This window comes from Ixodes scapularis, unplaced genomic scaffold, assembly GCF_016920785.2.
Source record: "Ixodes scapularis isolate PalLabHiFi unplaced genomic scaffold, ASM1692078v2 PGA_scaffold0__279_contigs__length_252992795, whole genome shotgun sequence".
Taxonomy (NCBI): Eukaryota; Metazoa; Arthropoda; class Arachnida; order Ixodida; family Ixodidae; genus Ixodes; species Ixodes scapularis.
In genome coordinates this window covers 181,717,667-181,789,755 of record NW_024609835.1, presented here as the reverse complement: position 1 = coordinate 181,789,755, position 72,089 = coordinate 181,717,667, and the positions used below count along the sequence as shown (strand labels likewise).

At 45.0% G+C, this 72,089-nt stretch overlaps 1 protein-coding gene across 1 annotated transcript; it reads right to left on the bottom strand.

The window, feature by feature from the left end:
* Window positions 1-14,082: 14,082 nt before the first annotated feature.
* On the bottom strand, window positions 14,083-39,778 carry LOC121837811 (alpha-tocopherol transfer protein-like). The gene is made up of 5 exons (XM_042293630.1): window positions 39,631-39,778; window positions 20,688-20,927; window positions 17,125-17,318; window positions 15,961-16,071; window positions 14,083-14,310 (listed from the first exon to the last, which is right to left on the bottom strand). The coding sequence occupies exons 1-5, from the start codon at window positions 39,776-39,778 to the stop codon at window positions 14,083-14,085; spliced, it is 921 nt and encodes a 306-aa protein (XP_042149564.1).
* Window positions 39,779-72,089: the final 32,311 nt, after the last annotated feature.

Here is a 72,089-nt window from a genome sequence, read left to right as displayed (position 1 = left end):
CGAGACAAACAGGTCATGGTAAAAGAACGAGATTTTTCACAAAGTCAGACCGCTTTTTTGCGGTTGATGACTTGGTTTTTGTCAAAATGGTGAGGGGCGAAGAAGTGTCTTGGAATGGCGGAGTTGTTGTGCAAAATGTTAGCTCAGTGACGTACTTAGTAAGGGTTGGTGATCAGGTCAGGTTTACGCATGTTGACCACATTCGCGCTCGTCCTTATGGTATCTCGAACCCTGAAACTGTAGTGCCTGACTGTGCAGGACCGGCCGAGAACAATGCAATGGAGACTTCTCAGGTGCCACTGATGGTGGCAGTTCCACCCCAAGACAAGCCAAGTGACAATGAGATCAACACCCCAACCGGTACCCCGCCGACTGCAGAAGTCGCGTCGCACTCGCCAACGCCGAGCATCCAGCCAGACGCACCAACGGACAGTGTTGTGCGAAGGAGCGAACGTTCACGGCGGCCACCCGAGCGTTTTGTGTCCGAAAATTTCCGGAAGTGATGAGTTGGGAATTGTAGAGGAGGAATGTAATAACGTGGCCTCGAATCTGCGATGTCATGTCACGTGGTCTGCAGAGACCTGATAACAGCTACTATATAAATGCGTGTGTCTCTTGAATAAAAATTATTCATCGTTTTGGCTTCCAATCTGCGAGTCACTACAAATATCTTGTGCGTTTTCACATATTTAGTTTCCGGGCTTCTGTCCTGCCGCCAACTAGTTATGTCTAATCTAATAGTGCGCTACCAGCTGACTAACGTAAGCTCACAATGTTATATGAATACGTGTATTTCTGAACCTCTTGTGGTTAGACGCACTATGGAGAACATAATCAAGACGAGGGTTGCCCAACATCCATAAGACTGCAAAAGACAAACCATATCCTCCATCTCCAAGTTGTGACGTCTTTTTCACTTGATAAGCATCAATTTTCTGTAATCTCCGTTTTGATGATTTTATCTAAGCCTGATGAATAACAACAGAGCAAGACTCGATAAACCAAATGAGGGTGGCGATGTGGGTTAGTTGGTTCATACTGACGAAAAGGCAAACAGCGCACAGTAAACGGGGACTAAAGGAAGTGCAAACAGGACAAGCGCTTTTTGGATTTGATATTTGAATTCATTGCTAAATATGTTTGCTGGTCTTATCACCCACGCTCAAAGAAGGGTCTTCTTCCGTATGATTCATCGCACTCTAAGCTGGTCAAGAGAAGCATTGCCTCGTCTTGCCTACAAGCTGCACCCGAGAAGTGATGTCATCATGTCGTTAACGATAGTTTTTCCCGGCAGGTTGAGAGACTGACCGTGGCTGGTTTCTCAACTTCGGTTTTATTGAGCGTTGCGGAGGGTTTGTTAAAGAAACTCAAGGGGGAACCCCGTCCCCGGCGGGAAATGCCAATAAGAGACCGCTGTAATACCGTACCCCCATAAAATTTCACACAATTTGAAGAAAATTGCCTTGAGGTACGATGTGCCATTGGTGTTTTCCGCTCCGTGTAAGCTGGCGCAACTATGCGCGAGAGTTGCCGATAAGGACAAAGGCCCGTTGCTCGGTGAAGCATGAGAATCAATATGTTGTTTGCAAGGTGGGAGTTGTTTACACGATTCCACTAACGTGTGGGAAAGCCTACGTCGGTCAGACGGGCAGATGTGTTAATCACAGACTGCGGGAGCATGATTTTTCGTTGGTGCTCAGTAGGGGGGCATTTGCCATTGCATTGTCATGGGTGTGGCTGCAAACCTATCTTCAGTAATACTGGTATCATTGGCAATGGAAGGGACAGAGTGAATAGACAAATTTTAGAGGCGCATGCAATTATCAAAGCAGGCGCGAACTGCGTAAGCCAAACGTCACTGGGCCTGAGTAGTAAAGAGATTGTTTTTTTGGACACGTGGTGAATGTATCATGTGACGTAGGCGGAGTTGCTGTGTTCTTTGTTTTATTTTCATCTAATTAAATTTCATTAGAGGGCAGCGCTTGTCCTGTTTGCACTTCCTTTAGTCCCCGTTTACTGTGCGCTGTTTGCCTTTTCGTCGATAAACCAGTTCGACCCTTATTCATCTCGCAAACAGTTTCAAACGTTAGTGCCATAAAAGAATCGTCGTCTACGTGACCTGTCACCGGAGGACCGAAATATTGGGACGCACAGTAAAATGGAGCTAAAAATTTGTGTACAACGGAAATCGAGAGCTAATTTAGCCAAACTTAGTCTGTAAGTTTCCCTGCAATCTTTTTTAAAGTAATATTTAAAAACCAAAAAACATATTTTACTTATTTATATATTTACCCTAAAAACCCTTTCGTGCATTACATAGGGGGGGGGGCAATCATAGACAAAGGTAGTGCACTTTGTGACAAAAAAGATGACGTTGGCGGAACGTATAATAACAGAAAAAACAAAAATGCTTAGTGAAAATTAGGTAAGCAAAAACTACATACATCATTATACATTGGTTAGGGCGTTGGTAAACATCTGGGCTGAGGTGAGCGACACAATATCGCTGGGTAGGCTGTTCCAATCGGAGACAGCAAGGAGGAGGGGAGAGTTTTTGAATAGGTTGGTACGAGCGAAAATGGGGCGTACTTTGAAGGGGTGATCTACGTGGGATGCGATATGATGAGGAGGCTGGATGTATGAATCTCTGAAAGCAGAGGAACCATGGTATAGCTTGTGGAAGAGGAACATGCGGGAAATATATCTACGACAATGGAGTGGCGAAAGGTTGAGGGAATGTTTAATGTTAGTCACACTTGAGTATCGGGAGTAATCCTTACCTATGAACCTGGCGGCTTTATTTTGAAGTGACTCAATATCATTGGTTAGATACATATGATGAGGGTGCTAAATAATGGACGCATACTCCGACTGCGATCTTACGAGAAATGCGCAAGACGTTTAGTTGATTTATTAGCCTGGAACAATGAACGCTAAAGAAATCCTAGAGCTTTAGACGCTTTGCTGATAATATGCTCAGTATGAAGATTCCATGATAGGTTAGCTGAAAGGTGGACGCCGAGATATTTTATTGATGTGACATTTTCAATCTGGTTCTCTCTAATTGCATACGCGTGTCGATCAACATTTATTTTGGTGGTGAAAGTTACAGACTTTGTTTTTGTAATGTTGATTTGCATCAACCAAGTGATGCACCATTGTCTGATTATTTCAAGGTCGCGCTGGAGTACGCACACATCTAAAGGAGTGGATATGGGGCGATAAATGGCGCAATCATCCGCGAAAAGGCTATGGTAAACTGCATGTTAGAGGGAAGGTCAATTATATAGAGAAGGAACAATACCGGACCAAGAACCGAACCTTGTGGGACGCCAGACTTTACCGGTGTGGGAGAGGAGACATGTTTATTAATCACGACAGATTGAGACCGATTTGATAAAAAGCTCGCTATCCATTCAATAACTAATTCGGTTATATTAAAAGTACCCAATTTGTATATCAATCTGTTGTAGGGGACCCGGTCAAAAGATCAATAAACACAGCATCAACGGGACGTGAGGAATAAACAGAAACATGATGGTCATGAATTAATTTGAACAGCTGGGTTTTACAAGAATGCTCGCGTTGGAATTATGCTGCTTCAGAAAGATGAGGTTGCTACTGGGTAGATGAGTCATAACCTGGGATGAAAGTATATGTTCCGTGAGTTTGCATGCCACGCAGGTTACCGAAAAAGCCTGTAGTTGTTGAAAGTATTCTTATCACCGCACTTGAAAATGGGGATGACGTGGGCAAGTTTCCAGTCGTCAGGTATTTCGCCAGAGCGGAGGGATTGTTGAAACAGCCTACCCAGCAGAACCCCATGTGCGTGTTTGGTTAATTTGAAGAGTTTGGTTGATATTCCATCAGGGCCCGGGCTGGAGTTAGCGTTCAAACGATTAATGGCACATTGGACCTCGTGACTGGTGATACAAATGTCCTGCATAATTCATTCAGCATGAGATGGAAAAGCGACTGGCTGAGGGAAGTCATCCTCCTCAGTGAAAACACTGCTAAAAATGGTGTTAAACCCAGCGGCCAATTGGCGTGGGCCCAAGAAAGACCCGTCACCACAAGAAACGCTTCGCAATACTTGTTAAGGTTTAGGATTAATTACTTTCAAACATTTTTTTTTTGCGTGAGTTCGAGGCATGTTCGAGACATCCTGGTCATAAAATATTTGTTTGGCGGTTTTTTATTTCTTGTTTACATATGATTGAGTGACTATGATAAACGTTCCAGACGTGTTCCGAGTCTAAGTGAAAGGCACGCCTGTACGGACGTTTTTTTTTTGTTTTTTTTTTTAATAGTTATTTTAATAGTAGTTGTAAGCCAGGGCTTGTGCAAGCTTTGAGCGATTTTTAAAGTCGGAACACATGTGTATTGAACCTCCAATAGTTTTTTTTCCCGAAAGAAGACCCAATTTTCATTCACAGACAGTTCATCAAATTCACTACGAAATGTACTGGAAAATTCGTGTAGCACACGAATTTTCCAGTACATGAAAATGTACTGGATGTACTCAACTAAAGTTTTCTAATCAACTCCCTTGTAGTCAAATATTTCTTTCCTTATTGAGTCCCGCTTATTAACAACCAGAGAGGAGTCACAAGGTATAGCATGATGATCGCTAATTTGGTCGATTACTTGTACACTAGCGTGTTCTGGGTGAGTTGTAAAGACTAAGTCTAACACAGCATCTCCACGAGTAGGAGAGGTAATTATTTGCTTCATATTAAATAATTGACCATATCAAGTAATTTACGGTAGTCACGTTTCCGTGCACATTCATCAGGTACAACACGGCGCCCCAGTCAATGCCAGGATAGTTGAAATCTCCGGCCAATATGACAGGACAGTTAGGGAATCTACATTGGATCTCGTCTATAACTTCTGTGAGGCCCTCAACAATAGTCGGCCGGAGAAATCGGAGGACGGTATCATACGCCAACCACGCATGTCCGAAATTCCAGCTTGATGGTGACCCACAAAATTTCAAGCGTTGTTAAAGGGCGATTCCACTCCATTTTTACAATTTTTGGGTTATGACCTGCTTAGTCGAAGTCGGGGACCCTCAATCACGATATATAATTTGTTTTTCGGTAGTGTGTATAGCTTTGTAGATATTGCGAATCCAAGTATCGTTCCGGCGGCACGGCGAAACCGAAACTACCGGCTGAAGCAGCTTGGCAACACTAATATTAGTGGCGCGTCGTCGGCTTGACCTATAGTTCTCGTCCCGCGCTCCTGAGACGACGCACCAAGTCCGACAGTGTCGGCTCAGTCGCACGTGGAGTTTCAAAACAGAAGGTAATTTGCACACTCTTTTTTACCGCTTCACTTTGTTGATGTGCATCAAATGTAGTAATTTTTAGCGTATAAATTTGGCGGCCAAAAAGCGAATCTGATTGCTATAAATATGACGCGGTCAGTGCCGGCGCAGCTGACTGTATTTGTTTCTTGCTCGCGGACCGAGAGAAAAAGAAATAATGGGAGATAGATGGACAAATGTATCTACAAACGGTCTCAGTTGATAAAGCTAAGGTGCCTTTATGTGCACGCCAGTTAGATAAGCCGCAACCTACTGCGTCCGGCCGATCGTGCTGGAGCAGCCGGCGGACGGTACGCGAACAGCGACGGCACCGCATCGTTCTTCAAAGACGCGTGTTTTGTGGAGAAACCCGCAACAGTCAGCAGCCGCAGATCCCGTGTGTAGCTGTCTGGCGTAAAGTGCTGGGAGCAGAGCTTCGCGTTGGAGCTCGGAGTCGACGGTCTTCCGAAGTCTATCCGGCGAACGGCACCGACCCACACCTTGTACCTCTTCCGGTCTCTTGGGAACTTGTGGAACCGCAGCTCCGGGTTCCGCACCGGATTGTTGGTGCCACCCACAGCACTACAACTCGTGCTCGACATTGCCCAACGCGAGTCCGGCGAGTCTCTCCGGCTCCGCGACACGCGCGTGAGCGAGCAGCACCGCTTCGCTCTCTTCCGCGTTGTCGCGGAAGCAATGCTGTAGTTAAATGAACTGCCTGGACGCTAATAAAAACAGGAGAACACAGGATAACGTGGTAAGCACCTCTTGCCGTCAGCAGAATCACAGAATTCCACGGGAAGCGAAGCGTCCGCGGCGTCCATACGAGAGCGTAGGACTAAACCTACGTCATTGCCCAGTGTTGCTTCACTAGCTCACCCGGTGCCAGCGTTGCTCACCCCCTTTCGGGCCGCTAACCGAGCCGTGAGACCATTTTTAATATTGGTTTTATTCGGTAATGTGGGTTAGGTTTGACTTGATATTTTGGGTATGACCGCATTTTGACTCCCTAAAGCGATATCGGTCATTTCGATAGGGTCGACTTTTTGAGTGGAGTTGCTCTTTAAAGGATGAGACGCTGTTTCTAATAGCTACTATTACTCCGCCTCCCCTGGCACCGGTTCGATCCTTGCGATGAACAGTGAACAAAGTAGAAGAAGACAACTATGAGTCTGCAATATTCGAAGAAAGCCAGGTTTCGGTTCCTAATAGGCAGACTTGTACACGTTACTGAAAAAAAGTAACTGATTACAATTACAATTACTACAGTCAAAAAAGTAACCGATTACCGTTACTGATTACTGCCTCCCAGAAGTAATTGAACAATTACTGCAAAGTAATTGATTACTTTTCAAGTTACTTTCACGTTACTTCTTATTGCGATGACAGAAATACACAAATACACAGTAAAATATTGCGTACACAATTTTGTTTGGTTATTGTTCCTTTTTTGTTTTCAGACCCGGACCTTGTCGTGTAGCTGACGCGTCGACCTAAGGAACAAAGCCCACTAAAAAGTCAATAGCGAGTTCCCGCTTCCCGTCGACTTTATCAGCAATCTGCAACGAGATCCGGAACTCCCCAGCCAAGGCTGGTGGCGCGCTTGTAGAAGAGCGTGGCGCAAAAGAAAAAAAGATTTGCCGACTAATCCTAGTTTTATTTTTTTCAGATGTTAAAAAAATGTCAATAATTTTTGCTCCATGGCTGAGTGACTATGTTGATTTTTGTGAGAAAAAAAAATTGTGGAATGAAAAATGTAATTGGTAATTGTGTAATTGATTTTGTAATTGATTACAGAAAAAAAGTAATTGAATTACTCCGAGCGTTACAGCTTGACAAATGTAATTGAAGCGTTACAAAATTACACTTAACTGTAATTGATTACAAGTAATCAATTACTTGTAACGCGTTACGTACAAGTCTGCTAATAGGACATCAACAGAGCATGCATCAATTCAAGTAAGCAGTACATCCTGGTTTGGAAGCAGACTTCGAAAGCTGACTGTAAGAAATAACAAGTACAAGCGTAAAAAACGTAGCCATTTCTGGCACAGTTCGTACAATATACCGCGGAGCACACACTGCTGCCCATCGCAAAAAAAAAAAAAATTGCAATATTGAAGCTGCAAAAAATAATAATCTCGACCGCTGGCGCTCGAAACGTCGCTTCGTGGCTGCCCGAGTCGCTCGTCCGCCACGCGGCAGGTGGCGTAAAGAAAGGATGGAGAAATGAATGTTGAATAGATGCATGGATGACTGTTAATGGCTGTGCCCTTTGTAACGGGCGGTAGCTTGCGCTATCTAGCGTATATCTTAAACGACAAACAAACGATCCCTTCCGCCCTTCTAAGCCAACATTCACCTCCTAACTATCACCAGGCAATGTGGGATATCACCAGGATGATATTTGGGGGATGGTGCAAAATAACTAAAAACATCACCCCCGCCTCTTCTCCCCGGCGTGAGATTCGCCAGTTTTCCTCTTGTCAAACCATGTCGTCGTTACCCCAACACCAAACTCACTGGGAGACAGGGTCGAGACTTGGGGCCGGAGCCACGCGGGAAGGAGTCCCAATATTCCTTTGTCCCTCCTGTTCTCTGCTGTGCTAGTTAGTTGTGCATCATTCGATTTTCACTAGCAAATTTTCACCACTATTCAAATCGCCTCTTCGATCGTGGCCACCAAATTCCAGGGTCCCTGCCAAGCTCCTTACCGGTTCAGAGTGGGCAGGGCGAAGCCCCATAGACTTCAAAACCAATTGCTCTAGTATATCACTCTCATTAAGGCAGGCTGCATATAAGGTGTCTGCTGAAATTTAGCCCTTACGTCCTTGCCCTCAAAACTCCCGTTGTCACCTCAAACAGTAACGAAATTTCCAGTGAATTGTCAAATACATTTTTACTGTAACAGGATACCTTACTGGGCTGGTTAGTTGAACGACATATTAAAAAGACAGCGCAAAAAGGACGGGACACAAAGTATAAGACGGACACAGGACATAACGCTGACTAACAATCAAAGGGTTACTATAGTAACCCTTTGGTTGCCACTGTGCGCGCGTAGGTGTTCTATAGAACTCCCACGCACGCATAGTGGCACGCGCAAGCACCAGTTCTACTTTCTCGTTCGACAAAGATAAATACTAATAATAAAAAAAAATTTGAAAAAGATTGTGAGAAAAAAAAGTCTATCTTCTATTTTGTGTCCTTCCTCTACTTTGTGTCCCGTCCTTTTTGCACTGTTGTTCAATATGTGAAACATTTTTCTTCCTCATGTCCTGTGTTTGTGGCCTGTACAATAGAGCTTATTTTTCCTGCCTTCCTCCCTCTCACATTTTCCTTTCTGCCTCTTTCGCTCCCATTTCCACTGAACTAGTCTGCTCAGCCCCATCAATTGGCGAAGAGATCGAACTGTAGGGGGCGCCTGCGCTCACCAAAACAAATACCGCCTGCGTGGAAAACAACTCCGGAGTTCCAGTGTGCTGCCGTTGGCTGCCGTGTTGCTTCCGCGTTCCCTGCAGGTTTGTTGGAATAGGTACGCTCTTGTTGGCGCACCGCAGTGCTGAGCGCATGCTTTAAAGCCGGGAATCAATTTTCACTGCTTTCCTGCCAAAAAAAAAAAAAAAAAAAACTCAAATCGCAGTGAATAAGTAAGAGTGGGCTGTGCACGACGTGGTGTGGTCGTCACTTCTCGAACGATGTCTTTCAAGCAAACTACGCTAATGGAGCAGGCATGTACGCGCGTAAATCACGCTTGCATCGGCATCCGTTCAAACCGTATATTGTATTTCACAGGTAGTAGATATTCTGCCGGCAGCCGGCACAACAAACCGAGCAAAAAAAAAAAATATAGCGGGAGTTGTTTTTATTGGGTTTCGTGTAAAAGGAATAGTCAAAACGAGGAACTCCTCGTTGTGTGAGTAGCTGAGTGGAAAGGTGTCAGGTTCACGTGCCGTGGGTGCCAGGTTCAAATCAGGGTAGGCGAACGTTTTTTTTTGTTTTTTTTTCGTGAAACATTTGGCGATCTATATTTATTTCTTTTTTAGAATAATCATTGCCGTCCGAAACTCCCGGCAATTTTTTTCTCCCGAGTGGTTGTGCCGGCTGCCGGCAAAATATCCCTACCCTATTTCATGACAGGGCACAAAAGGATGTTCTTGATTCGGAACGCCGTTTCGTCGGAGTATCTTCCGAATGGATCACACGACCGGGTCGTGAGGCTTCAGAAGCTGCCGAGAGGCACTGATATTATTTGATCACTCTTTTATTTAAAGCTAGCTTTTACACTGGAACATATTAGGTAGCAGTATTAGTTCGATATTGCGATATTTACGCAATTGCGTGAATCATTTTGTGATTCCTATAATTTTGATTTAGCAATAAAAATGTGTGTATGACTAAGGCCTCGTCGTGCAGAACTCATTGATATTTTATCGTGAACCGTGCACCCTTGAATGACCGATAAATTAAACTGGAAAAGACAACTTGTAACATTTAATGCCAATATGCGGCCTAGTTAGCCACATTCTAGATTATAATGTTCACCAGTGTGTTCTGTATTATGCTGCGGTTGGTTACATGATCACATTTCAGTACGTCCTCGCCTTCAACGGGGCACCTGTTGCTCTCGCCAATGTGGCTGATGATGGTTGCAACGGACAGGGACACTGAAAAGCAATGCGTGTGTTTCGTGAGTACGGCTTCTCCAACCTAGGAAGCGCTCAAACATCGCCACACAGCGTCAGTTACGCACGACCTGGCGCGCGCAGCCCGAGCGACGCGGCCGTTCGAGAGCGGCTACACGTGGGTTGGTTTTTGCTTCCAACGAGAATGCGGCGACATTTAAAGCAAGATGAGACAAGCAGGGACTGTTCTACCCATACGCAGATGCTTTTCGAGCGAATAAATATTATCCACATACCTTTCACGAGCCTCAAGTACTCGTCCTCCATGGCTGAACGAATACTCGCGGCGGGATTGTTATTCCCGCAGAATAGTTCCGACGGCGTCCGCTATCCAGCGCCACCGTACGATCTCCTCCCCAGTAGTGTGTAAGTATTAAAATGGAAACTTTCGAATTCGGTTTCTTTATTTTGTGTTTAAAATTTTTTATGTAGAAATACTTTATTACCTTCCGCGCCATGAATATGGTTATGAATATGCAGATAGGTATGGTGACTTAGCCCTTCATAGGGGTTTTTCATTGTTGCCAGTAAACAGTGCCGCCCTTTGTTCTGCTCGGAAAAGCAGATTGCAGAATTTTGTTCACGCGCGATGCCATATAAAATGAAAAATTGTTTGTTTAACAGTACAACTTTTCGTCATTATGAAGAATCCCTTTTTAATAATCCTTAATATAAATGCGCAATAAAATATTTTTCAGGGCAGGAACAACGATTATTTTGTCAACGGTGAATCGTAGAGCATGTAAAGCAAATGAGGGATAAAAACTCGGATATTCTCACCTGAACATAAGTTGGTCTCAAGCTCAACAGTTTTGAAACCCATATAGAACTTTAACCTCATTCGTTTAGTGGGAGATGCCGTTAGGCTTCTTCGCTAGTTGGCAAAATGTATATACCAAGCAAAACTATAAATATCACGATGTTCCTTGAAGATTTGATGTTGCAATTTCGACACACGCATGCAGCTCCACACCTACTTTTTTAATCTAAAAGCTCCTTTTTGTGTGTCCCAAAGTATAAAAGGCCAGTAAACTTTTTTCCGTGCACTTTAGGGCCTAAATTGAACCATGGTTAAAAGCGCTAAAAAAGACGTACACAAGAAAGAAGACAAACACGGGCGCTACTCACAACTGTATTGGGAAAGGAAGATGGAAGTACATATATATATATATATATATATATCTGATACACTTATCGTCACCCAGGCTACTCATGCGCGAGATACAAGAGCATAAAACCGTTTACATGTATTTATCGAAAAAACGAATCTCAGCGTTATACAATGCTATTGACGTGTCGCTGACGCACTGGGGTCCCCTCTTCTTGATAAAATATGCCTCTTGCAGTTCGCGTGCCCTTTGAATTCTGCTTCTACCGAGAATCTTGGTATCACCGAAGCGTGGCTCGCATTTGCAGACCCTACAGTGCGCGGGCAAATGTGCCCCGTCATTTGTCTTTAAATTTTGCGCGTGCTCTCTTAAACGGTCATTCGTGCATCTTTCCGTTTGTCCAACGTAAGATTTTCCACACGTTAGGGGGATTTCATACACGACCCCCGTGACGCATTCGATGTACGGCCTGGCGTGCTTCGTGCCACATCCTCGATCGTTCTTGATTTCTTTAGTAATTCGAGGGCAAAGTTGTCCGAGTTTCTTTGGCGCTGAAAACACGAGATGTACTCCGTACCTGTTCGCAACCTTCTTGAGGTTGTGCGCCATTTTGTGTACATATGGTACAACCTCTGGCCTCATATTGCTCAGTGCCGACTGCGTCACTTTACTGCTTGTGTGGCCTTTTACTTTCTGTAGGGTGACCTCTGCCACACTCGTCAAGACCGTTTGAGGGAAGCCCGCTGACAATAGTCTAGTCAATTGGTAGTGGAAGCTGGCCTGCATGCGGTGAGCACACGACTTCTTGATAACTGACTCTAGGCAGAGCGTTGCAATTCCTCTCTTTACCACCTTAGAATGCGCAGAGTCATATGGCAGGAGCGCTTTTTGGTTTCGTGGTGAATACATCCAACACACGTGTCCTTCCTGCAACTTCAAGCTCAGGTCTAAAAACTGTAGGTGATCCTGGTTAGGGAGTTCATGTGTAAAATGTAGGCCCTTGCCATGTCGTCTAAAAGCATCTAAAACCGAGTCCACCCCATGTTGGTACATCAAAGAAGTTTGCTTTCTAAAAACAATTAAAAAGTCGTCTACGTATCTAAAAACTTTAAAAACATTAAAATCATTGAGTACTTGCTCAAGCGTCTGATCTATTGTTGCTAAAAATATATTACAAAGTACGGGTGCCACACATGATCCGATGCAGATACCCTTTTTCTGCAAATAAAGTTGATCGTTAAAAGCAATAAACGTGCTGTTAAGATACGCTTCAAGCATGATTAAAAAATTGTCAACCGTTACTCCCGCTGTGTTCTGGAAGGGGATAACACCATTCTTATCAATGCACGCCCTAACTGCCTCAAAAAGTTCACGGTGAGGGACTGAATAGAACAAATCCTCAATATCAACAGAGAAGGCGTACCCTACGTTCTGGTTGCCCTCAAAGAAGCTAACAAGTTCATCTGATTTTTTGGTAAGAAAAGGGTCCGTCACCTGCAGGCTGTTCAAAACTTTTAACAGATAGTGACTTGCATTTATCTGCCACGTACCTATTTCACTAACAATGGCTCGGAACGGAATATCCGTTTTATGCGTTTTGGCTGCAAAGAACACGCTTAATGCGTCGCCTTTGCATTTGGAAATATCTTTCGCCAACTTGGCGAGTTCTAAGCTTTTACACAATTTTAAAAAAACACTTTTTGCTTTTGACGCTTTCATTTTTGCTGGAGTAAAATTCCCGTGTTTGTCTTCTTTCTTGTGTACGTCTTTTTTAGCGCTTTTAACCATGGTTCAATTCAGTCAACACCAACTACCCCAACAACAAGTTCTTTTACTTTAGGGCCTGCATGTATTCATTCTTATACCGAATATACCCTTTTGAACTATACTAGTAAAATAAACAAAGGTTGATTTCGTCATACAGCCAGCAACCTTTAGATAAGGTCCACAGATCATTTGACCTTTCCGGTAGGAGATATCCGCGAATTCCCGCCCTAGTGCATTCTACATTCTAGCCCTAGAGAGCACATAAAACTTAAGTAATGTACAAGAACCAAATATTGTAATTTTATATCAAGCTTTATTCATAAACAAATACATGATGCTCCATCTTTTGCAAAAAGAGCATACTTAATACTATCGTGTATAAGAGGTTGCTTCGATAGATGCCGCTGCCAACCCCCCCCCCCCCCCCCCTTCCCGTCTTTTGTGACTGTTTTCCTTGAATGTTCTAAAACATTCCGTGTTGCGCTGTCTTTTTGTGGTTCATTGTGTGGGTCTGAAACCTCCGACGGTTTTTCAGACTGACGAAGATGCCAACTATCAATGCTCTTCTTTTGAAACGTAAAAACAAAGAAAAATAAATTGAAATTATTTTGTGAAAGTTTGGTGAAATAGTGGGGAATATACGGACATCTGTAAAGTTCTTTATATAGGCTTCTCGCCAGTTTCGATTAGTACGCCTCGTCCAACCCTTCAAGTCAAGATCAAAATGTTGCTTGTTCAGTTAATACATAGGAAAAGTTATCAGATAATCCGACGGCAAAATTTTCTCACCTTAGAATTACCGAAAATATTCTCAATTGATAAGCTCAGGCCCTAGCGACAGCTTAATTTGGGAAAGTACAGTTTTGGTTCCTTTCATAAAAATATATATTAAAAAAAAAAAAACATATTCGCATTTATTGCACCTTAACGCACCGAAACAAAAAAAAAATATAGGCGAAATACTGACTAGAGTTTACGAACGAAATCCTTGCTCGTGAAAGATCACGGACAATAATTTCATCACAACTGTGCATTTCGTATTTGTTTTAAGTAAAATGACATAAAATAGACAAAACATGTCGATAGCGGAGAACTTTTTTTTTTTTTTTTCATACTAAAATGGACTCACTTTACTTCTGACTGAGCTGGAAATTTGGCCTGTCGCGTTCGCGGGCGTACTGCTTACATCTTACAGAATAGCTAATCATCTCTAGAGCGCAGTGATCTCAACTTCCTCGTTGTCCTCCAACATGGCCAACTGGGTTTTCCCGTGGTAGCCGTAACGATTGTTTTCCACGTACGAAGGCTCCTCTTTATCTACGCGTTTCCAGAAGCCCTCAAAATCCAGCGGAGGTCCATGACCTCCGTACTCCTCGGGCAAAATGCTGGCGGGCACCTCTTCGTGAAGAGCATCGAAGTTGATTCCGTGAAAATGAATCTGAAACGCAAAAATAACAAATTTTACTCTAATTCAGGTGTGATAAAACTTACACAAGAGTTTTCTTTTATTTACGCACCTTTCGATATTTTAAATAAGTTTACAAGAAATGTAAGGGCATTCATTATCGAAGGTTAAAGAAAGTAAAATATCAATACAATGTTTTCAGTAATTTCTTGCCGTCATGGGCGTACCAACCGGGGGGAAAGGGGGCAAGGAATGTGTTCCCCCCCCCCCCCCCCCCCCCCCCCGGAAACAGCTGCCCCCAAGGCAAACACTGGCCGGCTGCGCCCAAGGGATACCAAGGGCACCACCCCCCCGGCCCTGGGGGGGGGGGGGGGGGGGGGGGGGGGGGGGGGGTTTCTTGTTTGTTCTTTCACTCAAAAGCAGGTTGGTACACCACTGCTTGCCGTGGTCTGTGATAAACGTCATTCAGTGCGCCGCAGTCTAAGTCGTGGTTTTACTTGTGCTAGTTGTTGCGAACGCGAACGCGAACGTCAAGGTTCTAATAGTTTTGTGCGCACACGACAAACTAACTGTTTCTAGATCAAGACTAGTCACTCGAGAAAAAAATAAAGGAAGATCCTTTAGGGAATGCCTTCGAAAACACAAGACAAGCCTCCTTCGGAAATCACTGACACTGACCCTTTCACTTTTCTTTTTTTCTTGGTTCGTCTATTTTTTGTTGCCTCTTTTTCTATTCGTTAAAGGGACGATGAAGGCAATTTAACTTTTTTTTAAAAAAGAAAGTGTTTTCGGAAGCATTGGGGTCCTGGCATGCTTGTCCATGCATGCAGAAATCTGAATGTTTGTTTCGGTTTCCACAAATAAATTTGCGAAACCGAAACAAACATTCAGATTTCTTCCCTTTTTCGCCTCTGGAAAGAGAAGTGACGTCAGGGAGCACTGTCGGCATCGGTAGGATTTAGTGCACACTCAGTGTGGTTTCAGTGGTTCGCTCTAGTGCACGGCGGTCTGTGAAGAAAACCTGAAAGAAATGGACGACAACGCCGCGCTCGCAAACGAGTTTGAGCTCCCGTTCAGCGACCTCACGCCGACTGAACGGGAGATGCTGGTAAGGACGCAGAACTCTGGATTGACGACCGATGCAGCAATGCGCAGCATTGCTGCATCGGTCGGCAGTTTATGCAAAGTAACGTCGCAAAGTAACCGGGGAGCAGTATCGCGGGCGCGTAGATGCGCTCCGATAAGAAACCGAAATCTAGAAACGCGTCCAAATGCAGTGTTTTTACAGAACGCCGTAGAACGCTGCCCCGACGTTATATCCTGTTAAAATTAGTTGATTTAGGGGTTTTCGATGGTGCTCAGCAGGTTTCTAATTGAAACCATATGTTTATTTTCAGTAATTAAAAAGTTAATTAACGAATTTTAATTAATTAGCCCACTTATCGTAAAGATTAGCCACCCACATACTGTCCGCCTGGCCGTATAACCAACCTGCACAAACCGCATTAGTGTAGCTTTCAAGTTTTTTTTTTAAACAAATGTGTAAGAATAAAAAAAAACTATATATATATATATATATATATATATATATCATACATCGTGATATTTTATTAATTTAACGCCAAGAATTGCCGTACGATGGATCTGCGATAGATTTGAACTTGTATTCAAGAAAAGACTCACCCTGTCAACAAGTTTCTTTTTCATGAATGGTCGGACAAGTGCGAAGAGTAGGTCGAAAGCGTACGACTGCCTCACGACGTGAATACCTTTCATTCGCGCCGGCAGGCAGTCCTGCAAAAAAGGAATGCGGTTATAATTGTGGAGACATCTATAATTAAAACATTCTAAATCAGAAATAACCTTTCATTTACAATACCGGAAAGCATTCTAAACATTGCATAATGTATATATTTTTGTAACCTATGGTGGTATATTATATAGGATGGAAGGGGGCATACGTAAGTTACGATTCAGCGTCCAGGTTGCCTGAAAACATTTTCACCTTACACACGTTTCCGTCTTAGTCATGATCTTCCAATGCCCCTTGGGTTACCAAGTAAAAGGATATTCGTACAACACATCATGAACAGGTTCTCAAGATTTCATGTTCCCAAGCTCGATTTTCTTATTTCCTGCTGACTTTTTATTCCGTATTTACGCGAGTAATAGACTCACTTTTTATGAACAAAGCCTGTGGGTCTGCTAATCATCGCAATCGAAAGAGTTGTCAATAATTTAGAGTGTAAAAGTAACGTTTTCTCGCTAAAACGCTATTTGCCCAGGCCACAATTTTACGAAAAGTTCTGTCCTGGTATTCATTAATTGCAACTTTATATTTTATTTTTTTAGGCAGAAAGCGATAGTCGGTATGCGTGTGTTCTGAAGAACAGAAGATCCAAGACAATTTTTTCATAAGTTGTGCGCGTATCGCGCGAGTAGGTATGGTACTGGGGGTTGAGAAGATTTTGCTTGTGTGAAATACTGCACAAATTAACCATTTCTGTAGGAGGAGCCTATTAGATTGCCAGACAAAGTAGATTTACAAATGACTTCTTAAAATTAAAATGAGACATTAAATTCTTGGGGAATATTACTGACACATAAAAGCACCCTGATTCATGAAAATATAAAAAAAAAATATAATTCATTACTTGCGTTTTTAATTTTTCTAAACGCAGATAAATGTAAACCAACGTCGTGTGAAAATAAACAAAAGAAAAACAACGTTTTTGAACGATCTAACGAGACTTTATGCAAGCATCAATTAAGGCTGCCTTTGTTTAAAGAAAAAAAAGTTAAGTATGAAGACAGCGGTATCTACACGAAAGAATTCACATTCCTCACTTGCAAGAACTCCACGGCCCGCCTCATGAGCCCGACCCGGCAGGAGAACACCTTGTCCGCGGTGAACTCGTTGTAGTCCACAATTAGGGAGATGCCGGCCGTCTGGGAAGAAGGGTCTGCTGCCATGTACTCGGCGCATATCATGAACGTCTGTTGAAGCTCGTGGTATGGCAGGGTGTTCGGCATCCATCGACCTAGAACCAGCGCGCGTAAAGACGATTGAACAAATATTCATTGCCATTCATACAAATGGTTTGAGGGCGACAGTCATTAGGTACTTTTAGGGAACCGTTTTCGCACATCCGATACGATACGATTGGTCCTCCGGTACGAACTGCGCGTATGCAACTCTTCTGCGACAGCGCATGCGCAGTTTGTACCGGAGGCCCCCCGTGCCGTGTCGGATGTGAAAAAACTGTTCCCTAAAACTTTCTATTATGTGCCTACCGTAATATCCCGAAGAGTCCCTTCACTCGAAACATAACGGACGCTTATTTTGGCATCATTTACAATTTCTCTAAACACATCAAAAGATAGCACACGTCTAGTAATTGCAGGACTTTGTTCAGTGGTGACCTCGACAGAAATGCTTTTACTTAGCCACGCCGGAAGATAAGCGATCATTGCTCACTGGGAAGAACAGTCATCTGTGGTTCATCGCTTCTCCCTGCGATCACTAGTTCTGCATGGTCACAACATCTAAAACCAGCATTTTTGAAGTTTCTCTTTCATCGAGCACCGAAAGCTAGCCCACTCCTTATATTCACCCGATTTCCTTTCGACTGTAGCTGGGATATCTCTCGGGAGATTACGGTAAGTGGCACCTTTGTCACCGCCGTTCTGGTAGAAAGAGTGGGAGGAAGTGGATAGGGCAGAGAAGAGGACCAGGGCGTGTAGATCATGTTTGCGTAACGCGGTCAACACGAAGCCTCTATTACAATGAACTGGGACAATTTAACTGTAGTCTATTTCAACCTCCACCCTGACAACTAAACCAACACCGGCTCAACGCGCCCAAGGCTGGCTTCTGGTCAAAATGTCCATCGAGATAAAGTGTCAATTGAGTCAAAATTTTAAACAGGTCACGTGAGACGCGTGTAAAAATGTCAATCGAAATGAAATGTCCAATCGGGTCTAAATTTATACCAGGTCAAAACGTTCAACAGGGTCAAAATGTCCACCGAGTAAAGACGTCCATCGGGTCGAAATGTCCGCCGAGTCAAAAGGTCCATCGGGCCTTCTATTTTATTCGCAAGTTTTGGAAACCCGACAAAATATATTCCTAAACAGGGTAAACTTGGAACCCAGAAAACCAAAGTGACTGAGAGCTCCGTAATCACAAAGTGTGCGATAAATAAAGTGGTATTTGTGAATTTATCTTCGCACCAACACGTTTCTTGCCACCCTTTTCTCTGTGTTTGACCTGTTTACCCGGTGACGAAGTGTCCTATAAGGAGTTCCCCTATGTGAACGATAGCCCTGCTACGTGTTGCCCTCGTACGAATTGCCCTTTAATGAACGCCCCACCTCCTTCCCTACGCCAAATTTGTAGGAGGTTCGGTTCTATGTTTGTTGTTCTGTGTCGTGTCAGGGGACCTTGTGGTGCGGTAAAGTGAAGCGTTGCTTCAGGCAGCTGTGTTCCATTTGTTCCGGAGCTCTCATTTTAAAGTGTTTGCTACATTCGTCACCTTGTGCAGCTCGGTCACTTTTAGCAAAAGCTAGAGAATTAATTTTAAAAACTTTAATATTAGTAGAGAGACGAGAAAATTGCTACCCATTATTTGGAGCCAGAAAAGTATTCTAGAGTTCTATTTTAATATTTTCTTCACTTATTCTTGAAATTATCTTATCTAAACTGAAATCGTTTACAGTAAGTCTTTAGCCGTTTTAGTTCTATCAAGCCATAGGTACTACCAGAACACAGACCGTTGGGAGCTGATACAACCCTGTTTTTATGAGCACTAACTTAATTGAAACTTGCCACAAGGAAATTTCAGCAGTTCGATATAAGAGCCGAGGTTTTCAGAAGAAAGCGCGATATCTTACTGTTGAACTAAAGGCCAACAGAGAAAGTGCACAATGGGAATAAGAGGTTTTACGCCAATTCTATATTTGGCGAATTACACAACGAATTTTCGAGATCTAGACCTGTATTCTGCGTATTCATTAACTTGGGATGAATGATTCATAGGAACAAACTTTCGTGAGTGTTTTCAAATGGCAAAATTTGTGAAACTGAAGTCAGCGAAGACGCCCTATTTCGTCATTAACATTTTTTTTTATCGCTAACAGCTTTTAGAACTTTTAGCATTTTTCTCTTAACATTCAACATCTTGTTCAAATTACTAGGCATGTTCTGGAGAAGCTTGAGCCGGCCGTAACGTTTCTTATATTTTTCGAATAGAAAAAAAGTTGTTCTCTCCTAAACATATTGCACTGAAAAATATGGTATGTCACAAAATTAAGAAGTCACTCAAATTTGCGCAACCAGTCAGAGTATGACAGTTTGTGCGAGAACTTGCGGGTATATGTATACCACATGTGTGTACAAGTCGATATCAGCACCAATGTTAAAATATTAGTCAATGATGTGTATTGTCTAACGGGTTAAAATGACCATACGGCTTAAATGTCCATCAAGTCAAAATTTCCATCCAGGTCAGAACATCCATTGAGGCGAAATGTGCACAAAGTCAAAATGACCAATTTTGAACATTTTTTACTTTTTCACTCGATGAACATTTCGTCTCGATTGACATTTTGACCTGGAATCCAGGAGGCTCTTCACGAGGCCTTCTAACTGCTTCGACCCGAGGTCCGTTGCGCTAGCTCATTTAGCTTCCCTTGGAGGCGCACAGCCTTCTGGGGTTAAATGTGCGTCTATTTCGCTCGTAAAGTTTTCGTTGCTTCCTCCAACTAGACCGTCTAGATAGCCTTGTATTCCAACCATTCGAGGACACGTATACTTGGCAAAGACGATAAAGTATTAGACCCACTTTTGTCGCTGGTTTTGTGCGTGTACAGTTTTCTTTTTTTTCTTTGCAGCAATTACTCCTGAAATAAAACGGTGCGGGTTTTTTTTTTCTTTTATAAGCTAATTAGTGTAGCTACTTTCGCACTGGAAAAAAAGGTTACGCCTAATTATGCAGAAACGAGGTATATTACCTAAAACCAGTTAATGACTTTTTTCTGCAATGAACTAAAACCATTGTGTTTGACTATACACATTTTGTTAAAAAAATGATGACTTTCTTTACGATCTGCTATCATGCGCCGCCGTTAGCTTCCTCATGCCAGCATCGTCACGCAGAGGCACTTCAAGTAATGTGGTATTCTGTGATTGTAAAATGTATGAAATAAAAGTGTGCGTAAAAACAAATGTGCAATTGTAAAGAGCAGACAACGTACTTAGCAACTTTAATATTATCAGCCGATAGGAAAAATAGATAACTCATGCCTCTCGTTAGTCAAGTTAGGTATCGGCATCTCTCCAGCATTGTTCTCCTGTGCCACCTACCATAGCTCAAAATGGGGCTATGGTAGCTGGTATACGGGGCACTCACCCATTGTTGCCACTAACGTGAGTCGTCCGTGAGCGTCTTTATCAGGGAGCACCATGAACAGACTCCTAGCGGGGTCTTTGATAATCGATGGCACGAAGTTCTCGTAGATGGAAGGGCAGGCTGATCGGTTCTTGTAGTAGTTCCTCAGGGTCTTCAGTGCGGCCTCTACGTTGTACTTGCGCACGCGGATGAAGCGGACGAGGAAGTCAGGGTCTTTCCTCGCATTTAGTTCGGGCTCATCTGTAAGACAAACGACCTTCATTAGCTTGTAATTCACGGCAACCAAGATTAAACAGAACAGATCTGCCTAACACTTTTCATATTTCCACTCTATATAGTTACACTTATTATTATAAAGAGTGCTTAATTTTAATTGTAACAAATTTAGAAAAACAAAGGAATAAAAATGCAGTTTTTATTATGTAGTATGAAGCTCGGCGGACAGCAGACGTGAGGATAATTGTCGTGGTAAATTGTCTCATGACCTAAAATTCGTTATTTAACTATTTTACTATTGATCTTATGGTTTATGTTACAATTGCAGTATTGACGGCAAATATTATTAGAGGCCACCAGTTCAATGAAAACAATCTATAAAAAGGCGTTTTCGAGATATTAATTATTAAATTTCCAACTTTTTTTTCTAGCCCGATTTTAACATCGCATGAAAAAAGAGAGATAAAGTGGCTTTAATCATGTCGCCACTATCTCGGTAGCGTGTCCTTGGTGAGTGCGCTGACACCGCTAAAGACGTGACCGAAACAACTACGTCACTCTTCCTAGGGTATTATGGTTAGAACTTGCGCGCAATTTTCGTTAATTTGCATATTAAAACGTATGAACTAATCAATTGTCATAAAGAACAATTACATATTTGCAGGTTCTTAATTGGTCTGGCTTTTCATATTACTTGAGTCACTACTGCAATTGCAACATGACCTCTAAAACTAATAAATAAAAAGCTAGTTAAAAAACTTTAGTTAATAATTTGGGGTTTGCGAACATCTTACTTACGAGCTCAAATTCACCATCGATTATCCAAATTATTCGGTCCGACTTCCCGTTTGCTAGTGTTCGACTTTTCATAATTCGACACATCGAATATCTACAAAAAAATCAAGTTTATTGAGGAATTTACTAAAAAACCATGTCACGAGAAAGACGAGACAGGCCAAGCGCTAACTTACAACTGAACGTTTGTTCAAGCACTTATTATTTGTACACAAATTCAGGTTCCCGACATAAGAAGGCAAACTTTTTCTCAGTTAAGTGCATTGACGGTGCACTCACGCAGCTCTCCTCGCCCTTTACTCGAATGCAGTAGGTCTCCAATAATTCTCTCTTAGGTTTGTATTTTAGTTTTCCAACTATTTTTGTTTTGTCAAGATTAGGCGCACACGGACACACGAACACCTATTACAGGAAATTGCTGGATTACCCGATCGGGAATTCGAATTTATAACAGATAAAGCATGCTCGCGTGCCCTGTCATTGATGCACTTCCCGTTAGCCCTTTATACGCTTTTCCGGAAGTCATAGGTATAGGCTCCTTGCACTGACGTCACATCGCATACTTTTGAACACCAAGTAAAAGGAGGAGAGGGAAGCTGCTTTTGTTAGAATTTTGAGTGACAGGTTAATCTTCTATAATCTTCTGGGGGGAGAATAGCGACGCCTGTACAAATCCGGGAGGCACAAAGGAGGATCCTGATAACAGGGGAGCTCCTTCTTCCCCTTTTCTCTGGAGGGCATCGGAAATGACGTCATGTGCAAGGAGCCTATAGGCTCCTTGCACTGACGTCACATCGCATACTTTTGAACACCAACTAAGAGGAGGAGAGGGAAGCTGCCTTTGTAAGAATTTTGAGTGACGGGTTAATCTTCTATAATCTTCTGGGAGGAGAATAGCGACGCCTGTCCAAATCCGGGTGGCACAAAGGAGGATCCTGATAAGAGGGGAGCTCCTTCTTCTCCTCTTCTCTGGAGGGCAACGGAAATGACGTCCTGTGCAAGCCACGTATTGAGTAGACAACTGGCTTTCTCTTGAATTAGTTTAATTTTCATGCCCGCGTCCTGTTTCTTCAACATAAAGCCGGTTGAACACCAACTTCTTGTCCTAAGCTGTTAATTGGTACAGAAAGAAATCGAATTTGAGGGGGGGGGGGGGGGAGGAGTAAACCACAAAAAAAACACACTCGTACTAAAAAAAAAAAAAAAGATAACAAAACACGGAATTTTATTATAAACCTATTATTCGTTGTTACATTCCTAATAGGACAATTTACTACCAAAACACAAAAAAAAAAAACTGCGATAACTGAACCGGCCTTTTTCACAAACCCGTCACTCCCGCGGCGCCGAATGAGGGTTGAATTTAGCGATGCAAAATTGAGCGATTCAAACGATTCACCCGTGTTCGCCCGCTCATCCAGTGCACCGCGTACCCACAGGGGGATGCCTGAAGACATTTGCAAATTGTGTCTCTCGTGCAAGAGTGGTCATGCAGAATATTTTTTATGCTAGCCTTCTTGTTACGCGTGCGATACTGGAGAATCAACGCGAAACGCTTTTGTCTCATCTTTGCGTTTTTTTTAAATTTAATCTTGGGAAGAGAACAAATAACACTTTGGTGTTCGTATTCGATTCGACGTTCGACCTTTTTGTTCAATATTCAGCACTATTTGGTTCAATTTTGATTCGTGTTGAAATTAAAGGTCAATTAAAAAAGATTGTTATATCCTATTTTAATCATAAATTACGGTTGTCCTGAAGTAGAGTATTGTATGAAGATATTTATACATACTAGGCCAATTTTTGGGTTTGTAAAAAGGAAATACCTTTTTTTATTATATTAAGAATATTTGATGAATTATGCTGTGGCCTTTTCCATGTGACCACGGCACGCATTCGCGAGGGCACGGAACATTTGAAAGGGGGAAACGGGGTGCGGGGAAGCAAAGCAGCCGTGACATCGCCAATTTGTTGATCATGGTGCTAGAAAACGTCATGTTGAAAGGAAAATACAACAATATTAATTGTCTCGATAACTATGTACATCGGTGTACTTCACTGTACTGCATTCATACGCAGGTATAGCCTCCCAATTTTTTAAATAATATTGCCCGAGCGCTGATTGACCAATAGATCACCGCGGGTGGTTCCCGTTTCGAACCATTCCCAATAAAACCTTCCCGTTTGTACCTTCCCGTTTCGACCCGGCTCAGAACGACCGTTCGTTTCATCCTTTCTTATTTCGCCCTATCCCGAAACAATCTTCCCGCTGCGGCCATCATTCGTTATAAATTGGGTCGGTTTGTTTGTATTGTTTGTTAGCAATTGATTAGGTTCAAGTGTCCAGTGTCTGTTCTCCTTGCTCACACCACTTGTCCCTCTCCCGAAACAACCTCGGAGACATGGCACCGTACGATAAACGTTGCGTCAGGAAGGGCTCACCCGAATATTTACAGCTTCATCGACCTGATCAAACGGGATGAGGCCTTGGCAAGGATATCGCTGCAGCAGCTTGCAAATGGTGGTGTCGTGCGGGTTAGGTGACCGCCGCGAACTGTCACAGTTGGAGTGTAGCCTTTCTGATGGCGCGATTTTCCTGCTCAACTTCCTCAACCAAGGCGATAGCATTTTCCGGTTTATGACTTTTGCCTGTGTAAGCGACGGTTTTGTGGTTGAACTCGTAAGAAAATGAAGTCGCAATCATATTCCCGCCAGCCTGTCTGATTTATCACTTTTTTAAACTGTCCCGTTCACTATAAGGAAGTTTTAGAATAACGTACGCAAGCACTTTGGGTAAGCTAAAAATAGCGTCGCGACATAAAAACCTAGGCAACGCTACTTTTTACTTACTCAAAGTGCTTGCCTGCGTTATTCTAATTAGGAAGTTTTTGTAGGCCGCGTTGCCCCTTTCGCTAAGCCCTCTGCAACGAGGAAGCCGCTACTGCGCCTGCGCGCCGATGGCCTTGAGTGTAGAGTTCTGTGCTCAGAGCTTTCGCGTGACGGCGAAAACGGTATACGAAAGCTCTATGTTATTTTACAGAGCGCAAAACCGTTAGCGTGAACAAACGATTGTTGGTTTTAGCTGTTTGACTAAACAAAAAAATCAAGACTACCATCAATATTATTAGTGTGTTTGAAAGTGCTCATCTGGGCCACTAACGTAAGCGGTGAAATTTGGTACCTTCTAATACCATTTTGAAGTAAAATTTGAAAAATCGCCAACACCGTGTTCGTGGTAATGTTGTCGCGCAGTGTACATAGTCCATTTCGTAGGTACATATCTTGGGGACCATCTTGAAAGAAATTTTAAGTGGGTCAAGTAGAAATATATTTCGTTGAAGCTTGCCTGAAAGTATTGCATATTTTAAGAACACGTTTACAAGCAAGAATATTTCACAACATAACTGAATAGCTCGCCTACATCTTTGCATTAATTGAATTAACATGATTTCGGGGCATATTTTTAAGCTGAAAAACTACGCAAATTAGGACTAGAACAATGGACACTTTTCGCGAAGAGGTTGAGATGTGCGGGGCTTCATACCAACGGGTTAAAACGGGGCGAATTCAAACGTAAAAGATGTCTTGGCTACGGGTTCAAATATGAAGGGCATTTCGGGAACGGGTTGAAACGGGACAGGTTCAAGCGGGAAGGTCGTTTCGGGAATGGGTCGAAACGGGACGGGTTCAAACGGGAAGGTCGTTTCGAGGATGGGTCGAAACGGGACGGGTTCAAACGGGAAGGTCGTTTCGGGGATGGGTCGAAACGGGACGGGTTCAAGCGGAAAGGTCGTTTCGGGAATGTGTCGAAAGGGGACGGGTTCAAACGGGAAGGTTGTTTCGGGGATGGGTCGAAACGGGACGGGTTCAAACGGGAAGGTCGTTTCGGGAATCGGTCGAAACGGGACGGGTTCAAACGGGAAGGTTGTTTCGGGAATGTGTCGAAACGGGACGGGTTCAAACGGGAAGGTTGTTTCGGGGATGGGTCGAAACGGGACGGGTTCAAACGGGAAGGTTGTTTCGGGGATGGGTCGAAATGGGACGGGTTCAAACGGGAAGGTCGTTTCGGGGATGGGTCGAAACGGGACGGGTTCAAGCGGAAAGGTCGTTTCGGGAATGTGTCGAAACGGGACGGGTTCAAACGGGAAGGTTGTTTCGGGGATGGGTCGAAACGGGACGGGTTCAAACGGAAAGGTCGTTTCGGGAATCGGTCGAAACAGGACGGGTTCAAACGGGAAGGTCGTTTCGGGAATCGGTCAAAACGGGACGGGTTCAAACGGGAAGGTCGTTTCGAGGATGGGTCGAAACGGGACGGGTTCAAACGGGAAGGTCGTTTCGGGGATGGGTCGAAACGGGACGGGTTCAAACGGGAAGGTCGTTTCGGGGATGGGTCGAAACGGGACGGGTTCAAACGGGAAGGTTGTTTCGGGGATGGGTCGAAACGGGACGGGTTCAAACGGGAAGGTTGTTTCGGGGATGGGTCGAAACGGGACGGGTTCAAACGGGAAGGTCGTTTCGGGAATGTGTCGAAACGGGACGGGTTCAAACGGGAAGGTTGTTTCGGGGATGGGTCGAAACGGGACGGGTTCAAACGGGAAGGTTGTTTCGGGGATGGGTCGAAACGGGACGGGTTCAAACGGGAAGGTCGTTTCGGGGATGGGTTGAAACGGGACGGGTTCAAGCGGAAAGGTCGTTTCGGGAATGTGTCGAAACGGGACGGGTTCAAACGGGAAGGTTGTTTCGGGGATGGGTCGAAACGGGACGGGTTCAAACGGGAAGGTCGTTTCGGGAATCGGTCGAAACGGGACGGGTTCAAACGGGAAGGTCGTTTCGGGAATCGGTCAAAACGGGACGGGTTCAAACGGGAAGGTCGTTTCGAGGATGGGTCGAAACGGGACGGGTTCAAACGGGAAGGTCGTTTCGGGGATGGGTCGAAACGGGACGGGTTCAAACGGGAAGGTCGTTTCGGGGATGGGTCAAAACGGGACGGGTTCAAGCGGAAAGGTCGTTTCGGGAATGTGTCGAAACGGGACGGGTTCAAACGGGAAGGTCGTTTCGAGGATGGGTCGAAACGGGACGGGTTCAAGCGGAAAGGTCGTTTCGGGAATGTGTCGAAACGGGACGGGTTCAAACGGGAAGGTCGTTTCGGGGATGGCTCAAAACGGGACGGGTTCAAACGGAAATGGGTTGTTTCGTGCTACACCCAGATCACCGCCTTATTGCGGATAAAAAGCGGTGAAATCAACAAGAATAATTACGTGTGCAGGAGGCACAAGGCAACGCGAACGTCGTCACTTTCATGCTTCAGCATAGCCTCCTGTATACTGACAATGCCTGCCCAATCGTCAATTGCCAACTATCACCACAAGATTCCGCCGCTTTCCTACACAACACAAAAAGGATCAACAACGTGACCGATGTGATTAATGGCCCTGTCAGACTGACTAATTTAGTGTCACTTGAACCGAGTGCACTTGGCCCTTAGTGTCACTCGTGCGGTGCCACGTGGTAACTTTTAGTGTCACTCACCGAAAAACGCCCTCGACATCGCGTGTGTCCCGTGAACTCCCTACACTCGATCCAGGAGACCAAGTGTGCACCGCAGTAAAGCTACATAAAATCCATTAATTGTTTTAGGGAAGTACTGTTAGAAATGCACGTGTTTTATGCCAACAAAAAGTAATATATTACGGAAAATCAGACGGCTAATCTAGCCCCCAGTCTTTTCGACGTACATGTTGCACTTGACTGGGCAACAGCTCTCGGTGCACATACTCTTCTTTTTCAAAGACGAGCCGAAGAGGTACCACTTGCGCACCTAACTGCCACCTCAGGTTGTAGTATCGAGTCGGCCGCAGCACCGCGAACCCACAGTCACCCATTGTCCGAACTGGAGACCTTTGCTGTGATCAGATTGTGCGAAGACTTCTTGGTAGACCTCCGTAGCCCAGAGGTCTTCATATGATATCTGCTTCGTACTTCTCTCGGCTCGTGTTGGCTCAATATACTCATCATATCCTCCGCGGCCTATTGTGTCCTAGCCGAAGGACCTAGACGCGGCGGCGCGTACCCGGGCATTATATAGTTAACACTAAGTTTGCTGACACAACGTGCTTTTATAAAAAAATGAGTCAAGGAAAACGAATACAGAATACAAAGAGAATGATTAGGAAAAGAAGAAGAGTGAAAGTGTATACATATCCCCCTCCAGTTGTGACACTGTATCAAAACAGTATAATACACGCGCATTTTGCAACTTTTTGTGAAACTTAATTCGATTTTCACTCGTTTTGACATTGTTATTTTTATACTCTATTATCCCATAAGCTGACATCGCAGTGGAAGCTACGCGCATGTTAGACACATCCAGCATCGACTGTCCGCCACGTGACAAGGCTCTTTGCGGGTGTACCTTATACCCCATTCACACGATGATAAAGGTACCTTTAGCTAAGGGACCTTTATTCTCTGCGGCGAATCAATTCACGATCCTTCGCGTGTGGCGTGTGCTCGCAACCCAAGTACGAGGGCTGTTTCGCCGATCGGAAAGGGACCTGTGTTAAAGGCACCTTTACGCTACCCGTGGGGAATGGGGTATTAAAGTAAGGCGGCGTGCCGGAAACATTTTTGGTTATGATTGCGATATTCATTATGGCCTACACTGAACTGTCAACTCGTTAGTCGAACGATTAAAAAAAAAAGGCGAGAACGATACTCTACTGAAATTGGAAATGTCACCCAGGAATATGCTGAGGGGTTTTACCACACGCTTGTTTGCTGTTTCTTTATTCTCTAGAAAATGATATATGAGAATAACCGAAGTAAGGCAACAAATAGCGCTCGTCCCTTTATTTATTTGCTTCAAATATACTGCTGCAGACGTCGGCATGCAAAGCGTGATGCACACTTCAAACATGCCCCTTTATGTTGGAGTAATCCAGAAAGTGGTTTGTGGAGGGCTATCCATATGTAAACCTCACTATACAAATAAAGTGATAAAGAAACTGCCCTCACATCTTTCCGCTTATAGCACTACATTTCAAATAGAAAAATTTAAAAACAAACCAGATATTAACTTCTCGCTGAAAGTCATATGCATTTGAAAGTGCCTTCTGAAAAGAGAGTGCCAACAAGCGCCAGGAGAAAACCTTTTGGCATCGGTCAACACGCTAAAGGTGAGACGAAAAGGGGCTTATTCTAAAGAAAGGAAACATAGCCCATGACCAATAGCAACTCTCAGATAAAAAAAAAAAACCCTTTCGCGAAATATCTATAATTGCGTACAACGAGCAGGTAATAACGCAAGTATAGGGGACCTACAAGACATTACGTAAGCGGGATCGACTAGGAAGAGAGCATCTTTAAGCGCTTATTCCGGCATCTAAAAAACTACGTGATTGTCGCCGCATTTAGCGTCTATCGTTAGGGAGGCTTCGTATATTATTTTGCCTACTCTACGCTCCCCGCTACGATGACCCCGTTAGCGCGCATGCGCGCCGCTGGCATTGACTACAGAGTTACAGATCTCCTAGTGGGTTGCCGAGGGCGTTGCGGGACGGAAGAAAGGATCTACGAAAATTTCCGATTGTGTACAAAAGGTTCCCAGTAGTAGCGACCCGCGGAACACTGGGCTGTTTTAGTAGAGCATAGAGTCATAGCCTTGCGCAAAAATAAAAGAATTGCCATTCCGCGCTCAGCATGCGCCACCGGCACAGCCAGCTTTGCGCGTCGCATATACATAGACTACTTGGGAAAGTTTGCGTGCGACACACAAAGCGTGTTACGTGCCTTGCGTGTTTGCGCAGCCTGTTTGTTTGTTTAAAATGCGATGCAACAGTTAGCTTGCGTTTGCCCATCGTAATACTGAAAGTGCCGTCACGAGGTGCTCTGTAGCGCTCCGCAGTACGTTTGCGTTATGCGTACGCTGGGGATATTATGATATTCTAAAACTTTCTACTACCGCGAAAAGTCTCAAGCATTGGCTGCTAATATGTTTGGCAAGAATAAATGTTGTGGCCCCATAAACTGTTTCCTCCCACACCCTCCTGCTGCCCTCTAATAACAAAACCTATATTTAGACTAAAACTTACTATGATCCCGTCGCCGTGTCCCTTCTTTTGTTATCAGTCCTCCCCCGCCGTAAATGACACACGAAACGATGGAACTGCGCTTAGCAACACGCAATAGACGTGTCATATTTTGGCGCCAGTGAAAGAAACAGTATACACAGCCGAAATCTAAATGACAAGGTGATTCTACAACGCCGTCGGATTGTGCAGAGAATGCTGCGAAGATCTCAACGTGGCGTAAGCGTCACCCGTACTACCAGCGCAGTACCACCCGTGCCTCCTCCGCGCCCAAGAGAGCTGACAAAGTGCTCAACAAAATACAAAAAAAAAAAAAAAAAAAAGGCCGGAGGTTTTGGGGTAAAAACGGGAAGCGCGCGACACTTTCGTGTCGATGGCCTACGCGCGCCGTGAAACGGAGAAGGGTTTTGGGCGGAGCCTTCTGTCATGAAAAGAAGAAAATACAGCAACAACGAGCGCAAAACACAAAAACATTGCTTGATAGTGAGCGTCATCTAGGGCAAAGTTGCCACACTAAAACATTTCATTGTTAGTTTTATGAAATACTGCTATGCAAGATTTTTTTTTTTTTGAAGGGGAGATATGATTTGACATGTATGATGTGCAGTGCAACCTCCACGGTATAGGCCAGCTTGATATTGACAAGGCTGTCGCAGTTATTAAGAAGAAAAGTATATTTTGAGCCTCCCTAATGCATTGCAGTGGAAAAGGGCGGTTTCACCTTTTTATTCTTTTTTTTATTTCGGCTCATAAGTATTATATTTCAAAACTAAGCGAGCCATATCGTTGAGAACATTTATGAGACTCCGTAAAAAAAAAAGTTAAACCCCAGAACTGTTTTTGAGACAGTTGGTCATGAATTAGTACATCTTGGTCATGAATTAGTACATCTCATAGGAATCTGATGAGGTCGAGTCCCACTTAAAGGGATGCTGAACCAATCATTCCAATGTCCATAATAAGTGGCGTACGATCTTTGTGTGCGCGAGCACACCGCAACGAAAGTGAAGTTATAGTCCCCCATTCATGCTTAATATGACAGTGAAATGTGTGGTCTCCGGAGAAAAGAAGAGTAAAGGCTGGCTTTTCATCTCCATAGTCGGGTCTGGTGTAAAAGGTAGGCGATTGATTGGCCTCACAAGCTCGTAGCTTTCGCTTGTAGGGATGAAAAACCTATCTTTATTCACATTTTGCCCGGATGCCACACGCCATCTTAATCGTAAATGGAGGACTATCATGTCAATCTCGTTACGTCTGCTAGCGCACACCGGCGGCTGCTGGCTCGTGGAAAGACCGTGCGCCCCGTATCATGGACACAGAAATGTTTGGTTCATTATTCCTAGAATTGGGTTGTGTGTATGTTTATACAGCCTAAAACTTGGTCTGCCTCAACGGGCGACGAGTCTCCCAGATGTAGATGAGAATTCATTATTCCTTTAAGCCTCTGTCGTGCTTTTGCATCAGAGGTGCTGTTTTGGGCTTTTGGCGCGGTACATGTGGGTTTCACTTAGGCGATTTGCCGTTTTTCGTTTTACAACAATTTTTACAGCGTCTTACGCAGACTCGCAAACGAAAGTGCCAGGCCTGCTATTTCCCGAGACCCCAAGACACACCCGGAACCACACAAATTGACTGAAGCTCATTTTGAGGAAAGACCGTGCTCCAAGCTTTACCTCCTGCTACTCAAGAGTTTGCAGTTGGCACATTTTTGCGTCAGGCATTAAGAAAGGCCTGTATAGGAAGGCATTCCTTAACGTCCGTTTGAGTGAAGCCTCAGCGTCCAACTGAGGCTTCACTCAAACCCGCTGACCTGCGCAGCTCTCTCGCGCACTTCGAGGTAGTGACGGCTGCGTGATGACAGATATAGTACGTCATTATGTAACGTGAGCACCGAGCCATCTAACATTTCCCCACTCCTTAGAGGACATCGTAGCGGTTGCAACCACAGAGGAACCTGACCGTTGCAATTCCTCTGTGACTTCTCGTCTTTGCCTTGTTCTTAGCCTCGGCAATAAAGAAGAAAAATAAATCAGCGTTCGCTGTTTCGACATTGTGAAAGTTTACTAGCTTGCTCGTGTGGCCCGTAATTTGTGTTTGGTCATACCTTCCGTCCACTGCATTTATTCATTTTTGCAAAACACTTACGATGCTACTCACCTGCTATGAAAATTGTGTTCCGAAAGTATTGAAGTCACTTATACATTGCGGCAGTGCGCAAAAGATAAGCATCGTCTTCATTGTATGGGGAGATAGCGCCCCCTACGCTGATTATGTGAAGCAGGCGCAACGACGCCAAAGCATGGGAAAGCCATAAGTTGGTCAGGTATTGTTAATACAGAGGATGCTGCGGCTTGTTGGTGTGACCGACGCTGACGCTGCAATCCGATAGAACCAATCAAACAGCGCTAAAAGCGCATAGTCACGGTCCCTGGCGTTTTTTGCATGTTTGCGATTCCCAAATAAAGCGGTCGTGCATATTGAGTGCCCCACAACCCTGCGCTTTTTCCTATGCGCGATTGGTTTAGTCGGCTATGCCTAGAGTTCCTGTATAGACGCTTTGCAGCAGCTGTGCATTGGCGCCGCCATAACTGACTTTCAGTTTTTGTTCCCCCTTATTACGTTTACTTCACTTCATTTTTACCATAGCAGGCCAGGTTATTGACACCTTAGAGTTTATTCTGTCTTGCTCCCCAGCATTGGCCTTTGTGGAGGCTCGTCCACACCAATTTCAGTTGCTCGGTATCTCGGTAAAACAAGAGAAGGTCAGCAATGGCAGCTGTATTCTGGCGCGTGTGTAAAGCGTCTATAGGCTCCCTACGGGAGCCAGAATTGCGCGTTCACCCCCGGTGCGCCGCCGGCATTCCTGCACTGCATGCGGAGTCAGCTCCTCGCGTGACTGAATTCGGCGAATAGCGGCGCCGCGCGTTCGAGGCGCGCGGCGCGCTCAAAAGCAGGGGAACGTAGAGTAACTGTATAGGCATGTATAGGCAAGCGGAGCATATACAGTTACTCTAGGGGAACGTACGCCGGGGCGCGTGTAAAGTCTACTTCCCTGCACGGCACTTAATCCGGCTCCTCACGTGATCGGATCTCGGCGAATAGCAGCGCTGCGGCACGTGGAAAACAGACGCGCAACTCCGGCTCCCGTAGGGAACCTATACAGGAACTCTAGGTATGCCTAACGCGCTATAAGACCACGAACGGACGATCGGCATGACGACGCACTTTTCACGTTGTTTAATTGGCCCCCTTCAAATCGTGGCATGGACTGCATTCGTGCTCAGTATGAAAAGGAGTACCGCATTCACTCGAGTAATAGCCGCACTATTTATGACCAATACCCTTGCGTCTACACTCCAACATAACATACATGCATCCAATCATTGCGTTGCGCATAAATAATATAGTGAATAACCTGATCGAGAACTCAATTCTACATACAAATGCAATCTTCACGGATGGTATCTTTGCGCGAAGACGTTATCTCTTTCCTGTAAACAGCTGGAATGATGCGGTCGATCGCAGTGACTGGCAATCTGCGTGCTCCGCGAAAAAGCGAACCCTCAGGTTTTCTTTATAAACAGTGCGGCTATTACTCGAGTAAATACGGTATATCATATACGACGCTCACGTAGGCGTGTGCGAATAAAGCCAAAGGTTGCTTTATTTGAGTCTTTAAAACGATATGCCAACGAACTTCACCAAATCCACAATGGAGAGAATGACCGCCGTTCTCGGTATCTGTAGACTGAGTAGCTCGCACTTGGCTGTCGGTATTTACAATTCAACCGTACTCCACACGTCACACTATAGCCAGCCTCCGATCATTTATTCAGCCCGTCTGAATGTTAATGTGTGTACGCTCGGCGTCAGGAAACAACGTGCGCCAAGCAACCTAATTAACGAGAAGAGAGGAGGGGTGCCGCGTGAGACGGCGCCAACGACGCTCGGTTGGCTTCGCCGAGCGAAAGCCATTGCCTTTCTGGTGATGCCGCTGCAAGCTATATAGTCACCCTGCAACCCTCACTTAGTTTTTTACTCACGTTGCACGCTTAGACGTCATGCAGCTTATAAAAAATATTCGAGTTTTCCACATCACCGTTTTCGTTGAAATCACTACACTCTCCACGTTTCTGAACAACGGTACCAATATACATATTCAACGACAGCTTAAAGGGGCCCTGCAATGACTTTTTGACTGGTTTTTAATTTGCACTGAACCTGAGCGTACCGAACGTAGTAACTTAATCCAACTTTTCTTTTCTCAAATTTCGCTTTATTTTAAAAGTTATAGGCAAATTAGAATTACAAAAAGAAGCAAAAAATAACCTCCTTCATGACGTCGTAGGTCCTGGCTTGAGTGGCCGTGAACTAGAGGAGGAGTAGTGAGCTCATCGAGCTATGGTGAGCGCACACGGCTGCCGCACTCCGTGTCGACGGCTCGAGAGGGCGCCACTAAAGCACGTGTTGGATAGGCTGTATGAAGCGGGTGGCCAGGGCAGCTCGCATTGCATTTGCAGCGCGACTAAACACTAATTCGGCATAACATTTCGTTGGCCACAAGCGACAGTAAACACGGGGTAAAGATCAGTTTAAAACGGGAGCCACTTCGCGCTGACGCACCACCAAATGGCCAAATCGCCAGCAGGGCCCGCGCCGAAGGCCTTCGGAACGCTCGGAACCGGTCGGATTCTTGAGCCGGTATACGACCACAGCGCCGCCGCGTACATCCGGGGCTTTTCTACACTCCTCGTTTGGCGGAGCCTCATCCCACTAGCCTTTTCTAGTATGCGCCGTTTTTTTCCGCCGCTTGGTAGCGGGTATGTCGACGGGTCATTTCTCGTTTCCATACTTTCTAAACTGCATTTGTTTCTTTTCTGATCTAAAATAGTGAACAAAAACTACTTTCATACATAATTGAAACGGTTTGCGACACTTATATTTTGTATCTTGACTAAAAAAAAGCTCTTAGCGGCTTTGACCAGTGGCAAGCCCAGGACCAAAGACGTCACATTTTGAGCGCTTTCGGTACCGCGGGTCGCCCTCGTCGGTGGAGGAGGTTTCCGCGTCGTCCGGTTAAAATATGACGCACTGATATTTAGTTACTCTCTCCGTGCCCGCTGGCTTGCCTTAACCCCGAGAGACGTGGAAACCGCAAAAAAGGTAGACGCTTAAATATGATTGCAGGGCCCCTTTAAGGGACGCAGAGCGTGATGAGTCCCCAGAACCTTTTCGTATAAGTTAACGACATTGCTGCGTCAGCGGATAAGAGTGCCGAGGAACAAATCACAAAGCAAGAAAGGTGATTTTAATAGACAAAACACCCTGCGAATATTAAGATGTAAGTTGCCATAGTAGTACTGAGAAGTAGAAAACGGAGACTCTGTGATATAGGCCATCACAATTAAAGTGCTCGATGGAGTGGACTGCTACACTCTAAGAAATGCCTGCACGTCTACTCACTCGTAAAACACTCAAAAAGCCAATCTCTGCGATCTACGATATCAGCTTAGCGAATGATCAGGCGGAATATCCGTTTAGACCGAAAAATGAAGTCAGCGCTATGGCATTACGCAATGCAAAGCGTCATGCTTGCGTTGCATAACGCCACAGCACAGAGTTAATTTTGAGGTCTCCGCCTCATCATTCGCTGAGCTGATTTCGTAGATCGCAGAGATTAGCTCGTCGAGTGTTTTACGGGTAAGTAGACGCGCAGACATTTTTAAGCATGTAGCACCGTCGAGGTGACGATTGATTGATTGACGGCTTTTTGATTGACGATTGTCGGCTTTTGAGATAAACATCTCCGAGCCTCGCCGCAAATGGCGGTTCGTCGCCGGCAACCCCTATGAATTAATGAACGTTCCCGCGTGAACTAAAGAAAGTGCATGTTGAATGCGCCATGACCCAAAAATGACGACGCGTCACAAATGACCAATCGGAACGTGGGTCGCAAAATCGAAGAGTAGAGGTACTTCACTATAAAAAAAGCCTGTGCGTCTGCTTCCCCGCACAACACTCGGAGAGCCAATCACCGCAACTTACGGAGGCAGCTCAGTGAATGACGATGCCGAAACAAATGTTTAGACCAAAAAAACGCAGTCTGAGTTGTGACATTAAGCAATGGAAAACGTCACGCTTGCATTGCTTAGTGTCACAACTCAGACTGCGTGTTTTGTTCTAAACATATGTTTCGGCATCGTCATTCGCTGAGCTGCCTCTGTAAGTTGCAATGATTGGCTCTCCGAGTGTTGTGCGGGAAAGCAGACGCAGTGTTGGATAGAAGTCAAAATATCCGGCACTTTTGTCCTTCCAACAAAGGATCCGTTTTGCTCTAACGGAACTGAGACAACAGAATGTATTGATTGCAGGCATTAATCACGTACCCGGGTCATTTAGGTCAATGTACTACAAAATTCAGCATGGTGGTCAAGGGCAGCCACTCGCCAAACTGTCTCCAGATGACGTTCGACTGAATTCCACTAAGCGTATACCTGCGCATGGCAGCAACCTTTCTCGGAAAAAAAAGAAATGACAATTTATAGAGTTTGATAACGAAACTCGGTCGAGGAAGGAGCACAATTCCAGTCGAGCCTCCGAAAGGGCGTATAGACGCCGAGGTGCTTGGGGGCGTGATAAACGTTCCCCTTTTATTGAACAGTCGTCTGGTCGCAATGATTACAACGATGAGCGCCATGACAATACACTCTTGGCGCTGCCTGACTAGACCAGTCAAATTCCTGTGTCGACTGACATTAATGTGAAATGAAGTATACCTCCACCAACGTGATCACACGCGAATGGCGCCAGCTCTGCAATTAGGCCCGAGCCCAACGCCAATCGTCGTTCGGCCGGTAGACTGGACACGACGCCCAGCTGAACCCGACGCCGTATTCATATGCAATTTTACAGCGAAGCTGTAAATGATTTTTTCGTGTCCCTCGACAGAATATCTACGCGCACGACTTATCACCGCTCTTGCATGCCTTATCATTTATAATGTCATTTTGACACTAATTGCAATGAGGAAACCACAAGGCAAGTGTAAAAACCACGTGATTGATTATGAGGCGTGAGCGAACGATGATAAGCACGTAGTGCTCCCCGCATGCGTCTCACGGCAAAGATTGCGGTTGCACAAGCTGCTGCGGCAACGGTAGAATACGAAGTGTGGAGTGACGTCTTTAGGTCCGCTAACAGTGCGAAGCACGTAGCACTCTCCGCATACGTTTCGCGGTAAAGATTGGGATTGCATAGGTTGCTGCGGCAACGGCAGCCGTACGAAGTCTTTACTATACAAAAATGTTTTGGTACAGTGCATTTACCTTTCTTTCGTCAATCATTTGGTATAGATCCTTTTGTTGTTTAAAAACATAAACTGCCGCTTGCGTGCCAAGCGACTTCCGGTGGCACCGTCTTTGCAAGCCTGTTAACTTTGAGCCTTAGTTATGTTAACCAGTACTATAAAGCATAAATGGAAAACGCACAACAAAGTTGGAGATTAAACGAGGGTCTTCGGCTTTACAATATTATATCTGCAGGGACGCAATTTGGTTTACAAGAATACTCAAATTATTTTAACATATCTCCCACTTTTTGGTGTTTTTTTTGCGTTTATTTCGTCAATTGACAGTTAAAAGTTTCTTTTACATTTCAAGCAGTGGTGTTTAGGTGGTCTCTGTTCATTGTTTTCATAAAACGGAAGTTCTTTGGCACGTCAAAGACAGGAGCACCACCTGGCGATGTTTGCCATAAAAAGGGTCTATAGTGCAGTGGGCAATTGTTGCAGGTGATACGACAGTTTCCCTGTCCAACAACTTTTACAATGTGGATTGGTGCCTTTTGTTTGTCATCACTTGATCACATTTTGATCTCGTTGAAATGCAATAGTGGTCTGATCATTTTAGGTGGTGTTGGCCAACTCCGTAACTTTCTGGAGTTCGTCGTCATGTTGTGCATTTACGGCGCCTCCGGTTTAAATCTAGTGTGGCGACTACGCCGTGGTTTTACAATGTTTTGTGCACGTGTTTCCTCTTACTATTTCTGTCACGATAGTATACGGTCGACGCTCTTGTTTAGTTAAAAGAACTATGCGTTCATTACGTTACCGTTTGTGCATCATCGTTGGCGTCCCACATGGTCATGCACAGAACCAGGCTCCTTTTGCTAATTTTGAAATTCTGCGGCAGAAACCTCGAAGCAGATGCACGTGCGCTAATTGCAAAGTTTGAAAACGAAAAAACAAATATGTTAGCCTTTTTAATGGTGATTTTTAAAACTATAATTGCAACATCCCTAAAAAAATATAATTCTTTTTTTTTAATTTCAGTTAGTTCTTAAGGAGGATAGTGTAGTTATATAGGGTATACATTCACCCGCAGTCCGTGAGCAGTGTCTTCTGGGTATGTAGCCATCGTTGCGTCTATGACACCAGGCAGGCACGGCCACACGGACCGGGCTACGCAGCGAGTCTTCTCTAGTGCAGGTGATGCCGCAATTTGCAGAGCGCGAGTGCGGTGTCGTGCGCGATGGTCGGCTGCCGCACCAAGACGCAGTCTAAAAGGGAGGAAATAAAATTACAGATTCCCGTTTCTCTCAAGAAAGGCACCCCCTAGTGCGAAAAAACTCGTCCGCTCTTCGTGAGATGGTCAGTGAGCAGGAAACACCGATCTCGACAAGTACCGAATATGTTGAATAACCTTTTTCTCAGGTAAGTTTCGGCGCAGACTGATTTTCTCCTACATTATTTGTTAAAATGCCGCAGCAGCGGGCTAGGCCTAGCCGCAGCCGAAGGGTTATTAATCGACATTGCTTCTCCTCGAAGCATCCCTAAGATTTCCCTTTCCGTTAGCAGCCAGCTAACGGATACGAAAGCTTCGGAATTGCTACGAGCGAAACGAATATGTGCTCATGAACTCACAAAAGCGACCTGGGGCTATAAAAACCTAAAACAAAATGCTTACAATGCGTGCTTAGTACTTGTCAAGACCTTTTTCGTTGGCGCACACGAGCCGTTCACGTGCTCACGAACCGAGAGCGGCGAAGCGGTTCACTTTTAGCACTCGTGTGTTCCTATATTCCCAGAATTTTCAAAAAACCAGAGATCCGAAATGTCGCTCTATTTTTTTTCTTTTTTTTTCCCCAATGCGTCTTGTTGTGGCGGCCGGCCATCACGTGTGACACCGTACTCGCGCTGCAAAGTGTGGCATCACTCCAAGCAGAGAAAGATTCGCTGAGTAACCCCACCCGTGCGGTCGTCGCTGTCTGTCACAGGCGCAAAGATGGCGATGTACACCAAATGCACTGCTCGCGGTTCATGCGTGAATTCTCCATAAACGCAACAAAATAATAATATAATGCAAAAGAAAAAAAACCTGATCGGAAAACGTATCGTGGTCCGTCATCGCCATATTTTTTGTATATATTTTGCTCGCTAATTCTGATCGTGACGCCTATCGTACCATCAAATATTCAATGAATTCCGGGACCAATAAGTTCACAAAACAATATTATGCTTCCAATAATCATCACTTATCTTAAAAATATTTTATATATTCATAAAGAATATGCAGATGCATAAAAACTGGTTTCAATTAAAACAATTGAAAACGAAAAATATATATTTCTTTTTTTGTGACCTACATACATGTTTTTTTGTTCGACCCCCAGCAGCGATTTGGGTAATATCCAATAGAGAATCTATAAAACTGGCAGAGCTCTTAATTTTCAGATGGTATATCTTCAATCCTGGACGCAGATCTGTAAGATCATTGCTCTACTCTCACCTAGAAGGAGATAGAGAAGTTGCCAACTAAGTTGGCAGCTCCCACCTCCAGTTCTCTCACCTTCGAGGAGCTGAATGAGTTCAGCCAAGGCCTCCGTCCGTCTCGAGTCCGTCTCCCCCAGTTCCTCTTCAGCAATCCGGCGAAGCTGGGGCGAAAGAGTTCCATTTTTCCCCCCACAAACTCTGTTTCCAAGATGCGACCCGCTCATCGTTGACGCTTTCACGTTCGTGAGCCGCGGCGCCGACTGGATCGACTTCGGCGGCGGCCGACTGGTAAAACCGGGGGAGAGGAGGAATGTTTATGAAGAAAGGCTGAACAGCGACACACCAGTAGTCCGTGAGTCTAGCTCAAAACATCACGGCCGCAATCCGAACAACTGCACGGTAAACCGGTTTCCAGCAGCCATGAACAACAATCCCGACAAAGACGTCCGGCAAAGAAGCCCTTGGGGGACCGATTCCACGGACCGCTGGTTTCTGCAGCGGCATTGGGCGAGGGCGACACTTTCCACGTGTTTTCCTCGACGATCGTTTGCGATGCGAGGTGGACATGCGTTTCACCCTGACATTGTTTCCAAGGTTGGTTGGAAACGAGCTCATCTTGATCGGTACCGTGCTTTGCGTGTAAGCCACGCTGCGTTTCAAGGTTTTAAGACACACTGGGAAATCCTCAAGTACAAAGAATCGCCGTCTTTAATGTTAGTTTCACACTTCCCCCTTTCACTTCGGCTCAAGTTAAATAAAACTGAGAACATAATATTATAAAAAAATGAAAGTAGGCCAGCTACCCGTATTCCGCGAAATATTTTATGCAGGCAGCTAAAATATAAAACACGCGGTGATCGAAAAACACGGCTTCAAATTCCGGCGGTGACAGATTTTGTTTGTCGGGTATTTTCTAGTTTATTTATTTTGTTAATTTAGTCATCTGCATGTTTGGAGTAGATTATCTAAAAAATCTCGAAGGGGCTATTTGAAGGCCTCGTACGAAATTTCAAGTCAGGACAGCTTTGCTTCATACCTGCGATGGCCGTGAGATAGGATGCAAAAAAATTGTTCATGAGAGTAAGCTTTTATTTTTGGACGTCATGCCATCCGATACTCACACTTGGGGAGAAAGCAAACAATATTTTTGTTGTCCAAGAAAAAAAAAGTTATATGAAAGACGCAAGCTATACTGCAAGCGCACGAAGCATAGATTTCGTGCTGTTACAACTTACTACGTATACCCTCTTTCACGGTAGCTCGGCTTTCAACGAAGCGTTACAAACATATTTATTTATGCGTTGAATAAAAAAAAAAATTCCAAGAAATATCCGTGCATGTTAGACTAGTAATTTGAAACTAACTAGTAATTAACTAGTAATTAACTAGTAATAACTGGTAATTTTATCCAAACGTACACGTCGCAAACGCAGAAGGCGTTGGCTATGTTCTCTGAGCAGCACAACTTGTATATACTACTTCGCGGAGTGTGTAAATTACGCTGAGTACTTCTTTAGCACAACCGGTATATGGATGGACGTGCGTTTAGTTGCACTCTGCTTTATTTGTGGCGGGGTTTCTAGGTTCTTTTTCGACATACTTTTTTTATGACTGTCCCTTGAAAACCTACATTCGCTACAGAACGGCGCGAAATAGAAATTAGTCCAATTGATATTGTCTATTTGGACGACCGGCATAGGATCTCTGTGAAACGAGCCATTCTAGATAATCATTTACAAAAGTTAATGAAGGAATTTAATGTCACAAATTTGCTTCTTAAACATTACAACGCGTGTTCTGAAGTTAGCCGTAGTCAATCGCGTTATCTCAAAAAAATATTTCATCAACTTAATTTTTTTTATGCCGATTTACGCAGGTAATTTGATTCAAAGTTTCGAGCGGGGACCGATCTCTATCAGCTAAAAATGCATGCATACAGCACGTGCGGGTTTTTATATTCATCGAGGTAAACAGCGTGAATCAAGTCAAATACCCTAGGAAACAAAAATAAAGACGCGAAAATAAACAATAACTTACAAGTGCACGTTACTCAGGTTAGATTTTCGTAAAATAAATAAAATCAAAATGAAATTTGACACGGGTGTCTTAGATTTTTTACCCTCGTGGATACGCTACCTCATTGACGTCACACTTCAGAGATGAGTGCGATGACTCAGGGGTGGGGTGCGACGAATGAATTTCTGATTTTACTCTCTAGATTTACCCGTGCAACTGTTTGAACCGCTCTTTAGCGCTCGTTCAGTTTTCTCAAAAGCATTTCCCACGAAAGACGTTATTTTATTATTATGAGATCTCGAGGCTTTCAAAGATCAATTATTATTAGTACGTGTATTATAAGTGGCACATTTTCGTCACAAATTCAGTATAATGTATTTTATTATTTTTCATTTTCTCGGAAATAAATACAGTGTGCTATAGATCGGAGCGGTGCCATCAACCGCAATGGAACCGTCCAGGGGCCCTAATCTGGACCCTTGGCGAAAAGGTCGGCGAGATATCTGGCGGCCATGATTGGACAACGCCGCACTTGACCTTGGCGCCAGCCAATCATAGCCGCCGGTATTTTCGCCGTCTTTCTCGCCAAGTGTCCAGATTAGGGCCAAAGGACACGCTTCATAAATTTTATTCGGGCGACTTCGATAATTCTTGTCACTTGAATAAATTACCATGTACTATATACTTCATGGTAATTTGTGCGTATGGTAATGGTTATTGTGTGCACGTTCTGTAGTCACTAAAAGATTAGAAAACGCAGTGCGTGACCTAATATCTCCACGCTTCTTGCTTCGTGGCTTTTTCATCCATGTTCTCATTGGCAAATACTGCATTCTTAATGGCTGTAGAGAGATAATGCCACGTTGAGGGTCGTCTAATCCCGAGTTTCTGAATTAAGATGACAGTGGCAATACTGGTTGATGCAAAAAACATTGGGGCGAATCAAACTGAAAAGTATGCGGTGCATTCAAGACGTCATTGTAATCCGACGTCTTGAACGCACAAGCCCTGTGCATTAAAAACGTCCCAAGCGCTGTGTCGACGCTCGTCTCAAACTTGGGTTCGATCTGTCTGTCGGAAGGCACCGCAGTAGATGCACCCAATACATATTATACATCTTTTTCACAAGGGCGCAGCCATTTTGAATGTTTTCACTTCTGGTGTGCGGTAAAACATCGTTTTGATCTCTCCACGTGGCTTTAACGTGTGCACGCAAACTGCGTGATTGTCCCACATTCTTGTTTTTACACACCTATATTTTCTCTTATATTCCAGGTTGAAATGTTTTAATATTTTTTCGTCCCGCACACCAGATACAGAACCCACGTGACTAAGACCGATAGGAAACAAAAAACGTCCATAGGAAGTTTGAACGAAAGCAATGTTACCACACGCCCTACAGAAGGATACCTGCTCCTCTATCTCGCCAAAACTAAAACTTTCAGTCACTACATTATAATGTGCCATGATTATTGAAGAAGTATATCACAAACAACATAAACACGTTAAATAAGAAGACCTCCGCCTGTCCTGTGTGTAGCTTCGCGTAGTGAGATTTTGAATTACATGTTTTTGTTGTGATCTTTTTTTCTTTTTTTTTTGTGTGGCATGTGATTTTGAGTGTCAAAGCGGCTGCCAATGTAAAGGAATCCCAGAACCAGTCAAGCTGTTTTCTAACAGCTTTTTGTCTGGCGACCCTTCCAGTTTTCTGGAAAAATATACATTTGATTTGATTTGATTTGATTCACTGAAGAAGTATTCACTGACGGCCATAGTTGTATGTGCGACTGCTGAGAGCGTGCTGATTGCGAGCTTCCACGGTTCCTTTGCAACGTGCATTCTACACCATCAGGATTGCCGGTCTTAGTAGCCTATGAATGTGGGCTCGTTGTGAGCGTGCGCTCTAGACAGCACCCTCAAATATGGCGCCCTGTGAGTACTCCTTATAGCTGTGTGCGCGACTACTGAGCGTGTGCTGACGGCGAGACTTGTGACTAATCTGACTTGAGACTTGTTGTTTTGTCCGTTTTTTTTTTATTTTGCCGTGTCTCCGGTATACGACGGAAGTTTTTCAGCAGCTCGCCTGTACTTTTACCTTTTCTTTGCTGAAGGTACAGTGTTCTAGAGGGTGTAGTGGCAAGAGCGGCGCCCGCTTACAATGAAGCGCGTGAAGACGGTCGACGTAGATACCGCGAGTGGCGCTGGAGTTCTGTGCCCTAGGAGAATTAATGGCACGTGTGCGATGAACGAAGAAGACGACGAGGGTGACGAGGTACGCTTCTCCGAAATGTAGCACCGTAGAACCTCTTTCGCAGCTATTAAAGGGGCCATGAAACGAATTTTGGGATGGGATGAATGATTTGAAATTGCGACTTTACTAATCGCATATCGTTTAGTTGGCCAAAAGAAAGAGGCTAGAAAGTCAAAAGCCAGCTTTTCGGTACGAACATTTGAAAATATAGAGGACTATTTTGTACCTTCTTGCCTTCGAAAGCTCTCCGCCTTTTCACTATGATACATCCGCGGTTCCAAAAGCGCGTCACCGGCGCCAAACTGACGTCAGCAGAGCCCAGCTCACGCATTGGACACGAGAACTGCGTAACTCGGACGTATGCGCTCGTCAACAATCAATCCGTCGACGAATATTTCGATTCGCGTTCGTGGCCAATGAGTGCCCTCACGGAACTTATTATCACTGGGGAATGACAAGTTCTATGGTGTGCATAAAAAGCACGGTGGAAGCTAGGAGTCATCGCACCGGTGCCGAAGGAATGTCACGACCACGTGATTTCACAATTCGCATTTGAGTTGAGGATTAAAGCTAAGGATGAAGAAGTAGGAAAATCGTTTCATGACCCCTTTAAGCCTGCAGCCCAACTGATAGCGTTGCTGAACGATGTGTCAATACTGGGGGGGGGGGGGGGGGGGGGGAGTCGATATTAATTAAATAATCTCCCTCAAAACACGGGAATATTTTAAGTAGAGGATAGCACACACTCTAGAGGCATTAGTCCATAGGCAGAAGTACAGTTTACTATACTTCGTTTGGCACATTGATACTTTAGACCCATGTTGTTGTAAAAAAAACTATCTCCAAACTCCGGTCTAAAAACATGCTTTTCGTGCAAGGCTGGTCAAATTATGAGGCGCTGGAGAAATGCAGCCTTCTGCGTTATGTCCTTATTTCGAACTCTTTTTGTTCGCCTTCCGCCCATTGAAAAGCATGCGGGAAGGGCCTTAGAACGCACCTGGTATCGCTGCGCCGCAGCGTTCTTCCGCATCAAAAAGTTCGTCTGCTTTCCTCGCCGTCACCATGGCAACGAACGCCGAATGAATAGAAGCACGCACGGTACCGCCGCGTGAAGCTAGCAACAGCTGACGCCATTTTACGAACGCCGTCTGCTAGCCAAAGCCGAACGCGGTGTGTCAGATCAACCGCCTCCGCCGGTGCGCCGCTAGCAAAGACGACGAAGCTGAGGCACGCCGACGGCGATCGAGCAAGCAACAACACCACGGGACGACTGCAACGGCGGCATTTATTCGGATCAAAGGCCGGCTTCGCCGGTGCGCCGCTAGCAAAGACGACGAAGCTGAGGCACGCCGACAGCGAATGGGCGAGCAACAGCACCGCGAGACGTCTGCAACGGCGGCATTTATTTTGATCACAGGCGCGAAATAAGTAAGAACAATTTTTATTTGAATCATAACACCCTATATCCAAGTTGGGGACCACATACCTTTGCTGGGTCTTTCCTGTGAACCTTTTACAGAGACACGGGGTGCCGCATTAAAAACACAGCTCCGTTTGCAAAATATGGGGGCCCTGAAAAGGACCGTTTAGACCGCTACCAGAACCTATAACTGACGTAACGAGCACTTGACGAGCGGTTGGCGCATAAGTCGTCTTTATGCATGCAGGCGGATGACGGGCTCAGCGCAGCGGATCTCTCGAAGTCACCGGGGCCCTCAGAATCCTCGCCCTGTCTGCGTCGGGGCTCTAGATTTTGGCGGCCGTGGCGACGAACGACTGGAATCTATGAGTGTTTCCGCGCGCCTTGTCTCTCCTCCGAAACATGAACTCTGCAAGGTGACCAGTGAAGTGGTGGCTCTCGCGCCGTCCAGATGGAAGAGAGTTTTTGACGTGGGCCCAGGTGCAATCCACCGTATTGGTGTGCGCACCAGTGTTCGCGTCGACAAAGTTAAGCTTATGGTTGACGGTGAGGTGCGTGAAGTGAGCGTCATCTGCAAGCTTGCGATAGCCAGCCCAACAATCAGTGATTATTCTTGTTTCAGGGCGGACCCACTCGGCTACTAGCCCTTGCAGGGTTTTAGCGTCACGGGTCTCCACGGGAACAAGAAAGCAGCACCCGCTGCAACGCGCCACACCGCCGAAAACCCACTGGCCAGGCCTTAAATACCCGCGATGGTACTTCTGCCGACCGAACATACTCTCGTCTGGTTCTACAGTCACGCCGTCGCCACCAATCATGTCTGAATGCTTAAAGACGGCATTTACCACAACCTCCCGACAAAGGCTCGCCCAATCAGTTATTGTCTTACTTGCGATATCAGCCTCCCGCTGAATGACGGCGCACGGTAGGTTCTGGCATCTGGAGGATGATTTTCATGAGTTGGAGAAGCGTCAGGTGCGTGCGATCCTTCAAAAAGGGAACCGCTCCGTATCGAGACCTCGCTCCGGCACTGAACTTTGGCCGACTTCCTCTTGGGCACCTCACAAATTATCCACACACCGCACCCCCCCCCCCCCCCGTGTAGCCATCCGCAGATCTAGCGCGGACTTGCAGCTTGTCATCGCAGCTTCGCACTCTGGACACACACGAAAACCCAGGAGCCAGGAGCAGGCCAACGCGCTAAAGCAAATTAATTGCTTCAAGAGGGTCTTTCATGGCGCCAAGAAGACGGCACAAGTTGAACGCCATGGCACTGCGATGCTCGCCTCTGGAAGAACAAAGCGCCGAGGGGGAACTGCGCGCTTCTTTGCATTTATTATATTTATTTCATCCGCCTTTTTATACCTCGTGACACAATTCTAACAAACTCATTGGTTGATCGGTCGAACCACACCATCGCGTAAAAAAAAAAAAAAAACAAAAAAAAAAAAACGCCAAACGTATGTTTACGGACGGCATCGTCACAGAGGAGGGAGCAGTCGAACCCAACAACAAAATGAAGTAACAAAGTGAATAAAAAAAAATAATAAGAAGGGAGCCGTTGGAGTTTCGGACGGCGTCTTCTTTGATGAGAGGAGCTGCTCTGGCTGCTCGGAATATTCCTTTTTTATTATTTTTCTTACTCTACTGGGGCCACGACCCTTATTTGAAGCTGATTTGTTAAAATAATAACAAACAACGCGTTGGAACGGAGGAGGTAGAGAGTCCGGAGACACGGAAAAATAAAAAAACGGACAACTTGTTGTTGTTTTGTCCGTTTTTTTATTTTTCCGTGTCTCCGGTTTACGATGGAAGTTCTTCACCAGCTCGCCTGTGCTTTTACCCTTTCTGAGGTAGAGAGTCTTGGCGTCAGAATTTGACGTGGTAGAAAAGAAAAGAAAATAACGAATGCACAATACATACCGTATGCCAAGACCGTTATACTCCGCACTTGGCAAGGCCTTATGACGCAGCCGACGACCGTTAGGCTATTTATTTTGTTTCTTTTGATTTTTTATCGTGACGACTACTCCACTGTGCCTCGGAGTCTCCGGCGGAGATCCGGCAGTTTTTAATAATTATTATTGTCGTTTGAAGGGCCCTCTTTCTATGCTGCTTCGTTCCTGACGCCATAGAAATATTCTTTATGTTTAGATTAGAGGCGCGAAAAATCCACACTGACTGGGGCCTGAGTAACAACTCTGCATTACTCAGGCTCTAGTCCGTGTGGATTTTTCCCGCCTACAATCTAAAAAGAAAGAATGGCATAAACACACATCAGACACGCACGCACTCAAAGTTGGTCCAGAAGTCCAGTGTCCCCGACGTGTTTTTGTATGGCTTTCAAAACGATACACTGATACCGCCAAGTGTTCCCCGCCCAGGAATTTGGTGACATTAAATAGTCTACTTTTTGTATCCCTTACTCCCTCCCTGTCTTGCGGCGCATTTTCTCAAAAGTAGTCTATGGTCCAGCAGTCGCAGCGTTGTTCTCGTGTCTTCTCGTTGCGTGTTGTATTTCACGCATGCACACATAAGATGCTAATAATGAAGCTAAATAATCGTACTTATCAATTATTGGACTAATTTTATTGGACTAATTGTATCTACAAACCAATCCGACCATGAACTAAACTTTTTTTATTGTAGTTTATACGTGGTGCAAAGTAATCCCGCCCCCTAATTTTTATGGCGTCAGAAACGAAGCAGCATACGAAGAGTGCCCTTCAAACGACAATAATAATAATTATTAAAAACTGCCGGATCTCCGCTGGAGACTCCGAGGCACAGTGGAGTAGTCGTCACGATAAAAAATCAAAAGAAACAAAATAAATAGCCTAACGGTCGTCGGCTGCGTCATAAGGCCTCGCCAAGTGCGGAGTATAACGGTCTTGGCATACGGTATGTATTGTGCATTCGTTATTTTCTTTTCTTTTCTACCACGTCAAATTCTGACGCCAAGACTCTCTACCTCCTCCGTTCCAACGCGTTGTTTGTTATTAATTTAACAAATCAGCTTCAAATAAGGGTCGTGGCACCCTGTAGAGTAAGAAAAACAACAAAAAGGAATATTCCGAGCAGCCAGAGCAGCACGGCTGCTCTGGCCGCTCTGGCCAGAGCAGCTCCTCTCATCAAAGAAGACGCCGTCCGAAACTCCAACGGCTCCCTTCTTATTTTTTTTTTTATTCACTTCGTTACTTCATTTTGTTGTTGGGTTCGACTGCTCCCTTCTCTGTGACGATGCCGTCCGTCGACATACGTTTGGCGTTTGTTTTTTTGTTTTTGTTTTGTCACGCGATGGTGTGGTCCGACCGATCAACCAATGAGTTTGTTAGAATTGTGTCACGAGGTATAAAAAGGCGGATGAAATAAATATAATAAATGCAAAGAAGCGCGCAGTTCCCCCTCGGCGCTTTGTTCTTCCAGAGGCGAGCATCGCAGTGCCATGGCGTTCAACTTGTGCCGTCTTCTTGGCGCCATGAAAGACCCTCTTGAAGCAATTAATTTGCTTTAGCGCGTTGGCCTGCTCCTGGCTCCTGGGTTTTCGTGTGTGTCCAGAGTGCGAAGCTGCGATGACAAGCTGCAAGTCCGCGCTAGATCTGCGGATGGCTACACGGGGGGGGGGGGGGGGGGGGGGGGGTGCGGTGTGTGGATGATTCGTGAGGTGCCCAAGAGGAAGTCGGCCAAAGTTTAGTGCCGGGGCGAAGTCTCGATACGGAGCGGTTCCCTTTTCGAAGGATCGCACGCACCTGACGCTTCTCCAACTCATGAAAATCATCCTCCGGATGCCAGAACCTACCGTGCGCCGTCATTCAGCGGGAGGCTGATATCACAAGTAAGACACTAACTGATTGGGCGAGCCTTTGTCGGGAGGTTGTGGTAAATGCCGTCTTTAAGCATTCAGACATGATTGGTGGCGACGGCGTGACTGTAGAACCAGACGAGAGTATGTTCGGTCGGCACAAGTACCATCGCGGGTATTTAAGGCCTGGCCAGTGGGTTTTCGGCGGTGTGGCGCGTTGCAGCGGGTGCTGCTTTCTTGTTCCCGTGGAGACCCGTGACGCTAAAACCCTGCAAGGGCTAACAGCCGAGTGGCTCCGCCCTGAAACAAGAATAATCACTGATTGTTGGGCTGGCTATCGCAAGCTTGCAGATGACGCTCGCTTCACGCACCTCACCGTCAACCATAAGCTTAACTTTGTCGACGCGAACACTGGTGCGCATACCAATACGGTGGATTGCACCTGGGCCCACGTCAAAAACTCTCTTCCATCTGGACGGCGCGAGAGCCACCATTTCACTGGTCACCTTGCGAAGTTCATGTTTTGGAGGAGAGACAAGGCGCGCGGAAACACTCATAGATTCCAGTTGTTCGTCGCCGCGGCCGCCAAAATCTAGAGCCCCGACGCAGACAGGGCGAAGATTCTGACGGCCCCGGTGACTTCGAGAGATCCGCTGCGCTGAGCCCGTCACCCGCCTGCATGCATAAAGACGACTTATGCGCCAACCGCTCGTCAAGTGCTCGTTACGTCAGTTATAGGTTCTGGCAGTGGTCTAAACGGTCCTTTTCAGGGCCCCCATATTTTGCAAACGGAGCTGTGTTTTTAATGCGGCACCCCGTGTCTCTGTAAAAGGTTCACAGGAAAGACCCAGCAAAGGTATGTGGTCCCCAACTTGGATATAGGGTGTTATGATTCAAATAAAAATTGTTCTTGCTTATTTCGCGCCTGTGATCAAAATAAATGCCGCCGTTGCAGACGTCTCGCGGTGCTGTTGCTCGCCCATTCGCTGTCGGCGTGCCTCAGCTTCGTCGTCTTTGCTAGCGGCGCACCGGCGAAGCCGTCCTTTGATCCGAATAAATGCCGCCGTTGCAGTCGTCCCGTGGTGTTGTTGCTTGCTCGATCGCCGTCGGCGTGCCTCAGCTTCGTCGTCTTTGCTAGCGGCGCACCGGCGGAGGCGGTTGATCTGACACACCGCGTTCGGCTTTGGCTAGCAGACGGCGTTCGTAAAATGGCGTCAGCTGTTGCTAGCTTCACGCGGCGGTACCGTGCGTGCTTCTATTCATTCGGCGTTCGTTGCCATGGTGACGGCGAGGAAAGCAGACGAACTTTTTGATGCGGAAGAACGCTGCGGCGCAGCGATACCAGGTGCGTTCTAAGGCCCTTCCTGCATGCTTTTCAATGGGCGGAAGGCGAACAAAAAGAGTTCGAAATAAGGACATAACGCAGAAGGCTGCATTTCTCCAGCGCCTCATAATTTGACGAGCCTTGCACGAAAAGCATGTTTTTTGGGCCATCCCGCGTCCTGTTTTTTTTATCCGGAACATGGGTCTAAAGTATCAAACTGCCCTTCGTTTCACCTTATGTTGTACCGCAGTGAAGGTTAGAAGCGCGAGCTCATAGCGTTGGCAGCTGCTCTTAGTTCACGAGCGCGTGTGCCGCCGAGATGTGCCCCAGAGCAAAGAGCTCGCGCTTGTAGCCTTTCCTGCGGTACACCATAAGGTAAAACAGAGTATACAGAACAACATTAGCAGTTGTTTCGCACCGCCAAAAGCTCCAGTCAAACCACAGTAGTAAGCGCCGAACAGCGCTGATGATGGGGCTGACGGGGGCGCGCTCCTAGGGCACAGAACAGCAGCGCCATGGTGTCGTCTACGCGCAAAATCTTCACAAAGCAGCCGCCGCTCTTGCCACTACAACCCCCTCTAGAACACTGTACTGACGGCGAGCTTGCACAGTTCTTTTGCGACATGCCTTCCACACCATAAAGAATGCCGGTCTTCGCAGCCTATTATTGTGAGCTTGTTCTGCGCATGCGCTCTAAACGCCGCCCTCAAATATGGCGTCCAGAGAATAACCCCTACATAGTTCATTGACGAACGGCGCGAGCATTGCTTCATTCACGTTGAGACGTTTATGGCGGCGTCGACAGGCACAATGGTATGGAATACAAACGAGAAAGTGTGTAAAGCATCTTCACAAAATAAGCTGAAGACTTTATCATTTAAAAAAAAAAAAGTGTTCTTCGTCGTGCTTGTTCATTACGTCTATCTCCTATGGGACGGTGCGCAGTAGTATAAAGGACTTTAATACTGACCGGTTTTTTCTTTTCCACATCCTCTTTTTTCCTCTTCCGAAACTGAAAGAAAATAAAAGCAGACACTGATCAGCAGCTGGCCTAACGAAGCCCACGACGGAGCAGCAAAAAAACGTCACATGAGGCGCCCTCGGGCGCGATACGTATGCCGGATTTTCCGGGCTACAAATCCCTAAAAGTCGAAATTAAACGCCGAGTGGAACATCTAATCTGTGTATTTTTTTCTCGGCTGTATATCTAATCTGTGCGGACAAGTGATCACTTTGTGTTTTTTTATGTATGTGTGTTATTTCCTGCCCCTCCTACAATAATGCCCTCGAGGCGATGTAGGTACTCTGTAAATAAATAAATAATACAGGGATTCGTTTTTTTTGCTTGTTTTTTTTTTTCAGTATCGTTTATTTGGTGAGACGCGAAGGTTTTTCTGAAAGACAAACGACGTATAATTTTATTTCTGCAAGACACAATTTTTATTTTTCTGCGTTAATAAAGCAGTAATTTTTTTTTAAGATGGGCTCTACAACGGGTGCGGGCTACAGGGCAGAAAATACGTTAGACCGTTGGTGACGAGGTTCAACCTTGCTCGTAGAGGAGGACATGGTAGCACTAGGCGGAGTCATTCGCTGCTCCAGAGGGAAGTGGTGATCGACTCCTTCCATTAGGCGGTGAAAACTTGCTGTGAGTGTAACTCCATCCAGTCCTCCGGATTCGAGCTCTCGTGTACAATAAAACAGTGCGCGAGAGCCGCGGAAAAGGCGGGACGTGTTTCCGGATGACGGATGTATCTCCGTCGTTGAGAGAAAAGGCGGACAAACAAAATGGCTTCTGGCAACTTATCGTGTGTGTTTTGCGCGTTTTTTGTTGCAGGAAAGTGCTTACGGTTATGCAAATCGCGCGTCTCAGTTTCGTTTCTACTTCAAGCACTTTTCTGGAAGAGCCTTTAAACATGCATTTCTGTTGCTTTAAAAATTCTAGTAGCTACCGAAACGTTCTGATGGCACCGACGTTTGACCGCGGCGGTGGAACTAGCTCGATTTTTATCATCAGTCAATCATCATCGCGTTTGAGGTGAGTAGAGCAACCCAGTCGCTCAACATAACTTAAGTCAGCGGTTGGACACATACCTAAAGCACGATCGTGATCAATTGCTATTTGTATAACTCACATCCAGTTCATATTGCATCTAACATATATACATATGTATACATATAAACCGCCGATTGCAGTTTGCTTATCATAAAACGGGAACGGGGACAAAACGACGTATGGCTAAGCCAGCGGCGTAGTGAGTGTAGCTGTTAAATATAAGACGCGGCAATTGGTCGGAGATACTACCTGCGTCAATTTGCTGGCCACTCTGACAGCTCACGTGGCTGTTTCTCTTCTAGCGACGCGCTCCCAGTATAGACGCGACGGCCGACGCTTGCTTAGGCGATAACATAAAACAAACGTTGTATTTATACTTTTTTTCCTTTTTGTGTTTACGCTAAGCTTGCAATTATAAAAAAAAAAAATGTTATAAAAAGCATGGTCAAGTTTTGACTATAGACTTGAAGTGCTTTCAATACTCCGAATATAAGCATCGGCTTCTGGTTTGGAGTATACCGTCTTATCACGGATGATAACAGCAATGCAGATGTGGTCACACGCTAGACAGAGTGGCGCAATAAATAAAAAAATAAAGTCGATTATAAAAAAAAAAAAGCGGTCAAGCGGATTGTATGGTGGTGCGGCGGTAGTCTCGAGAGGGAATTAATGAATGTTTATTTATACAGTGATGTCTGTTTGGGAGAGATGCCCGTGAATAATCCACTTGAACAAAAACATTGCCTTGTTGCACTGTAACTAAAGAAATTCAAAGATGCGCAAATTAGACATATGTCGAACATGAGGTAGGGTGATTCATTGATACATCAACTATCATTGTAAAAGGACATGTTTTTTAATTTACGTATATATATATATTGTGCTGTATAACGTACACTCTTGTTTTGTTCTCAGATATTTGCAAAGAACCGCAGTCTTTGATAATATCAAATGTTTTTGAAAACCAACTAAGAAAATATAGTATCAAATAGCCTAATTATTTGCACCCGAGATTTGTGCGCATTTCATTTTGAAGAAATAATTCATATCTTTATTCCTACATTATTGTTTCTTGGGGGTGCATTTCTAGAAACTCTGACTAACAGTGTTTCGTCCCTGTGTAAATTCGTGTCAATGCTCTGAAGTATCGGCTCAGTATTGACCGAGACAAGGACACTTTATTCCCTGCAGCATCATCGCTTTCATCGAGAGAAGAGCATTTTATTACCTGCAGCACCATCGCAGTGGCCACATCAGTTTCGGCCACCGCGTGCGTGTCATATCAAACACTTGAGCGAATTTCACCTATGGTCGTCACGGCAGTGCAACTATGGTCCCTAAAAGTACCGACAACTAGCCTCCCGTTCGCGGGCCTCTCTGCACGCAGCGATGTGTCAGCGCTGTGGACGAAATGCGCAGGGGGACGCGCCGCGCGCAATCTGCGTGTTTAGAGAGGCTAGATTTAAGAGGTGATTCAATTAAAATCACACAGGGTTTTTGCAATTTAATCGCGGACATCTTCGGAACATGCATCGCGTAGTCACGTGGCGACGAGGAAAGCGGAAAGAAAAACAGAGGCGCTTGCAGATGATGAACACTTTGGATTAGCCGCATATCGTATTGCAAGTTGCAACATCAACCACTTTTTCCCAATCGAGTAGTTGGAAACACTCTCAGATCTGGGCACACCAGGCGTGCTGTTGGCGCGGTTTTCCCCGCGTGGGACATCCTGCTGGCGATGCTGTAGAAGCGGGCTCACGTTTCGCAGTTGGCTTTCTTTTATGTCTATAGCTTCCATTGCCGTAGCATGTGCTATTCTCGGTTAGATACAAAACGCATCATTAACGGCCTTGAAGGAAACAGAAAATGATGGCCGACGAAGTCCACGAGTGCATGGAAATGAAGGGTGTCATCTACCGGGACAGAAACATATTTTCTCGTTTGAAGTTTCAGAAAATAGCATTTGAACAAGCTAACGGGTAGTTATAAAACTTTGGCATATCTGGAAAAGAATGTTTATTGTTGCCATAAAATAAAAAAGTTACTAGTTTCTGTTTTTGTTTTTTTTTTTTGCTAAAAAAGGGGGGCTCTAACGCTACATGTAATGCATAAGTGGGTATGCGGCGGAAAAAGCATAGAAAAAGACTCAATGCCAAGCAGTGGCGTAGCCAGAAAATATTTTCGGCAGGTGTTTCAAAGTGCTGGTGCAATCACACAGAATAAAATGTAGAGGTTAGCATACGCGACCGGACATGGGGAGGACAAGAGTTCAAATCCTGGCTCCGCCGTTATTTCGGCGTTCGGCGGGTTCCTGAAAACTTTAATTTTATGATTCATTGAATTTTAGTACGGTTCATTCGTCTCCATATGTTCGTTTCTATATATATATTGTGAGACAGAGACAGGTCGGTCAGATGACGGTTTTTTTATCAGAGTCTGATAGCTATGGAACGTTTCAAAAAAGGGGCCAGTAATCAGCTGATGATGCCGATCGGGCCACACACAGCCAAAAGTGACGACGACGATGTCCGTGGGCAGTGCTACGCACAAGCGCCCTCACAATATATGTAGGAACCTCTGGCAGTCGTCGATGGTTACATTCAAGCAAACTTTTATTTACATACATCTACAAGCTGCAAGCGATGCGATCTGACGTGTCGTTCCCAACCGTTCCAAACACGAGCCTCGTCCCGCGCCCAGGCCACGCGCTCCCCCGGCCGCCAGCTCCTTGCCAGTGGCCACGCGCTCCTTTTTAAGACGTCTCTGGCCGATTTCCTCCTCGTCTTCGATGTCCTCGTGCCAGTGATATGGCTTATTTCGAACCACTCAAACGCTCCAACAATATATATATATACAGGGTGTTTTTTTTTATTCTTACACATTTGTTAAAAAAAACAGTGAAAGCTACACTAATGCGATTTGTGCAGGTGGCTTATACGGCCAGGCGGACATTACGTGACTGGCTAATCTTTGCGATAAGTCGGTTCATTAATTAAAATTCGTAAATTAACTTTTTATTTAGTGAAAATAGACACATGATTTCAATTAGAAACTTGTAGAGCATCATAGAAAACCACTAAATCAACTATTTGTGGAAGCATATAACGCCGGGGCGGCACTTTACGGCGTTTTGTAAAAACGCTTCATTTGGACGCGTTTCTAGATTTCGGTTTCTTATCGGAGCGCATCACCGCGCCCGCAGTCCAGCTCCCCCGTAGCTGAGACGCGCAACACACGTGCGCCCTACTTCCCTCCATTCTACAACGGGAGGCGAGGGGTGGCTTCGCGCCGCGACCACCGGGGAGCGGGACCGCGGGCGCAAAGATGCGCTCCGATAAGAAACCGAAATCTAGAAACGCGTCCAAATGAAGCGTTTTTACAGAACACCGTAAAATGCTGCCTTGGTGTGATATCCTTCCATAAATAGTTGATTTAGTTGTTTTCGATGATTCTTTACAAGTTTCTAATTGAAACCATATATCTATTTTCACTAATTAAAAAGTTAATTAACGAATTTTAATTAATTAGCCGACTTATCGCAAAAATTAGCCACCCACATAATGTCCGCCTGGCCATATAATCCACCTGCACAAACCGCATTAGTGTAGCTTTCACGGTTGTTTTTAAACAAATGCGTAAGATAAAAAAAACACCCTCTATATGTATATATATATATATATATATACAGGGTGTTTTTTTTATTCTTACGCATTTGTTTACATATATATATATATACTTTACTGCACCAACGTTTCAAGCGGGGACCGCTTTTCTTCAGCGTCCCCGCTTGAAACGTTGGTGCAGTAAAGGCCTTTCCTGGAACTCCTCAACTTTCGTTACATATATATATATATATAATAAGGCACAATTTTGGGGGATGTTCTGACACCTCAACACCCCCCTGGGTACGCGCCTAATGCCAAAGTTGTGCACGTTCTTTCAGAACCGAAAGATGCATTGCAACAGCGAATGACCAAGTTTTATTATTCGCAACACACTTTGACAGTGGTGGTATGATATACCCTCTAAACCAGACTTGTACACGTTACTGAAAAAAAGTAACTGATTACAATTACAATTACTACAGTCAAAAAAGTAACCGATTACCGTTACTGATTACTGCCTCCCAGAAGTAATTGAACAATTACTGCAAAGTAATTGATTACTTTTCAAGTTACTTTCACGTTACTTCTTATTGCGATGACAGAAATACACAAATACACAGTAAAATATTGCGTACACAATTTTGTTTGGTTATTGTTTTCTTTTTTGTTTTCAGACCCGGAGCTTGTCGTGTAGCTGACGCGTCGACCTAAGGAACAAAGCCCACTAAAAAGTCAATAGCGAGTTCCCGCTTCCCGTCGACTTTATCAGCAATCTGCAATGAGATCCGGAACTCCCCAGCCAAGGCTGGTGGCGCGCTTGTAGAAGAGCGTGGCGTAAAAGAAAAAAGGATTTGCCGACTAATCCTAGTTTTATTTTTTTTAGATGTTAAAAAAATGTCAATCATTTTTGCTCCATGGCTGAGTGACTATGCTGATTTTTGTGAGAAAAAAGAATTGTGGGATGAAAAATGTAATTGGTAATTGTGTAATTGATTTTGTAATTGATTACAGAAAAAAGGTAATTGAATTACTCCGAGCGTTACAGCTTGACAAATGTAATTGAAGCGTTACAAAATTACACTTAACTGTAATTGATTACAAGTAATCAATTACTTGTAACGCGTTACGTACAAGTCTGCTCTAAACCCTTGAAAACAATTCAGTGCGCTTATATATAGTTTCTCAACATTTGTCTGTCTCAATGGGTTTCATGGAAAAATGAAAATGAAATCTTCGTGGACTTTTCTGGTTTGTTAGCAAGGATATATTTACTATTTTTAGGCTGTGAGACACAAGCAATGACAGTTATGACACGCACACTGAACTCATTATTTTTCGTTTGCTCTCTATGCCAAATCAATGAACAGCTCGAGGTGAACAAATCAAGGGCGGCTAAAGCTTCTGAAGTTAAGGAGGAGTAGTTATTCATTTACGAACAAAACTCTGGTTTGCTTTTTGTGTCATATTTTGTTCAGATTTTTTTTAGCGGTTTGTTTACCGCCGGGTTCATGAAATTGCATACTACGAAAGCGTAATTACCATCTCTCATTTTTTCTGCATTTTACGTCCTTACAATTAAGACATGCTTATAGCTTCCATCTGCACGAAATCCTTAATTCTTCATCTTCGTATTTAATAGTCTTCAAAACTTCATTCGTTTTGAGTAAAAAATTGGGCAACTGCTAGCCAACAAAGCAAGCGAAAATGCTATAGTGATTAAAAGTTGCGGCTGCCAACATTTGCAGATATAAACTTTCTTTTTCACATATGAAAACAAAACAAAAAAAAAATGTAGTCACGTATGCGTCCCGACGCTCTTCACAAAATCAGTCTTTAAAGGGGTGGAGAGACGGAAAATTAATGTGTTTCTCAGCCCTTTTTGTTCCTCCTGCTGAAAGGTTATATACTATGTGAGTCTTACACCAGCTTGCCTGCACTCTCGGTTCTGTTTAAATGCGTCGTCCCTTCTAGCCTCTAGTGCATAGCGCGGAGCTGCTGAAGGCTGCACCGAGAAAATGTCGGCCAGCACGTACGGTCAACGCGTTTGGGCGGCGCGCCTCAGGAGTCGGCTGCTTACAGCGCCACCACACGCTTTCATTTCGTAATAGTCGTCGGCGTAGGCGAGGGACGGGGTTCTAGCTAATATTTCTAGGGACCATAGCGCAACTATCGGACTGCTGTTTGAGCAAAGATACCAGTGGCTATTGAGACAGTCTGTTGTCCGTATCCTTAAGTAGTTACCTACCTTGAATGAAGCGAAACAAGGTCTTGCGACTGAAATAATTAAAGAGTACTGCCTTTATTAGTTGAGGAGACGGAAACAAGGTATATCTTAGGTAGATGCAATATGCCTACCATTTTAAAAAAAAGTTTTCTGGGATGGAGGAGGGGGTATAAATATATTGTCAATCGCTTGCCGTGCGCCAGCCAAAACCAGCAGACCTGGGAGCAAGGAACATTTATGATAAAATGTACGATATATAATTGAGTTGAGCCAGGTAAAGAAATAAAAAATAAAGTGCCTCACTCTGGCCTTCCGTTAGATTTCCGAACCTTTACTATTACAGAACTATTACTGAAAATAAACAAACATGTCAAAAACCATTAGAACACGTTTACGTAAAAGCGAGTTTGCAATATATATATATATATATATATATATATATATATATATAACGTATTTTTTGTTTACAATGTGCAAAGAAACAAAAGGGACAGCAGTAGCAATGACACGCAATGCGGTTAGAATGGTGGCATCATGTACACGTGAAGACAGAAGTGCGACGAGGTGAATTCTCATAGCCGTCGTGGTTTGCGTTGTGGATGCCACTGACATCTTTAAAAGGTTAGAACAGCGCAAACGACGAAGGACGAGATGCAGAAGGACACATACGCAGCGCTGTTAGTGAACTAGGAATAGACACGGCGAAGTTTGAGGCTTGGGCTAGTTGGTGCTCCTGCTTTTCGTCGCTCGTCGTTGGCGCTGTTTTTAACGTTTTGAAGATTTCACACGAACTAGCCCAAGCTTCAAACTTAGCCATGCCAGTGACGACCTCCACGAGTGCTCGGTGATCCGTAAAATTGATAAAAAGCCCCTAAAAAAAAATGCCGTATTTACTCGAGTAATAGCCGCATTGTTTATGAAGAAAACCTAAGAGTTCACTTTTCCGTGGAGCACGCGGATTGCCAATCACCGCGATCGACAGCATGATTCTTGCGGTTTACAGGACAGAGAGAACGTCTTCGCGCGAAGATTCGATATGTGAAGATTGAATTTGTATGGATACTCGTGTTCTCGATCTTTTAAACTCACTATATTATTCCTGCGCAACGCGATGATTGGCTATATATGTGCTTTGCAGGGAAGTAGACGAAAGGGCCTTGTAAGTCATGGACTTTGCGCTCAGAATTTCAAAAATAAATCTCTTTTTTTTTGCGTGAATTTTTTTTTTTGCTTTGCGTGTTTTAATTAGGTTGTTTAAAAAAAAAAAACATTTTTTAACGGCTCGTCGAGCGCGGTGATAGTTTCTAGACAATCGAATCTTACGCGTAGCAACTTTATAGAGCCAAAGTGGGATTTCGTGTAACGCGAGGAACGTTTGGACACAACTGTATGACGCAGACGGCACCAAGATTCTCCCTTCGTCGCGCAATTCTTGGCGTGACGCCAGGACCCATAAACTCGTCAAACCCAAAGTTGAGGCCGAAGTTGACAGAGCACTTCGATTGGCCGGTCACGACGATGACTTCGCGCTTTTTCGCCGACGTCCAATTGGCGCGTTCCGCGAAACTTTCGGCTCCAAATCTGTGTTTGACGAGTTTAGAACCCCAGGGCTGCCCTCTTCGTTCTCTTCGCGCTGCACGGCCGACGGGAATTCTCGACTTTCCTCTCCTCGCGCCAAGAAAAACAAAAAGTTTTTTTTTTTTTTGCACGCGCAGCGTCGACAGCCTTTGAACGCAAAATCTCTGCAAACTGTCGACTCTAAAACTGTCGCTCTAAAAAAAAAAAAAATGGTGAAACTTAGTATATGATATATCCAAGAGAGCGGGCCCTAGAATAAAAGTAAAAAATAACGGTATTTTGAAAGTCGACCGGTGTGCGTGAACGTACTGCATTTGTTTCATCCCTCAAGTTGCAATTTCAGAGTAAGCCAAAACTTTGCTTTACCTTAGAGCCTGACGACAACTGACGTGCAGGCAGACTTGTACATGTGTGGGAGCCGGGGTGAAAGACGAGGCAGAGGGCACGTGACAGGCGGCCGGCGGAGAAGACACGTGCTGGCACGAGACAGTGCGTGCGGAGCGAGGCTGGTTGCTGGACAAGGAACGTCGAAGCCAGGCTGCCTAGCCTGGCCCATAACGAACCCCGGAGCGGTCCACCAGCGAGGTCTGGAGCAAGACCGGTGGAAACGGCGAGCCCGGGCCATATGACCTGGGCTACGACGATCCCGGGGTGGTTCCGCAGCGAGACTCGGGCATTGCCCGGGACAGACAGCCTACGCAGCGCTGGCGTGGGAAAGGCGATCCGCAGGCCTGGACACGGACCCCGACTGTGAGCTCTGATCGACGGGCGACAACAAGGGTCGGCGGGCCCGGACTACCGGCTCTCGACGACGGGCAACCGAGAGGTACAGTAAACCCATTCGCTGCCTTCTCGTTGCTGTATGTCACTCCCTGGGTGACGGGCGAAGCGCATACCGATCGGGCGGGAGTATTAGAATAGAGGGACCTCCCCCATAAAGAACCCCCGCATTAAAATGGCGCATCCAACGTGGGGCCCGTTCGGTATGCCTCTGCTTCTAGTCGTCCCCAGGGAGTCCCATGGATTCGTTAAGCGGGTTGTTCACTAACGCTAACGATGCCCGTTGAGACAAAGTATGTTGGAATTTTGGTGACTTGTCTCACAGCAGAGCTCAGCAGGTGTCTCCTCGAATCGAGTACTTAAAGGTGTCGAAGGACGAGGTTGCGGACGCGCTTTCTCGGGTACCCCAGAATAGTGGTTGGCAGAAGGTGAGGCAACCGGGGGAACACGATAAGCGCGGGTAAGATGTAAGAACGTCGTCTTCGGAGGCAGACGAGAGGCACGGCAGGTTCACTGGAAGGCAGGGTAGCGACTGGCAGGAGGGAAAACAGCCAGGAGTTATTGCATATATAGGATTTAGGCTTGGAGTGATGCGGTGAGCCAGTAAGCGCTTGTCGAGGCCCAGGGTGCGGATGGGGTTTTGTCAGTGGGTGTCGGAAAGATTGCGGGAATTGCAGTCGACACCGGGAACACTGGCGGTCGAGATTGTCAGCGGGTGTTGGGTAAACTGGCGTAAATTGCAGTTGACACCAGAAACGCTGGCAGGCGAGTTAAGGAGCAGTATGATTTGTAACCGCTGGGCCAAGACTGCTAGTTGTTTCGCGTCACTTCAACAACCGACGAAGGGCAGAGGGACGACTCTCCCTTGAGGGGGGTCGTTCCGAGAACGCTACGAAATGTTTTATAGGATACTTTTTCGGCTTCACTCTGGCCGGTCGTGACAGTGACAGCAAGACTTTTGATAAGTTATGTCGCGTCACGACCTGGCCGGGGATGAGGCAGTAGACATTCGAGTGGCTTGTGGCTGTCTAGCTTGCCTTGAGTCATGAACGGTTAAAGCGGGCTTGCTCGCTAAGCTGCCGCCCCCTCCGAGGACCGAGCAGTCCCTAGAGCTCGTATACACGTGGACGGAATGGGACGCTGACGCTTACATCGAGTAGCACATGGTATATGTAGCCGTTGCGGAATTGCGGGTATGGTATTTGGTCATCCCGCCACAGGCTTTGGATCCCTTCGCTTGCGCAAAAGATGGACTAGGTTTACGCCATCGTTACCTGTTCTGAAGGAAACTCACGCTTTGAGCAACGCAGCTAGTGGTTTTGCCGCATCGCTTGCTCCGAGGTGAGAAGGGCACCCGAGGTATAAAGACGCGAGCGTCGTGTCTTACTTCTAGGCTTACTCGGCGAGATACAAGCGAGGAGGCTTGCCCGGTTCACATCGCTGACTTGAAAGGATACTACCGTCGTCGCGATGGGGAAGACGTATAGCATGAGGTTGCGGTAGGACACAAGAAATTCCTGTTCTTGGCGACCCAGGAGCGAGCTCTGGAATGCAGACTTGCTGAGTTAGCCGCATGGTACATGAACCCGTCGGCAAGCTATGTGGCGGTAGAGGCTATGGCCACTGCCACAATCTGCGGCAGAGTATTTGTTCGCTGTGTGTTGTTTTAACAGTTTGTTCTGCACAGAATAGCTTCCTGGAAAGATGGCCATAGACGGCGTAACCCAGGAAGCCCACCGGGAGGGAAGACGAGTCCATTCGTTTTCCCAAGTGCTCAGGGTGGCTGACAGTTGTTCGGCCTGACGAACGGTTCAGGCGGGCAGTTCTAAGCCCGCTGTGACCTCTAAGCGGAACGGAGCAAGTCCGTCTGCGTCGGCCGGACCAGCTTAGAGCAAGCCCCCTGCTGCATCGCGGTGAGTGGGACAGCGAGCGACAGACAGGTCGGCATTGTCTGCCGGCTTCGCTAGCCACCACCACCTACGCCGCTTTCGGACGCTGCAACGTGGCCACTCCGGCAACAGCAACAGCGGCCGCCCATGAAGCCCAGCGGCTCCCTAAGGTCCATGAAGTCCCCCGAAGTCCGGGCCTTGAGGGGGGGAGAGTGTGGGAGCCGGGGGTGAAAGACGAGGCAGAGGGCACGTGACAGGCGGTCGGCGGAGAAGACACGTGCTGGCACGAGACAGTGCGTGCGGAGCGAGGCTGGTTGCTGGACAAGGAACGTCGAAGCCAGGCTGCCTAGCCTGGCCCATAACGAACCCCGGAGCGGTCCACCAGCGAGGTCTGGAGCAAGACCGGTGGAAACGGCGAGCCCGGGCCATATGACCTGGGCTACGACGATCCCGGGGTGGTTCCGCAGCGAGACTCGGGCATTGCCCGGGACAGACAGCCTACGCAGCGCTGGCGTGGGAAAGGCGATCCGCAGGCCTGGACACGGACCCCGACTGTGAGCTCTGATCGACGGGCGACAACAAGGGTCGGCGGGCCCGGACTACCGGCTCTCGACGACGGGCAACCGAGAGGTACAGTAAACCCATTCGCTGCCTTCTCGTTGCTGTATGTCACTCCCTGGGTGACGGGCGAAGCGCATACCGATCGGGCGGGAGTATTAGAATAGAGGGACCTCCCCCATAAAGAACCCCCGCACATGTTACTGAAAAATAGTAAAGAATCACATTAGAATTACTCAGGGCAAAATTGTAATTTATTACAATTACAATTACCCTCCCATAAAAGCAACTGACCGTTACCCCTCAAAAGTAATCCGTTACTTTCGTGTCGTTACTTTACACATTATTGTCCTCAAGTAAGAAACAAAAGGAAGGCGGTTATTGAAGTGTTTATTGTTGCAAGCTGTTCCATTTAATGACCCTGAGTATTTTGAGGAACAGCTGGCTATCGAAACTCTCGCCAGAAATTTTGGGTTATTTCTTGCTCAATATGTCGACTGCTACGCTGAACACCCACTGAACTGAGGCACTGGATGGGACTGCCACATTGTTCCTCACGAATGCGCTATGCTCTGCATTGAGTTTCTTTAGCGAAGCAATTGAAGTACTATTTACCTCGAAGATAGAACAAAGCTTCGTCGCTGCAGCCCTTGCTTGATATAAGAGAGTTTTAGTAGGTCGTTCCGATTCCTCCGATGCCCCCGATAAAGATATGATGCATGCGCAAAGGCGGCGGCGAGGTATCGGGTATCATTATCGGATCATCGTACCGATCTACTAAAATTCTCCCTTGTCTAAATCGCAAAGCTGTGGAAGTCATCATACATCTACCCAAAACTAGAATAAGAACTGATTTATGTCCATTTTATATACCTCCATATATAGCCACACAATAGCAAAACATAGTTGTAACAGTAAGGTCATAATTAAATAAATAAATAAGGTTTGGCTCGATATTCTTCTTCCTTTGGTTCTGAAGAGGTCGAGCCTCGGTTGAGACGTTGGTGAATAAAAACAAAGTTTCCATTATATAAATATAAGTACTAAAAAAAAGGACACCCATAAAAAACAATTAGTGAGAGCGTCGGTTAAAACAAGGAGATGTAAACGCACGTTTGCCGCGTGCGCCTTTCTTGGTGCCGTTCAAAAACGCATGGAGCACGAACCGACTGCAGTTTACTGCGGTGTTCTCCAGATAGACGTCCGCTGATGCCACGGGCAGCGAAGGGCAGAGTACTAAGCAAGCCGCGCTATGGCCTCACTCACGAGTTTCACTCTCTCCTCAAGCCCAGAATATCAAGTCTACGCCAGCCACCATTATGTATTATTTGTAAGAATATCTGCTTGAGATAAGATGCGTCTTGCTGGGGCAAAACAGGAAAACGAAGAAAGGAAAACTATTGCCATTTTCCAAGTGCTCGCAAAAAGCTGACCCATAAAAAGGGTGACTGAGATGCAGATAACCTGGCTGGAATTCACGAATAGAAAGGGCCAACTCTAGAAGTTGGAATATGAAAAAGTAAGTAGTTTTTAAAAAGGGTCAAAGAATGAGAAAAATTCAGAAAAAAAATGCATCCTGTTTTCTACGAGAAGATGATAAGTGTGCAGCAACGAACGAGGATGCTTGCGGCAATAGCACCTTTACATATTATCACATCTCTTTTAGTGAATTTTAGGGCAGACGGAGCGTTGTCTCGTGTTGTGACATTATGAAAATGGTCATAGTCACTATAACCGAGAAGGACATTGTTAATTATTTTCTTTGCACTTACCGCCTCGAGCTTCTCGAAGAGGCACACATTCACTTGGTGTCCTCCTCTCGCCGTCTTCGATCGCAAAGTAAAAACAAAGGGACTAAAAAAAGCGGATATAACTTACACTCCTCCAACCCCCCCCCCCCCTTTTTTTTTTTTGTAAAAAAATGTTTATTTGAATTTTTTGACATTGTTGTTAGGGTCTAAAAAAATAGATTCAGGGGCTTAGTGTTGCAGAAAAAGGGCTTTGCGGAACTGAAGAGTGCAGAGCTTCCCTTTGCGCTGGTCAATTCGCGTGACAGTGTCACTGAGCTCGACTTTACCAAAATAAAAAAAAAAAAAAAACTTTTTCTAGGAAGGGGGGGGGGGGGGGGGTTGGCCCTGAAAAAAAAATGTAACGGATTGCAAGGAATCCGTTACGTAAAAAAAATGTAACGGAGTTACTTTAAAACTAGTCGACAATATGTAAAAATTTTGTTACTAAATTACTGATAAATGTACGGGATTACAAGTAATTTCATTACCTGTAACGGATTACGTACAAGTCTGCTTGCAGGGTGCTGCGGGGTGCCACTTGAAGGATATCCGGACGACCAAGAATGGTCAAAGCGGTGTTGCAGCAATAGCTGTCACAAATTGTGTTCTGCAAAAAGCGCTTCTCCTCCAGGGAAATGACCTCGACACAAACAGATAGTGTCAGATAAGGACGTTCTTTTTTTTATTTTTGCTAGAAAACAAGAGATAAAACAAAATCAACAAGAGGTGTTGCCGGGGACAACTTGGCGTATGGTAAGCACATTTCACGCGAAATTTAGCCCTATGTGTAGTCGCCTACGGTTTGTTTGTTATAAAAAAAAAATCATAAACAGCATGATTATTGTGACACACCGCATTAAGAAGATGAATCGGAGTGTAGGTTGTTATTGTTGCTTATTATGAACCAAAGGGCTCTTGCAATCAACTATTTTCTTTTGTTCCCGGATGTCACCCTGTTGTAATATACGACGTAAACGAATGCAAATAACTTGGGGGTATATTTTTTAGTTCGGAAGCATTTCAACATATTTATGAGGTTCCTTTTGTTTTGACCTGGCACGGATGAAAATGGAGTCCGGAGCATGTCACCCAAGAGCCGTCTTTAAATATATGATATTCAGTGAAAACTACCTTTCAATCAAGTGTTTTTTTGTCTTTCTATAAAGCGGCATTTTCGATATGTGTTCTCGTAAAAATGCTGACGGACTCAAATGTGCTGCACTCGGGAATAACTTTCTTTGAGTTATGCAGTCAACGTTTACGGACACACGTTCTTGACCTCTGTTTAAAGTTTTACATGCCCACTCCTCCTCTCTACAAAAATGCGCTGTTATCGGCCTTCTACGATTGACCGAAGGCTGACTATGACGTCAGCAAAGGATTTTAAATCGACCGAAATAAGAGCAATGTAAGAACTTCAACTTGGACGGTGTTGGCAGCGTTGGTTTCAGGGCGCAATGATTTCAAGCTTTCACAATGCTCGTTACAAACAGCATCGAACGTGTTGCTTACAAGGTAATGACGTCACGAGAGGGAACCATAGGAGGGCGCCACCAAAACAACTCGCCGCCAATAGGGACTATGCACTGGCGGCCATACCTGTGTGCACGTACGCTGGGCGCGTGCTGACGGCGAGCTTTCGCAGTTCTGCAACGTGCATTCCGCACCATCATGATTGCCGGTCTTAGCAGCTTTTTTAAAATGAGCTCCTTCTGCTCTAAACATCGCCCTCCAATAGACCATTCCATTTAGCGCTCTCTGGGCGGCACCATTTTATTCGACCGCAGCGCCCTCTCCACACATCCGGGAATTTCAGCGGGTTCGGCGGGGTAAAACGAGAGAGAGGGCACGCGCCCGACTCCGCTAGCCGACGACAAACCGGGAGGTTGCCGTTCTCCATCTTTGGGCTGCATCGGCGGGCTCTACCGAACATCGAACTCTCGCTCGTGGCTGCCGTTGTGAAGTGGTTCGCGTTCTTAGAATAGTTGTGGCTACTCCAAAATCAGCCTATAGCTCTTTGTTGTTCTATTTTGCTAAATGATCAACTACACTGTAAGAAGTGCTGTGATTTTTACATTCCGGTGAACGTAAAAATCGCAAAAATTTGATCGTCGTCCGGAAACACAGTCCTATTCCTGTAAGTGAGGCGCGGAGGCGAAAGGATAAGCGGAAAACAGAGGAGGAGGGGCAGCGCCGCAGGTCGCCACGGTCGCCACCGGAGCAAGGCGGTCACGTGGGAGAGTCACGCGGCCATCGGTTCGTCGGGCCTGGACCGCCTGGGCGGGCCCGAGGAGCTAAGGTCGAGGTTGTCTCCCATTGCCTTGGCGCCGAACTTTTGTTTTCAGCTTTGTTTTACTCGGAGTGCTGCCATCTCAGCCTCAAGTGGCAAGTTGTCGACTGTCAGCGCGCAGGTAAGTACGTTGGAGCTCAAAACTCGTGCGATGTTTTGTTAGAGCTGCCAGTGAAGTTAGGGTGCACAACGGTCGCATTCAAGGCGAGCGGAACACGGAGGAACACTTTTCATGCTCGCTCCTGTACTCGTTGGCGTGCGTCGTCGGGAGAGCGAACTGCCGTGGTTTCTGTTCTCGACCTCGTGAACGCTGTTCTTGCGCGTACCGCGGTGCTCCTGATTTTTGTGGCAGTGGTGATGCGACAGAAAACTGCAGTTTTGATTTTGAGCAACGTATACCGCAAAGCTTGTGCTTGTTAGTCGGAAAGCAAACCGATTTCCGCAAAACGCGTGATCACATTTTGTGTCTGCCTGCGGCATGAAGAAAGTATAGCGCGCCCCAAAGGTTTGCTCGCGTGTTTTGAAATCTGCGATGTGTGGAACGTGCGATCAGAGGGGTGCGTGATATTGCTTATTGAAGCGAGGGAGAGGGCGTCTCTCTCCCTCGCTTCAATAAGCAATATCACGCACCCCTCTGAACTCTTTAATCGTACGCTGGTACTAGAAATATGTTACGCTGTGATTGGCTACGGTTTCGCGCACTGTGTAACCGATTTTTTCATGAGCGGCGAAAGAGTGCGTTTACCTTGTGCAGCCTTCCATTTTTTTATGTCCTGATTAGCCGATGCATGTGACATCTTATAGGGGCCTGCCGTCATGTTCGCGTGCACAAGGTGCGCTTTTCAGTCAGACACTCTTGTTGGTTATGCCCGCCACTTTGGAGACACGAGCACTTGTGGCAGGACTATACCCTGCATTCATTCATTTTGTTGTTCTGAATTCGTGACTAATGCTTCGCTGAGGTGCCACATTCTTCGGAAGCGCCGAGGTGTGTCTGATGGTAGGAGTCCCCATCAAGAATTGTAAATCAGTTTTATTCTCACTTGCAGAGTGGAGGATTGCCGGCAGAGTTTTCATAGCAGGCTTATGCTTATGAAACATCTTTATTTGCATTTGAGGGAACTGTGCTTTGATAATTAATGTTATGTCACATTTGGCAGACGTAATCATATGCATATAAGGAGTGATGTACTTATCAGAAAACCGTTCAGAACTCTCAAATTTTGTTGGCAAGTTACTCCTGATTTTAATATCAATTTGTTAAAGGCTGCTTATTGAGGCATTTTCCCATTTTTGTTTAATTGTGTTTCTTCAATAATAGTTTATCAAAGGCTGCTTATTCAGACAATCTCCCACTTATTGTTCATTTGTGTGTTCCAAGTTCATAAATATAAAGTTTATCAGTCCATATATACATAGACAAATATGCGCGAGTGTGTCTGAAGAAGTCTTTTTTTCATCTTAAATACATCCAGGAGATGACATCTGGGCTCCAGAAGAATATATGCTGCTCCTTGATGGGCACGTTGTGGCAACTGCACCAGAGTTTGAGGTCGCCTTCTGCATGCTGTTTGCCAGCTACTTTTCATTCCACACTTGCTACGCCCAAGAAGTCTCATCTACGCTCGAGTTCATCCAGAGGTACATTTAATTTCTTATGTATACATATTTGTGTAATTTGGCTTGCAAACCTTGCTGTGTGTTTAGCACATTGAGCTGCTATTAGGGTTGGCATATGAATACCACTGATCTCAGCAAAACAAGGCACCTTGCAAAGTTCGATTGGATGCCCTTATTGAGGCATGTGTAGTCTAAAGTTTACACCTTCGTGGTATCGGCTTATCAAAAGGCTGCTGACTTGCCGCTTCCGACAAGAACATTGAAAAATGCTGAACCAAATGCTTCACTAACTTTGCCGTTTTATCAGCCCATCAGTTCAGATTTCGAGCTGATGCTCTACTGACCAAACAGTTGTATGGCTTACTGACAACATCAAAAATGTTGTAGACACAGGAAACTATTTTGGTTATTTGTTTAATATTGCAGCAAAGGTTTTGATTTATTCACAGTATTCTAAAAATTAAACTTGGTGTAATATGATTGCTGGTCCCAAGCACACACATAATTAAAAGCTATTTATTTAATAAACAAGATGAGGTTTATGTTTGTGACTTTTTTTATTTTGGAGAGAATAAAACAGGTGTACCTCAGAATTCAATTATCGCCCCGTTTTACACACTGTCAAATGTTCCTTAATGCTGATAACACTGCTGTACATAGTACTGCCTAGCGAATTAATTTCCTAACCAAAAAACTTAACGCTTACATTAGTAACATTCTTTGCAATGGTGTTACCCTAATTGTTAAAAAATAAATGCTGCCAATACACCATTTATGATTTAATTTAAATGTCACGCATCCCATATATATCCTTGCAATTACTTTTGTCACTGATTCAATTTGTGCCATTAATCACTATATCTTTTAGGCTGTTCTCGTCTCTAACTTAAAACTTGCGACCAGTATCTTGCATCTGAAATGAAAAACAGCTTACGGCCTATGAAAAGTCATACTATTTTAATACATTATCTCAATTTTTCTTTATTAAGTTTTTAATCATAGTCATTTCACATACTGGGTTATATCATGGGGTAATACTTATCCCACCCGTTTAACTTTGTTAAAACACATTCAGGATCTCTCCATTTGTGTACAGACTTGTATCTCTTTCCCAAGAATACCGCGTTGCTTCTTCGCGTATATTGTATACTTCCTGTCGCTCAATTATTTATATAAAAAAGCAAAGTATTAACATTCTATGCAGAAATATAACAGTATGTAAAGCCCTTCATGTCTGCAGTCAGCTGGTGGATGCAGATAAAGGTGAATCAGATTTGGTGGGTTGCGGGTCGGATGCAGATTCCATGTACTGCGAATGTGGATCAGATGCAGGTCGAAAGTGGCTTGCATACCCGCAGTTAAAAATACAAATTTCAAGCTTCCTTGAACATATCCCCTGGTTTGGAATACTCCCATGCTCTCTTAGAGGCCACAATCTTTGTGGTGGCATGAAGTGTAAAGCTCATTGTTTAGATGTTGCATAAATTTTCATAGAATTACTAGATTTTAGACTAGATATTGTATCAAAGAAAATAAAACAAACAATTTACAAAGTATGATTGCGGATACTGAAATCGGCATCCACGCAGGGCGCCAATATATACAATCCCGCAAGCTTCCTTAAATATGGTAGAGGGATTCTAAGAGCAAAGTAGTTTATTATTTATTAGAAGAGGTCGAAATCTCACTTATGTTGAATTTGTTTGTCGACTTGTTTTATTTTCCAACGCTTTAGCATTCAGGGAACTTTTCGGCATCAATCCTGACCGTGGTAGCAAGGCCAAAAAAGGAAGAACGCAAGTGAACAAACGAGTGCTCAACCTGTTTCAACGAATAACGGAGTCTCAGTGGAACATATAGGTAAGTTTATTATGCTCTGTGACGAGTTCGCGGTTACGGCAGAGCAGTAACAATAAAATACAGCACACAGACGAGAACAAGAAGGAAGCACACAAACATGGCGCTACTTACAACTGAAGCTTTAACGAACAGAACGTAAGGGCGCAAGTCAGATGGTGTGCACTAAAAATTTTGTTGAATCCAGAGACTGAGGTATACGAAAGACGATTACACAAGAAGAGAAGGAGGGAGTCTCAATATTGTGTTAAAGATTAACATTAAGTACACTCCCGCAATTTGAGACTGTCTCCTTCTCTTCTTATGTCATCGTCTTTTGTATAGCTCTGTCTCTGGTTTCACAAAAATGTTGAAACTTTAATCTTGTTAGCAACCGACGTCAATACAACAAGCTTTGAAAAAAATGAAGAAAACTGAAAGGCTCAAAACATACAGGTCACTCATCAAGAACACCACTGTTGTGCGTTTCTCTCCCTTGGTCAAGGGACTGCAGTTCTTTATCAGACAACGCCAGTGACTGCGTGCTGACAAATTGCGGCCCTTACCGTTCTATCTCGTGAGCCTCCAAAATTTTTTGAATTGTTTTGTCTTTATATTCGCGTCAAGCACTGCACTACCCTCGAAAATAAATATTATCGCAGCAGCTGTCCCGGCAATGTACATCCACAATCAAACTTGTCTAGATCAAACTTTAAGCCTACTCTTGGCACATTTTTATGTTGTTACACGTTTTCGTGCTCAACCTTCCACTACTTTTAAGTCAGACGTCTTCTTTCTGTGCAATTGCAGATGTCGCATATCTTTATTTCAGATATACATGTCACAGGGATATCAGCCATTAGTTCTTTTCTGGATCAGAATTCCTTAGACGGCTCTAGACAAGTTTGATTTCGGGTACACCAAGCTGACCCCTTCAATCTACATATACATCGTAACGGTGCTCTTGCTATTTGTAGTTCAGACAACGAGCTCTCTGTCCTACATATCGCCCACGCGATAATGGGATAGAACACCACCCGTTCTACGCATTCAACAAAGTGGTTTTATGTTTTTTCGTGCAGTTACATTTCCTTCTAGGATTTGAATTTAGCCTCCCGCACCATACCAAGCAACTTGTTCTTACTTTTTTTCAGAAATAGTAAAAGTAGTGATCGAATAGAGGGTCGAATAAAGAAAAACAAGAATGTCGTGATAATACCCTATCTGTGCAAGATTTCCCATAATCTAAAAAGGGTGGGTTATGTTGATGTGATGCTGTCGGCTCCTGAAAAGCTGGCTGTAAATATGCTGATACATCATCTTCATGCTTGTTTCCCTTCATGAATAAATGTTATCCTCCTTTTCTGTACTGATTTGAGTAATTATCGACATACTATGCTAACCGAACTATCTCTTGCACGCACAGGGCACCACAGCTGTGTTCGTCACTGCTCAGAAAGTCATCTGGCAGTCAGCTTTCATGGCGCTTCTACAGC

Excerpts from the sequence above, each read along its gene's own strand:
- LOC121837811 (XM_042293630.1), bottom strand. The coding sequence starts at position 39,778 with ATGAGCGGGTCGCATCTTGGAAACAGAGTTTGTGGGGGGAAAAATGGA. Across the intron at positions 16,072-17,124 it reads GGGCCGTGGAGTTCTTGCAA|GACTGCCTGCCGGCGCGAAT; the intron begins GTGAGGAATGTG and ends CCTTTTTTGCAG. Across the intron at positions 14,311-15,960 it reads AAAAGAAACTTGTTGACAGG|ATTCATTTTCACGGAATCAA; the intron begins GTGAGTCTTTTC and ends TTTGCGTTTCAG.